The sequence below is a fragment of the Centroberyx affinis genome, unplaced genomic scaffold (genome assembly GCF_046629955.1).
Source record: "Centroberyx affinis isolate AG114_WGS23_722 - 3 ecotype Tasmania unplaced genomic scaffold, CSIRO-AGI_Caff_v1 ptg000784l_1, whole genome shotgun sequence".
In the NCBI taxonomy this organism is placed as follows: Eukaryota; Metazoa; Chordata; class Actinopteri; order Beryciformes; family Berycidae; genus Centroberyx; species Centroberyx affinis.
This window is the reverse complement of record NW_027279392.1, coordinates 1-72,089: the sequence shown is the minus strand read 5'-3', so window position 1 is coordinate 72,089 and position 72,089 is coordinate 1. Positions and strand designations below refer to the sequence as shown.

General features: G+C 41.4%; 2 protein-coding genes across 3 annotated transcripts; both read left to right on the top strand.

The window, feature by feature from the left end:
* The first annotated feature begins 34,939 nt into the window (after positions 1–34,939).
* ehf (ets homologous factor) lies at positions 34,940–45,044 on the top strand. 2 transcript variants are annotated; one of them, XM_071520263.1, is made up of 9 exons: positions 34,940–35,183; positions 38,737–38,848; positions 39,401–39,658; positions 40,783–40,830; positions 41,017–41,037; positions 41,155–41,217; positions 41,542–41,586; positions 41,713–41,908; positions 44,192–45,044. In XM_071520263.1, the coding sequence occupies exons 2-9, from the start codon at positions 38,776–38,778 to the stop codon at positions 44,289–44,291; spliced, it is 804 nt and encodes a 267-aa protein (XP_071376364.1). In that variant the 5' UTR covers positions 34,940–35,183; positions 38,737–38,775; the 3' UTR covers positions 44,292–45,044. The 2 variants fall into 2 exon arrangements, with proteins under 2 accessions (XP_071376364.1, XP_071376363.1); XM_071520262.1 differs by having other exon boundaries at positions 40,993–41,037.
* Positions 45,045–49,612: 4,568 nt separating this feature from the next.
* Positions 49,613–67,121, top strand: LOC139644783 (pyruvate dehydrogenase protein X component, mitochondrial-like). Its single transcript, XM_071520264.1, has 5 exons — positions 49,613–49,753; positions 54,069–54,152; positions 56,878–56,978; positions 66,093–66,301; positions 67,019–67,121. The coding sequence occupies exons 1-5, from the start codon at positions 49,618–49,620 to the stop codon at positions 67,119–67,121; spliced, it is 633 nt and encodes a 210-aa protein (XP_071376365.1). The 5' UTR covers positions 49,613–49,617.
* The last annotated feature ends 4,968 nt before the right edge of the window (positions 67,122–72,089 follow it).

Here is a 72,089-nt window from a genome sequence, read left to right as displayed (position 1 = left end):
TGTAGTCCCATAAAGATTGCAGCGATACCAGGTTTCCAGTCCAGAGTAAATATCATGGAAATACATCTCTATGTTTTCACGATACTGACAATATGATAGGCTGCTCGGCTTCTACAGATGTGCAAAATGGTTGTGAAAATACACAGGCTTTCCTCTATGTGTCAATAGATGAAGTCAAATTATGACAGAAATATCTTCACACACACACACAGACTCACACACACTCTATACCTTGGCAACATGTGCAGTTGCAAATAAAATTATGCTTGAATAGCCGGACAGAAAGTGTAAATAAAAATAAACATGTCACCAAAGATGAATAGCAGCCTACGCCACCTTTCCATGGGGGCCCCCAGAGAGATGTATGATGCAGCTGTTAAAAGCTGAAGGAGAGTAGTAGAGTTTTTATTTCCTTTTTCCTTCATTTCTCTTGTGTAAAAGATTGTACCTGTAGTTTCTCTGAGCGATTGTCCACTTCCCCCCCGACATCTGTCATCTGTGGGGCATCTCAATTGAGTAACTACTGTACAACAAGGAGAGGGATGTTCTACTAAGAAAGATGCTGGCACTTACCTACTTACACATAATTAAACAGCGATGCCTTCAAGTTAACTCCTTTCTGTTTATTTCCTAAGTATTTTTAACAACAGAGGGTCTGTATGAGGTGAAATAAAGCTCACTGCCAACACATGTATTATTAGAAAGCTGACTCTTCTCCAGACACTTACATCATGTTAACATGTGGAGGGTAGTAATTATCCCACAGCAGAAATAGCAACTCATTACGAGAGTCATAAGGGGGCACAAGGTCTCCCGAATCACACCCAGTTGCCATGCCCCCATAATCCTTAGCTCATCGTTGATGTCAGCAGGAAAGTATATCTATGGCCTTAAATCATGCCCTCCACTCCTCAAAGTCTTTAATTAAGTCCTGATCGTCCTGTCCTCCGTTCCCAGTATTAGTGTGTTTAATTTCCTGCTGTCATATCTCCTTCCCTTTCGGATATATTATTCATCAAGCCTCTCCACTTGGCAGTGTTTCTAGGGGCAGCAGTCTGCCGCTACAGGGTTTTAACGGATGACTGCTGATTTCTATCCATCGGTTTGACCATTAAGAGAGGCTTAAAACCATAATTCCTCAAGATTACTACTCAGGTTCAAATGTCAACATTTAGATAAGAACCAGGTTCAATTGGCGCGTTCAGTGGATGAGAGATGAGGTCCTGAATGCCCGCTGTCCTCTGTTCGTGTTTTGATTATAGCGACTTCAATATATTCCTAAAACAAATAAGTAATCCAAGCAAATAAGAGATGTGTATTCTGAAAAAGCTGGCAGTTGTAACAAAGTAATATATTCAGTCATGTCAAGGATTTGACCTTGCTGAGATGACTCAGCTGAAACTAGACCTCGCTATGCATCTTTAGTCCCAATAAGCAGTAGTCTGCTCATAGTGGCCTTCAAGTCCACGTTCATTACTTTTGTACTTGGGTGACGAGTCATAGCAGAGCGAGAATGGCTCATTGGCTGAAACAGCCTCTCACATAGACCGCTGTTGGTGAATCTCGTCAATTTTTCTTTTTTCATTTTCTTTTTCGACAACACTGCAGAAGTTTTTCTGTCCGCTCAGAGAACCAATCAAGTGTGGCAACTGGCCACCCACTACACTGACAAGCACAGAATGAAAAACACTCTAGACCATGACACATAGAGTTAGGTGCCACACGTCAACAGGTTGTCTGATCGCTGCGCTGCGGACCGTGAGCACTTGAGTGAAATGGGCAGAGAGGCTCTCCACTGAGATGAGTGGAGGAGACGGTGTTGCTCCTGATCTGGATGGGTGGCTGAATACTGAGGAGCCAAGGCTAAAGCGGAAGCTCTTGGGTCAACATGCCCGCCCAATTTCACAGTTGAGGTGCGTTCGTCGCAATAGATGCTGGTGGCCACAGCAATGCTCCAAATAGACCGTCACTTGAGTGGCACTCGAGGCCACGAAATGTGGCGGAATGTGGGGCGCTGCAGAAATATAGCTTTTTTCTCTCTTTTTTTGGCCCCTATCCTTTGTTGTTATCGCAGAGGCATTTGTTCAGCCATCAAGGCAACATGACTTGACACGGGAATTCTATTGTAATGCCTCGCTGTGACAGGTTTTTAGATGTAAAATAGGATCAAGAAAATGAAGAATATCCAAGCCCAAAGAGGAGACAATGGACTATCAGAAAGGAAGCATAATCTCTTGTAACAATTTAGTTTTCCTGAAATAACATTCATTTGGCTTCCACACTCTTCCACATCTAAATCCCTATTCGGGCGGGATTAGTTTTACAGTGGCAGGATGTCTGTAATTTTAGTCTTGTCCGAATCTGCCATGTCAGTAATTTTTACGTACTGCGCTCGCCCGGGGCAGTAAAAACTCCAGTCTCTTTTCTCCTGTAAAATGCCTAGTAAAAATAACCTCAGCTAAAACTAGTTCTGTCCAAATTGACATCCCTGAGATTGTTGGCGAATATTATGTCATTTCCTTGGGGAGAGGACCATCTGCTCAAACTTGAAAGCGGCGTTCACCCCGAACTGAGATCAGCCCCAAAGTCTCAACTCTGGTCCAGTTGCGACTTGCAGCCATGCTGTATTGTTTTTTTTTATTTATTTTTAAATTTTTTAATTTAACCTTTATTTAACCAGGCAAGTCATTAAGAACAAATTCTTATTTACAATGGCGACCTTGTTATTGTTCGAACGCGGCAACGTCAATTGTGGAAGTTACGTATGACTCATGGTACATTTTTAGTGTGATGACAATGCCTCACCAAGACACTCCCATCTGTGTACATTTGGAGACTGATTACACAGATCTCTTATCTTGTGTGAAATGGCTGGTAACATACCGATGTCCTGTGTTAACAATTGCTTTACACAAATGTATCCCATCTGAATAGGGATTTTGTTGTCTCTGGGTTGGAAACTGTTCAGTAAAACTGTGAGGGTAAGCCAGACTTGAGTTAAGTCCAGACAGCGGGGATTTAATACCAATACTGCATGTTTGTATTCAGACCTCAGACTTATCTTTGATATTAAGACCCTCTAGGGTAGCTAGACATGTGGGGTTGGGCAGGAGTGACCCAAGATGTTCCTGATTCAGACAACAGACTTAAGTTTTTCTTTGGATGTGTGATATCTCAGGGTTTAATACATCTAGCAAACCTAGTGGTATTCTGAAGAGAAACATAGTATTATTCTGCGTAATAATATTCTAATCTAAAACACATTGTGGATATGAATTTTGGATAGGAGTAATAATGAATCAAATCAATTAAAATGTCAGCAAATAGCCTACCTCTTTCATTCAATTGATATTCTTTTGAATTCCACATGGCATTCGTGCCCCAGCCAGCAAATCTCCATAGATTATGGCACACTTTAACACATATATTGGATTTCTGTCTGGGTTAAATCTAGATTAAGCTCATTACAAATAAAAAATAAATAAATAAATGATCATCAGTAGTAACTATACTGATAGTAGCCCAGGGCGATCTGAAGGATCTTGGTCTTCTGAAGATTCTGATGGTGAGAAATGCACAAGTAAAAATCACTAGACGGTTGATCTCTACATCTGCATTGAATCTCTCTGTTTGCATGGCTTGACAATGTCAACAGTCTTTCTCATATAAGAAGTTGATGTTAGGTCCTTTTGCTCCACTTAAACCCAAGATAAATTTAGCCTGTCTTTTAGGCTGTATTGTATAAAATTGAAACAAGCCAAGCAGGCCAATACATAGGCTTACTGAATTTATTATCTTGAATTTTTCTTGATAGGCTAGAGGCAACACAACAGAAACACATCTAACCCAATTTATGAAATGCACTAAAGTATATTCATATTACATCATGCATCTTCTCACATCAATCATATGCCAATCATAAATGGGCTAAAATGCCTATGAGCAGCCTAGCTGACTTTCTACATTAAAAGAAACATTTTTTTTCTTCCACTTTAGGCTTTTATATTCAGACAGTGTCAAATCAGCTAAAACCAATCTCTTTGAATTAAAGGCAATTGCTGTTTTAAATTGCTATATTACTTTGACCACCACTTTCCAAAGACTTTCCAAAGACAGTAACTTGGCTATCCAGAGGTCAGGAGCTGCAAAAAGCCGATTTCAACATTTTGGATGTGTAACCAGAACAAAAGCACCTGCCCTGCCCAAGTACCAATAGGCATAACTAGAACTTAGACACATGACTGCATTATGCACAAAATGTCAACCAACCCTGAACTGCAAAATGCAAATATATGAAAGTATGTGATATAACAGGGGTACTCAAATACAAATCTTAAAGGTCCACAAAGAACATTTTTAATTAGACAAAGGTCCGTTTATTAAGGTCAGTCAAGCTTTTAACCAATTATAATTAAATTATTAAATTAATAATATAAAATTAAATATAAAATATATATAATATAAAATTAAATTACATAAAATATATAAAATAAAATAAAACATAAAATTACATATAAAATTAAATTAAATAGAATCTACAAATCACCATTTCCCCATTATCCCCATCCCCCAAAACCGGTTCACACACCCATCCACCAGAGGTGAATCAAACCATCCCAAGAATCAAAGTCCAAATAAGTCCAGAACTATTGTACATTGTGTCAAACACTGTTGCTTAATGAGAGAAGTGGCACCTTTGGTCTGTTGCCAAGACTCTGAACTTTGGCACAAAAGGTGTGATGACCAGGCAGAGACACTGATGCAAGTGTTCATTGGTGAGTCGGCTGCGGTACTCGTTCTTCACCATGTTCATTGTTGAGAATGCAGACTCACTGCAGGCTGGCCACCTTTGAACACGCCATTTTAGATTGATTCACGTTCGAAAACTAGGATAGTAGCTAACTGCTGATGAAACGAGCTGCGCTGTCAACTTGATTCTACCGGTCTCTTGTAAAAATAAAGTTTGAAAAAAAAAAGTGCGGCTCTACAGTATGACGTCGCGCCCGCGACCAAACCAAAGCAGAGTAGACGTCCTCACACAGACAGTGGAGCAGTCGGACATTCAGAGCGCTGCTTGCAGTGGAGAAAGCGGATAATTTTGACTCATTGCGTTGCGGCTATGTCATGCAGATAATACAAATAATACATATGAAAAGTATAATTTGCTCAGAGTCCGGAGACAGTTGTGGTTTGGTCCGGATCCGGACCGGAGTCCGGACTTTGAGGATGACGGTGATATAAGATCAGACTGCACTTCACTGATCCCCTGGGGTAAATTCATGTACTAACTGTGACGAGATATAACAGGTACCATAACTACCTGTTACAGGTACTAATTCTCAATGAGTTTAAACCTTGTATAAGGACTTTGGAGCTGCTCCACTGCTCCATGCAGGTCACTGGTATTCTACCTCTGCCCAGTCAGCATTACACCCCGTCCCTGTCAGCTCACAGGACCTGTGTCCTGGAAGTCCTGGCACCTGCCCCAAGAGTGGCCTGTGGATGACAGTGAATGCTTGGAAAGGTCAGAGAGAAACCACAGTGCACGGTGCCAGACCCACCCTCCCCCTCTGTGTAAGGTCTCCCCCTGTTTCTGTAGTGCTGCCTTACTGTCAGGCAGCTAAGGGTCAGTGTGGGGTTTTTTTTGTTCCCGCTCTGGCCCAACCCCACTCAGGCTGCAGCTCTGTTGGCGGAAGCCCGGGTGACATCAGCTGGTATTTTTTGCCCACCCCGAGGCACTCCCAGGTCGCCCTGCAATCCTTCACGTTCCTGCAGCTTTGACACCTTCTTATATAAAGGCAATACATCAAGAGGAGGAATTTCAGTCCAGTAAAAAGTTGGAAAGGGAGGCAAAGTGAAATACAAGATGGTGTGGGCATGGGGATGGAAAGTGAAATGTAATATGACCTGACAAGGCAAACTCTTCATATCTTCTGAAAAAGAAATAAATATATATATATAAAAAAAATATATACATATGTTTTTTTTTTTCTTTTCTGATCACAACACAGTCCCCCAGAAAATAAAAACTGAGTTTAAAAAAGTCATAATATAGTATGATCATAGCCCTTATCACCGCAATCATATGCAATTATCATGAACTTTTCATGAACTTATCATGACTCTTGGAGTAAAAAAAATAAAAAATAATCAAAAATCAGTTATTTATGTTTTGTGTGTTATATTTGATTATGTTATTTATATTTAAGATAAGATAAGATAAGATACTTTAATGATCCCCTTGGGGAAATTCAGGTGCCACAGCAGCAATTGGCGGACAATGTACAGGATTTATGTAGTTAAAAACAGAAAATTTGAACCTTTGAACAAATGCCAACTTGTAGAATCTAATACAAAAAAATATTTAATTGGAAATTTAAAAGGAAAAATAACAGGTGTATGCTGGACAGAGCTGGGGCACATCTCACGTATCATCTCTGCTGTATTTAAACCTCAACAGACAGAAAAATTCTGCTCCATTCATGACACAGAGAAATTCAGAAATGAACCCAAAATGCAGTCGCTCAAAACTTGGAAATGCTTGACAATGATTGAGCTGGCTGAAATGGGCTTACACGGCACATTTGGTAATTTGCACACCTACCTGCTCTTCAGAGCGGGACAATTACAGAGTGTCTCGGGGGCCGTCAGTGCCCCGGCTGCACCCAAGCTGCTTCCCTCTCCCACTGCCCTGCTCGGCCACCGAGGTGCTAGCGTGAAATGGCTGTTAATTCCTTCTGCTATCTGTCCTGCACAGAGCCTGTTTTAAGCCTTCATATGAATCTCTTGCCTGCTGAAAAATAGAAGGAATAAGAAAATCAGAAAGTGAAAGAAAAACAGAGAGAGTGAGAGAGACGAAAAATGAAAACATCAAACAAGTCTGTGAAATGCAAAATAGCATGAACCTTGCATTTTCCCCCATCAATGAGACTTAATGAGTATTCCACCTTCTGGCACCAACCACAGAGAAACGAACAGAATGAAGAAATAACCATTGAGAAAATAACTGATAAAAGACAATCACAACTAAGAATGAGTTTCACTGTGATATGTATGACTTCTCTTCCTTTGCCAACAAGCGCTCTTTGGTTTTGTTCCATGGTTTCATCAGAACCCTTGAGCTGTGTTTTGTCAAGTTGCTGTAAAGATATAGAGGCTGAATGATGTCTGTGTAGTTTTTGTTATGAACATGGTCCAGGCAGATCCACCTTGATCATTGCAAAGCCATCTTGAACCTTATGACCCTAAACCCAACTTTCATTATGTTATTATCAGAAGACTGTAGCCAAATCTGACAGTCTGTGTATCTCATAGCCAAGCCTGACTGTCTAGCCTGCTGAAAAAGCCATTTTGACTTGTCAACACTGAGTGATTGGTCAGCTCTTGAGGGGCTGCGATGGACGCCTGGGCCTGACATGTTGGCTTACAGCAGCAGCATGCATATCAACACAGTGATATGATGGACATTGGCACCTGTCCTAACACATTAGCCCACCTCCTGAAACTTACCACTACTTTTTGTAAGGTTTTAGGTGTAAAGCAGAAAAAACCCAACTCTAACACAGGATTATACATGCTCCTCCCCCCATTGCATTTTAAGCATCATAGAGAGCACATCAAATTAATAAAGCTATATAGATGTGTTGTAACGCTATAGAAGAGGCAATGCACAACAAATTTATGGTCAGCAAGAACTTTTAAATTTATTTTATATCATCTTTTACATCTTTCTCTGCATCTGGCTAATCGTTCATTGCTCTGCTGGAAGTGAATGAAAACAAGGCATTAGAGGGAGCAAAGTAAAAAAATAGCTATTCCCTGGATGATGCTCAGTAAATGATGATTAGTCAATTGATTGTATGAATAATTTATTCAGATGATGTGCACTATTTAAATTAGGACAGTGACAGGGGAACATTAACGCTGCTTTTGGTATTGCTACCTAAATCACAATGTCACAGGTCAAGCTGCTTCAAGACACAATGTTCCCATTCAGTTAACTTGCAGAATATGTTGAACAGTGACTATGAGAAATAAATTGTAGAGAAAAATGATGAGGGTGAAAGAAAAATCTTTCTCGTATTGGGCAGATTACCATAATGAATAGGTCTCTCACACACTCTGGTCTGATTCATTTGAAATGCATTGGAGAATAAGCTATTGGACTGGAGAATGGTTAACTGTACCTCTAAAGAGCCTAGTGGACAGCAGTGAATGATGTGGAGCCTCCCTTCACCCCTCTACACCGACGCTTTAACACCATGGACAGTGTAATACGCATTCATTCAGTTGTCTGTCAAAATTGTTATCCTTTTTAGCCACTTATGGATGAATTTCTCTATTATACTGAATGTGCAATATTTTTCTTTGCAAACGGCGAGGAGTTTGAGTAATTCATGTAATTATTATGCCACCCAGTGATGCTGCTCATATCAATTGAAATTGTAGACGCTCCCAAAACGCACCTCTGTGGGTGGAGGACGATGATGGACTTTGAATGGTACCCTTGTTGCATGCATGACAACAGCAGATGAGGGCCACCATAATAGCAGCTGCAGGAAGGCACAATGACAGTGCTTTGTTTCCCTCTACTGGTTATCAGTGCAAGCACCGTCTGCACCAGACAACCTGACGTTTGCATGTCCGCGTGTGTGTGTGTGTGCGCGTACACGCTTGATGTATGCGTGTGTGTGCATGTGTTTGTGTTTGAATGTGGGCTCTGTTAATGTAGTGGAGAAGAAGATGGGAAATAAACACTACACAAGGTAAAGCACGAGAGTGAGAGAGAAAGGAGAGAAAGAAAGAAAGAAAGAAAGAGAGAGAGTGAGAGAGAGAGGGGCAGAGACAGACAAAAGGAAAGAATCAATCTTGTTGTGCACATGGGTTTATGTTGTATTCACCTACAGTTCGTCTCGGGTGGTGATGAATACAGAGCATTCACCTTGAATGGAGCTGTTGGTGGTAAAGCGTAAGGGCTTGCCCACACAGCAGTTCCATGGCGACAGAAATCCTCTGCTGCTAGGTCATGGTAGCCAGAAGCCAAGTAAGATGCATCCACCGAAAAAAGAAAATCCATTTCAATCTTTTCTCCTGTTTCCCAGCATGCAGTTCGTTGTCGGCTGGGAGTGTTTTCTCAAGGTAAGACCGCATGAGGCTTAGAGGGCTTGCTATGAAACTCCTGCGAGGCTGTCATGTTCCACTGGATCATTTTGATCTTAATTGATGGGTCGATAGAGACAAATCAAAGAAGAGGACTTCCCGCTGAGTATTGTCTCCCGTGAAATTTCTGGTTATCCTATGTAATGGGAGACTGTCAGTGTGCAGTGAGGTGAGCTTTCATATAAATTTCAGATCTTAGTTGCTCTGCTGTGAGCCTTGTTGCCAAAGGAAGCTCTCACAGAATAGGTGGTCTAGGCCCTAAGGGCTGCCCTTGAAAGGAGCGTTTAAGTGTGAACTCTTCTTCTTGTTTTATTTTCTCTTTCTCACTCTCGTTTTCTCTCTTTTTCATTATGGCTAGGATATCAAGCCTTACGGCTCAGAGAAGAGCGCATGCATTCCCAACATTAACACTAGCTCGCACAAATACACTTACACACACATACACACATGCACACACACACACAGAGCCACCCACCACTACACAACACACACAAATAACACAGAGCTGTGGACAAACACACATCCCCACTGTGATGAGTTGATGCTGGAGTGGCTCTGTGAGGCCAAGGTCAGGCAGTCCCATTCTTTTATTCCCATAATCCCCTGTGTTGGCTGGGTGAGAGGCCTGCTAATGGCTAGCACTCTCCAATAGGGAGCTGCTACGCTAACACAGGCTCTAGAGACCTTCGCAGCCCACATCACCGCCCTGCGTAAAGAGCATAGCACACAGTCTATACAATCCATCAACACGGCTAATTAGGCCCTGACGAAATCCCAGAGAGAAGCATTAGGAGGGGAACCAGAGGTGTGGTAGTGGCACCGCAGTAGAGATAATAAGAATACAATGAAGTTAGACTGCTGGGGAATTATCTGGCTTGTTTGAATCTGTTATGCAAACAGCATGGATAACAGACTTCATCCTACAGAACTGCTGAGGTATAATGAATTTTAATGTCAAGTGACTCCTTTGACGGGCCTCTGTATGTATAGTGAGAATTCCTGTTTGGGTTGGCAGAGGCATTAGTCTTGAGAGAGATGGAGGGATGGTGGAAGGGGTGAAAGATGCATAGCTATAGACATCACAGAGATCACAGGCATTATTTGTCCACTGATAAGTCATCTCATCCATGTCTTTTTAAGGTTAGTCTAGCCTGATTCCAGACTGCTGCATCACATCGCGCCCACTCTTCAGATTCTGTCGAGCGATAGTCTCGTGTTGCTCTAGTCGGCAGCTTGTTCTCGCTCTGAGAAACAATCGAGCCAATCAATGCCTTAAGTTAGTAAAGTTAAAGCATCAGTGTCACTGAAAATAACATCAGAGCGGCCAGAAACGTCAGTCACGAGTGATTGGTTCGGCGGAAAATTAACCCCCCCCCCACAAAGAAAACGGCTAAAACGGAGGCAATGTCATCACAATTTCACAAGCTCTCTATCAAAATGTATTATTTGCACTTTGTAATAACCTTTTTAAATTGTTGTTTACATTCTAGCAAGCCATGTCATTGTTAGAAAGATTTGTGGCTCAGAAATAAACATAATTTTGCAGTCATACTTTGTTGTCATTCAACTTTTCTATATTACATTGCATCGTAGTTGTGTTGAATCGTGAAGCTCATGTGTTGACTCGCATTGTGAGATAAGCAAATCATCCCATCCCTAATATGCAGAGGAGATTCTTTAGGTCAGGGCTATTCAACTATATTGTTCAGGGGGCCACATTGTCAGAAAGCTAAGGGCCCGGGGGCCTTTCCCTGAGCTATTATTCTCATTACGTATGTACACTCGACACAACACGCCACCACATTTTCAAAACTTTTATTTTGCTACATTGCAAAAGTAGCCTAATCATAGATTAAAAAAGAAAATAAATAGGCATTCTTTTAGTAATTAGGCCAAGTGCTTGTTTTAATTTTCTTTGCAACACAAGCTGTGATATAGCCCAAAAGTAAACACATTTGTAACAAATGTATTCTAGAACACATCATGTCAGGCATTTGGCAATTCTGACATCTCTTACCTAGCTACATCACAGCATTTCCTGTAAACATTTATAACCATCTTTCTTGTTTAGAACCTAGCTACATCACAGCATTTGCTGTAAAAACATTTATAGGTGCACTCATTGCAGAGCAAACACATTGGCTTGCCCTCAGCAGTTTCAATGTACACATATTTCTCAGTCCAGTCGCTGTTGAACTGACGATTTTCGGCATCAACTTTTCTCTTCTTCAGCGTTGATAGTGACATTGTGTCATCTCTTATCGAAAACAAATGACCGGTGGGTTATTATTTTAGTGAGCTAGTTTCGGTTGTCTGGATGCTGGAGTAGCTTCTTCTTCTTCTTCTTCTTCTTCTTCGTCTTCTTCTTCTTCTTCTTCTTCTTCTTCTTCTTTGCGTGTGCATACTGCCACCTACCATACCGGAGTATGTAGAACAGGATCTAGTTTACATTACACAGGAGCGCTCTGCTGGTTTGAAGGATTTATTGTGGCAAAAATGTCCGTTATTCGCGTGATTTTTTTTCTTCAGGTTTTAAATTGTATTTATTTGTGTCGGCCGGTGTGACTTGATTGGCGGGCGGGGGTTGGCTCCACTGGGAGGCAAATGTCTCCCCAAAAAATCTGTTTGTTGTTTTACCCATGGTGCTTAAGTATTTCATTTACCACAGTCTTTATACACTTAATGTAGGAACTGTATTCTATAATTAGACACACTGCTCTCACATAGAACCACATCTTAATTTGAAAATGACCATTTTAGCCCAAGGACATTGTCAAAATATCGTGCCGAGAGTATCGTGGAGCTCTGCGATGACAGTGTGGATGAATGTATTTGACTGTGACGCACATACACTACAGATTAGATGTGTCAACGTGAACTCAGCAGTGATAATGATCAACAATCATCAACAACTCAATCATCAACACTAGAACATTATGAGCCAAGCTTTTCATAGAGGAGATCTTCATGTCGCTGCACGCTCAGTACCCAATTACAAACCACCATGTTTCCAGAGACAAAAAATGTCTCTTTGATGCTACTGGTTTTTGAGAAAACATGGTCTTCATTAGTTGATGGATGTCCTTAAGTCGAGGTGAGAGTGGAATTTTAGACTCTCAAATAGGATTGTCCCTCTGTTCCCTATTTCGATCCCTCAGATCAGCAATCTGTCCTCTAGGTAGGCGAGAAAAGGCAGGCAGCCGAGGAAATGGTTCAGATTAAAACGAGGTAATGGCACATTTGCTGGGCCCTTTGTGTGAGCAGCGCATGCAATTTAGGGGCTGCCATACAGGACGAGTTAATATTTCATTGCACGCCAGGGAATGGGAATAGAGAGGAGAAAAAAATGCATATGTCTCATTTTGCAATCTGATTCGTCTCAGCAAATCAGCCTGAGTCAATGTCATTCCATAATGAACTCCCCTCCACTATTCTGCCACCATGCTGCTGCCTGCTTTCACAGCCGCTGAAAGTGGAATATATTCTGAGCTAGATCGAGGGTAAGGGTCTCTCTCTCTCTCTCTCCCTCTCTCTCGCTCTCTCTCTCTCTCTCTCTCTCTACTCTCTCTCTCTGTTTCTGTCTTCTTGTCAGGTCACAGACAACTGTTGTTTCTTCTTCTTTCTTCTTTCTGCTTCTCTGTCACCACCCCAATACCTGTTACTCCTCCCACCCCCTCCACATCTCCCCCCCACCCCCCTCCCCTCTTACCTCCGCCTCCACCTCTCCCTTCTCCTCTGCTAGGTTAGAGATCGAGAGGAGGGAGGGAATGAGACATCGTGATTGACTGAGATGCTGAGATGTAATCTTGTGCAAGCTGAGATGTGAAGTGTGTGCCTGTGTATGTGTATGTGTGTGCGTGTGTGTGTGCGTGTGTGTGTGCGTGTGTGTGTGTGTGTGTGTGTGTGTGTGTGTGTGTGGGGGGGGGGGGGGGGGGGGCAATGTGTGATGCTCGGTTTATTGCATCTCAAGCTCATTTGTTTGTATTTTATACCTCATTTCGGCTCAGACGAGCCAGCTCCACATTCCGGCTGCGGGTGACCCAGTTTCACAACACTATGCAACTCGCTCTCTCTCTCTCTAACAATATCGTAGCCCTTTTAATACATTACTTTTTAGAAAATGCACAGCGCTGCGTGTGGATATGATTTAATGTAATATAGCTACAAACTAGTTCACGGAGAAAAATACAATCCCTGCCATTTCTGCGCAATATTTTCTCCTGCGTCCCCTCAGGCGCAGCTATGCAGTACGTTAGCATGTTAGTGCAGTGCGTGACACCACTCTGACAGCACTCTAAACATCAGAAGGACTAAAGCTCATCTGGGCTGTCAGGGATATAAACATGGGGTACTTAAACTTAGAGATGGCCTGTTTATGCGTTCGGAGAAGGAGACAAGGAAGATAACATATGGGTAAGGCAACATAAACATAAACTTGTCCTATTTCCATATTTGATAGCTCCTCTTTGGGCTCTTTTTTAGACTTATAGCATCGCTACGCGGTGACAGGGTGATGATGTTCATGTGTGAGTAAGTACAACGCTGAGGCTACATTCAGTAGATATCAACCCGTCTTATGCCACTCATGGACTAGAAGGATAACAGGGATCATTCTCTGAGAGGAAGTTGTAAAACCTAGCTTTGTTACTGAGAGACTGGTTCAGTAGCATTTACTCAGTAGCCTTAATCCGGTGTTATCTTACCGCAAAACCTATGGTTCTGTATTACCTGCTGTGCTGTGGCTTTATTCTCTCTCCCCCTAGGAGGTCCCCAGGGTTCCCCCTCCTCCAGGTGGGCAGAGACGGCGTGCGAGGGAGCCTGCCGTTCCAGTCCAGGTGCGGGGAGAGCAGGTGGACAGGGGCGGGACTGCCGAGGGACTGCGGGGGGCAGAGAGGCTTAGTGGGTCACGGTGGGAAGGGTGGTGCAGCTCAATCATCCCCCTACCCTAAGGGCACCTCGGAGCTAGGCAGCTGTGAAAAGACTGTCATCCGGGGACATCCAGCCTATATATGGCGAAGCATCATGGTATGTATGTGATGTATGTAATGCATGCCTGCACACACACACACACACAGGCATGCGCACATGCACGCAGGCAATCAAATTACATGCTGTAAAATGCATGCACATATGAACGCCCCCGCAAGCACAAAGAAAGGACACACACATTTTATACACTGAACTGCAAAATCCTCACTCTCAGGCACTGTCTCTTTTTGCACGTCCCTCTTTTCAGTTCATTTCACTCTCTGTCCATAGTCCATACATGTCTTCCATATACCCCCTGCTCCCTCGCACTACCCCCCATCCCCCCTCTCCCCCCATTCCTAGCTCCTGGAGCGGGGCTGTGTAGTAGCTGGCCCGTGCCATCCATTATTCCCAGGCAGGAGTACATTAAAGATTCATCTGTGCAGCTCAACCTCAAAGGAAAGACTATGACCCCTGGTATAGCTGCTGAATTATGGAGACCGCCAATAAAGTTGTTTGCCTTTGATCTCATTCTCAGCCTTCTCCCTCCCAGGTGAACGTGGACAGGTGAACACACACGCACACACACACGCTCACACACACACACACACAAACACACAAACGTCCTCTCATATACTCTATATTCCATTTTTACTCACTATCTCTCCCTCTCTCTGTCTACCTTCTCTCTCTCTCTCTCTCTCTCTCTCTCTCTCACACACACACACACACACACACACACACACACACACACTCACAGAGACACACACATACACACACACAAATGTGCTCTCACATGCTCTCTGTATTCCATTTTCACTCACTATCTCCCCTTTCTCTCTCTCTCTCTCTCTCACATGCACACACACATATACGCACAGGAGCACGCCGAACCAAAAAAAACATACAAACAAAAGCATATCCCTGAGAAGATGATGATGAAACAATTATGTGAAAACAGTCTAGTCTGTCCCTTCCCTGCAAGTGACTGTCTAGCTCTATAAATTTCACCCCTGCCATCAACCGCAATCTCCCGCCTGCCCTCTCCCAAGCTAAAAGTGTCTTGCGGCTCCAGTGGTGGAAATACATTTGCTCACACATGCGCATTGTTTATATTTAATCGATGTCGAGTGGAGGGTCCTGTTCAAAATGGCTGTCATTTGTCAAGTATTAATAATTCAGTCACACACACACATTCATGCACACACGCGCGCGCACACACACACACACACACACACACACACACACTGGATTGTATGAAGTGCTGCCTCACCTCAGGGTGAATACTCTCTCTCAGCTTTCATTCTCTTCTTCTGACAGCTCCCGTTGTTTACGGGCTTGTGGTTATTGTAGCATCCAGAATAGTGGCTTTTTACTATGACTGTGTAGCAGGCATAGAGGGACACAAGGCGGTTATTTGAAGGGCTTCACCGGAAACAAAACATAAGCACAAGCAGACTTACTTGAACCAGAGCTATTAGGGTTAGGGCAGCATTGGCGTCAATTTTAGCATGTGTTATGGCTGACAGACAGGTGTGCTGGTGAGGATAACAGGACGTCCTCTGTAATAGGTTGAAGGGACACACACACACGCACAGAGGTTGCAGCCTTGAAGTGAGAAAAATGGGTTGGGGGGGGGGGTGTATGGGGGTGTGTATGTAGTTCCTGTTATCAGCCTGGAGTCCCACCCTGGACCCAATTATAAATCTGGGCTGACCTGGACAGTAGTCACAAGGAGGACACAGGGAAGGACAGCGATATGGAGGCCATGATTAAATCAAGCTTGTCTTACCATACTACACGTGTGCTTCCTACTGCTACTACACACACACACACACACACACACACACACACAAATACCTTACACACGTCTGCATGTCTTCTTTACGTGTTGATAGATTTGTGGAGGTTGCTACAAAGGATACAGGTGTATGGCAGCAAAAAAACAAGGATTCTTGGTTGATTAATGAGGTATGACCAGCCCTCAGTGTTGTGTTCTTGCGCAACTGTGGATAGAGTGAATGCCTTTTCTCAGGGGATTTAAAGGGGATGAAAAAAGAAGCAACAAATACACACAAACAGGCACGTACACACACACACACACACACACACACACACGCAGGCACTGAAAGTGGAGAACTCCCTACTGAGTTTCTTGCCAGCCTTGTGAGTGCGCGCACGTTGACTGGAGAGCGCTAATGGCGTGTTGTTGCCACACTGAGGTGTTGCACCAGTGATCTGGGAGCTGGAAGACTGCATTTCTGACATAACAAGATGGATTCCGAGTGACAAATTCACGGGTCAAGGGCGGGTACTTGTGTGGGGACAACACCAGGTGGAGGGAGAGGGCATTAGGTGACCGCAGAGGAACAGCAAGAGAAGGGGCGATGAAGAGAGAATGTAGAGAGGGAGGAAAGTGTGAGGCAAGTGATGGCTAACTAATGCTGTGCTTGCTGGTGCACATCAGGAAAAACAAGGTGATAAAAAAGACCAATGTTCCTGGGGACAATTTTGTCCACCTATAGAGAAGAGAGAGGTAACTTTCCAATGTCAGGGGAATTAGTCTGGTTGTTTGGCTTCTTATTTTTGAAGGTCACTGGAAATGCGAATATTAGCGAAAGCCCACTCACAAACTTTTATAATGGTATGTAATGAGTAACAGCATGACCTCAAATCAAACCTGGTAGATTCAATAAACTGTGATTTATTCATTATTATTCCCCAGAGAGTACCACAAAGACGATGTGTTACAATCACTTATCTCAGCCTAATGCACATTACCTATAAAAACTGTCACTGCTGCATTTTTATAGAACATGTAGCTGGGATGTGTGACTGGAAATGACGTACTATTCTCCGTTCTCGATATCATAATAGGTAAATCATATTTCATGCGCAGCCAATTGTGCAATGTGCTTTTAACTTTGAGTGTTATAATATATCAGCCATCCAAAAGCATTCATGTCATGCCTATAATACTGCCGGTGTGGAGGCTGGCGATGTGGAAATAAAGGACAGCTTGACAGCACTCGAGCTGTCCTGCACGGCCCATGCAGAATCTTCTACATTAGAAGACAATGGAATTCTCAGTGAGAATAAAATACAATATATCACACTACATTCAGCGCTACAGTCAGAGAGACAAAGGGTAATAAATCATTCTAGACTTGTATGACCCTTTTACATAATGCTGTTCTATGTCGGTTATAGCAAAATTGCCACTGCAACCCTAAATTGGCCTACAGCATGTTTACCTGCGGGGAAAGTGGACTGTCAAATAGCTATACACCCTATAATAAACATAGCCATGTTTCGCATTTGAATATTAAGGGTCATGAGCTGCACTATAAAAATAATTAATAATAGTCTAATGTATTCATTTCAGATGACTGATTATTGCATGCTGCAGATATGGAACAGGTTGCACAACACATTTATTCAATGTAAATGAATAAATGTGTCAGAAATCATCATTACTGAAACAATGTACAGACGTTTGGCATGATTTAGTCATGCAATGCCAGTAGGCCATATCATAAGATAATTTCACATAGAAATCACATTTTTGCAATGTGCATCTTGGCTCCCTCGTTTAAAAGTCTGTTGTTTGAATCAGCAGTGTGCCTAATGTAATTGGAGTCACAGTGAAGTGCAGGTAAATAGAGAGAAGAGGCTAGCCAAGCTGCGTTTAATGTTTCAAATAAATGTACCCCTTGGAATGGTTTATAAGGAGTCTGTCTTATATGGCTTGATGGATTGAGATTTTACAGTACTGTATGGCTGTGTGCGTGAGTGGAATAAAGTGAGGTGAGGGAGCAATGTCACCGTGAAGGTCATAAACAATGCTTCGGATGCTAATTTTTATTGACGGCTGTTTCCCTCTTTTCCACCCTCCCCCAACTCTGCTACCTCAAGCACCTTGTACTATACAATCATATCACTGGTATTCTTTTTTATTTATTTTATAGTGTATGTGTGTGTGTGTGTGCATGCAGGTGTAGAATATTGTAGAATGTGTGTACAGTATGTGTACATGTGTGTGCGTGTGGAGGGGGTCTGGTGTGTATTTGTGTGCATGCATGCATTTGTGTGTGTTATGTGTGTTATGTGTGTGTGTGTGTGTGTGTGTGTGTGTGTGTGTGTGTGTTGTCAAGGCCTGCAGGAGATGTGCCTCCAGGGTGCTGTTTTATCTCACACCTGTTCTATCTGCCTCATAGTTCTCCCTTTATTCAGCAGCCTAATCTGCAGAGATGCTACTAAGCACACATATCTTATTTGATTTCTGCAGGGCAAAGCTCCCCGATTGGTGCCTTTGATAGAACCATCTCCATGGCAATCAGATAAGATGAGCGTTGCATACACAGTCAGCTGAGCCAACCACAGCCAATCATGGACGAGCCACACTCTCAGCCTAATGACTATCACACTGAATGCAGGAAGAGGCCGTACACAGAGAAAATCATGTTGGAGATCCTTGTCACTACCGTGCGTATTGTTTGGTGTGATTTGCATGTATGGTAATTAACGGTTGGTGTTATTTCTAGTTTTGAACACAGCCTGCATTCATGGCTGACTGTTATCCAAACGAACAGAAACCTCCCATACAATTAAACATTTACAGGTCAGTCTACGAATACTTATCCTCTGAACTCAGTAATTTATAGACACTATCGCTGGGGCTTATTGCCCTTTCAGTAGTGAATTTTATACTAATAAAAGCTCTCCTATTATATTTTTAGCTTTCTCCCAAACGAGCTAACCTTTCCAGATATCCACTAACAATACCTTTTCCCCCTGTAGAGCCTAGTGGCAAGTTGTAAGGCCAGACCACTGCCTACAGGCATGGACTCAGGCACTCTTTAATAAGTTAAAATATGACTGGGCTGATGGAGACACAGTGCACTGACCCAGTGGACACACATACACACACACACACACACATACACACGACAAAAATCAATACAATTAGTGCATGAGGTCTGGTATTAGTATGAAGATGAGGAATAAAAGGCAGTAATCATGAACAAGACGAAAACAATGATTTCCCCAAAACATTCAGCTCCCAGGGGAACACACATTGCTTCACTTTAGCACAAATTGGATAACTGTAAAAACTACCCAGGATTAAAAGTAAGTTCCACCGGGAGTTTCAACCCAGCGGAGAATGAACTGAGAGAGAAAGCATGCAGGGCATCTTTCTTCTTTATGGCAGTAAGGTGTGTGGCCCTCTTGCTCATCAAAGTTTTTGCCAATGGGATAAACACCCAGTTGAAATTAAGCATGTAGAATTTTGCAAAAGCATCCTGCAAGTGCACAGGGAAAACTGCAAACAATGCCTGCAGAGCTGAATTAGGCCAACTCCTATTACTTATCAAAATTCAAAAAAGGGCAATCAAATATTGGCTACATCTAAAAAACAGCAAGCCACACTCCTCTCTCGGCTGATCCTGATGCTCAGTTCATGTAGTTCTAACACTGTTCTGCCTCAGGACCAGCCTGAGATCAAATCAGTTAGAGTCAACCAAATTCTAATACGACGTAAAACTACATCATCAATTGGAATACACAAGCAAAATGCAATATCTGGCCCTAAAAAGACAGCAGAGCATAGCAGATTACCAGACCACAGTGAAAGACATTAAACACAGAACCACGTTGACAAAGTACAGACTCAGGGAGCTCAGCCCGGTCATCGAGACCGGCCGATTATAAGAAAACATGGCTCCCTAAAGAGGAGACTCTGCCAGCTGTGCAAAGCAAACCAAGTTCAGACTGAACAACACATTTTAAAACAGTGTACAAAATCAGAACAAATTTTTGTAGCAAATTCAAACACAAACGTGCTCAATTGGACCACATCACCAATGCAGACAGAATGCCAGGGAGTGAAATTAGCAATTTAAAATGTTTGGGAAACATTGCTCCACAAAGTGTCCAATCCATTTCCAGTTCTGTAAAAGCATCAAATTAAAAACATTTTACTTTCAACCTCTTCTAACCCGGATCTGGGAACATTTCAGGGGTTTTAGCTGGAGCAAAGATCAAGAAGAAATCCTCTCTATGATTATATTAAGACTTACATACAGTGCAATTCCACACTTGTTTCTAAGAGAATAAATAAAAATCCGCTAAAAATATTGGTGTAGAAAGATTCATAATAGATACGGAAGTCCCTCTCAGCTCATGCGTTTGATGCCTGCTCATTGACAATATTGGTGTAATTGCATTGTCAGTGGTAATGTTGTCTTTTGATTATGAGCGGTCTTTGATTTTTGCAGTGGAAAGTGCAACATTTTCAAACATTTCCAAAACAAAACCCTCACATAAGCCTGCTGGCGCATGCAAAAACAAAATGAAGTGTTTTCCCCTCCATGGCTCAAGCAACTGCTCTGGCCCCTTCACATTAGTGATGTTGTAGCCCAAATGTCGAGGAACATGTGGTGTGTGAGGCACGCTTTCCTCTAAACCCCCGCTGACCTGGATGTTATCTTGTACACGGCTATGCCGCCCTTCAAAGAGCACATCAATGAGTAAATATGTGGTTTCCGAGAAGAGAAAAGGAGAACATAATCCCCGAATTTGATGCTGAAGAGGCCTGATTACTTTTGTTGCTTTGTGGATTCGCTGTAAGAGTGGGGGCTGTGAGTCTTCCCCCTGGAGACATGAGAGGGACATCAGAAAGCACAGCGCCTGTCATCTTCCATCCATCCTCCCCATCCCCTTCGCCTGTCATTGACGATTGGATCAGGGATAATGACTCTCACAGGGACCCTCTACAGGAAGGTGGTCATTACGCAGATATGGTGGAAAAGTTGCAAATACAGCCGTCCTTGTGATGGTTAAGAATGTACAACAATAAATAGTCTAACGGTGGCTGAAAGGAAAACGAGTTCAGCCACTGCTCATGCAAAGCAGCACATCGTTTCCTCACCCTTTCCCCTCACTATCACTATTACACATCATGTAGGAGGGAGAATTGAAAGGAAAAAAATAACAGCATCACTCATTCATCCTTCCTACATACACATACAGCTTGTTAAATCCCTAGCCCGTTTTACAGCGTTTGCATTCATAAATCAGCAGGAGGGATGCGAATAGCCTCTCTCTCCTTATTTATTATTGTCCCAACTGCTTGAATTCCTCCATCTGGATTCGAGGGTCGTGGCCTCAACGAAACAAGATAAAAAAAATATAATGTCAACATATGCATAAAAGCACAGCAGCTGTTTATGGTGTTCTTTTTTTGGCAGATGGGTCCTGGCCATCTTTTTCCCCGGGTCTTACTGCTATATGCACTTAGCGAGCATTTTTAAAGCCACAACTTAAGACAGACCATCTCTCCTCAGCAGTGTGATGAGAGCAAACACCATTATCGGCCAGGCTGTTAGAACTGCCATGTTATCTGACTGCGGTGGAACACAACCTTAAACTAAAGCAAACCTCAGACAGAGAAAATAGCTTAGTGGCTGAGAGGTGTGACTGAAGCTTCACAGGCTCGGGAAGACAGGATGCTGTGTGGATTGGAATTAGGTAAAACAACCTGATTATTTTTTTCTTTACATTTGATCATCGTTTATCAAATAAAAGTGATTTGGATGCATGTATTGCAAGATGCGGTATAATCCGCCCTATAATAGTGGGCACATTCACAGGTGGCCAACCTCACAGCGATGACAAAATGCTATTGTGCATCAAGAATTTATGGAGAATGCATCACTTTGATATTAATGCTGATATATTGTCGTCATTTCTCTCCATGTCATGGAGAAATCTCTCTCTCGCCTCTCTCCCTCTCTCTCTCTGTCTCTCTCACTCTCCACCTGCCTTTAGCAACCCCTCTCTCTCTCTCTCTCTCTCTCTCTCCCTCTCTGTCTCTCACCCTCCATCTCCCTTTACCAACCCCACTCTTCTTTCTTTCTCTCTCTCTTTCTCTCTCTATCTCTCTCTCTCCCTCCATCTCCCTTTACCAACCCCACCATTCTTTCTTGCTCTCTCTCTCTCTCTCTCGCTCTTTCTCTTTCTACCCCTCTTTTCTATCTCTCTCTCTCTCACAACTAACACAGCCCACATTCTCCCACTCAAAAGTTGCAGCAGGAGCCACGGGCGAGGCTGTGCCACTTACACTCAGGTTTATAGTCTCGGTTTTATTATACACCTCCCCACAAGGCGGCCCTCAGAGACAATGACACCCCAGACACCTATTTAAAGGGCTTGGTGAGCTGCAGATGAGGGAGCCTGGGCAGTGGCAGGTTGTCATCTGCAGGCCTTGTCTCTGTTTATGGGCTCTTAGAATGTTTGGACCGCAGGGTCAGTCCTGCTTCGGAGGCACGGCGAGACTCCATAGGCAGACCGCAAAATGAACAAAAATAAATCCTAATGAACCTTTTAAGCCCTCGCATCCGTCCGTGGGCTAGGAGCGCCATGTGGAAAACGGTAATGCGAGGGGACAGGGGGAGAAGTGATCTGCCAACAGGGACAACGAGAAAGGGTAGAGGCGCTGTCACTGCTTGGTAAAACCTGCTGATCATCCTCTGAGGTGACAGATGCTGAAGAGGTGATAGTATACTTGTACACATGTAACACGGGGGAAATAGCTGTTTGTTTGCGTAAGCATGAGTGTGTGTGTGTGTGTGGGGGGGGGGGGGGGGGGCACTCTATTTCAGTGTATTCCTTTAAAGAGCCCTCTATTGCAAATAAGCAGTCTACTCTCATATCTACTCTAAATCTTATATTCTAAGCCATTATATGAGTGCAAATACCTCATCAGTAAACTGGATGCACAAACATGACAAGCTATTGTTTGAAGTCACTTCTTTCTTCTTAGGTTGAGACAGCCTTTCATACTCCCTTTGTCAGCATAAAAAAACTACAAATTAGCCAAACTCCAACAAGCTTCCTTTATCTAGCCACTCCGTGATCAGCTTTCAGGCCTCAAATTCAGCCCATTATCCAGTTTTACTGCTATGGTCTCGCTTGTTATTTCCTAAGCATCACAAAGCTTCTAGCGAAAGGCAGAAAGGGAATACAGCAAGACACAACAAGGCACAACAAGACACAACGCAAGGGAATGAGGAAACGCACCTCAGAGGAGAAATGAGGAAAGAGAGGCTTTCTGTAACTGTAGATGTGATGGGTAAGATTAAGAGGAAGTGCTGCGATGTTTTTACTGTAAGTATGTAGGAGGTGGCTGGCTCTACCTGGCACCGAGCCTTGATTTCAGGAATCTGCCGGGGCACAGGCTCAATTATTTCCTACCTGTCATCCCTACTAGCTCTGGACATCCACCTCCAGCCCAGCGGAGGCTCTGATCCATTTTCAGCTCCATGAATCACCCAGCATCTGCACCCACAGACACTATTCACCCACACACAACCAAACATAAGCCTAATTGAAGACTGAGGGCAGCGTAAAGTCCTGCTTGATCATAATGAGAGAGGGATCTTATACTAGATGGTCATTTGCTAAAGCAGATAGGAGAAAAAATATTTGATGTGAACTCATTAGTTTGGTATGTTGGATAAAAGTGCTTCGACCATAAGAAATACCACTATCTGGAGAACAAACTGACAAAGGAGTACAATTAGATTATATTAGGTCTTGACCTCCCTCTATAGTAACTTTCCTTTATTCTTTTCACTTTCACTGCCACTGAATTGCACTGGAGAATCATCCCCTAACCCTCTCTACTTAGGCGCGCGAATGTCCCGGCTTTATAAGTACCCCCCCAGTTGCAGCCCCCCCCCCCCCCCCCCCACCTCCCTCCACCTTTCCCTCTATCACCCAGAGAACTGGTGGAGAAAGGCCCAGTGAAAGAGGGCACAGAGCACAGGCAGGCTGAGGAGAGAGGTAATTTCTGCTGTCTCACCTCAGCGCTTTCCTCATTCGACTCTGATTAGCTCCAATAATGTATCTCAGACTTTTCAGCTGTTCAAAAGGACGGGGGTGAAAGGAAGTGAGCGAGAGGGGCAAGATGGTGAAGGATACGTCCCCTCCCTCACGACTCCTCCACACCATTAATCTCTCTCTTCTCACCGTCTTCTTGAGAAAGTGATTACGGTGAGTTAATTGTACTTGAGGAGCTGCTCTATAATGTACATCTATTACCTTGAAAGAGAGGACTTGCGGTATCAAACTTCAGGGATGACCTGCAACTGTACTGCACCGATCTGTATAAATCTTGGCAGCAAAGGCCTGCACAGCACAGCATCATTCAGTATGATGTGATTTAAAGCTGCAATAAGCGAAATCTTCTGACCACTAGAGGGCGATGGAAACCACAACACATTTGTAAACAACACACAGCAAAGCCACTGCACTATGGAAGCCTGCCAAGGACATACTGTACATTGCAAAGCACCGTGCATAAAGGCTAATAGCTAAGCTAAACGTACCTACAGAGAAGTGTCACAAGTTACCAGTCTCACTTTGATAGATCTGTCTCCTGCTGAAGGTTACATGTCCCACACTGACAAGTGAAGAGGTAGGTAGCAAGTTTACTAGATTAACAAGTTTACTCGTTCGCTTCATCGATTCCGCCATTACGACTATGTTTTTCAGGAGTGGGAGGGGTAGAGCGCCGCTTTTAAGCAGCGAGGAAGGAGGTGAAAAGAGGTGAAGAGGTGAAAACAGAAACACAGCTGGCTGCTGTGTGGATATTGGTTTATATCATTATGTCTCAATGAAATCTCCACATAGCAGACATTAGTTTCAGGATTGGTTATAAGGTCTGATATCGCTTATTGCAGGTTTAAACATTTCGGGCAGCACTGTGGCGGTCAAGCATCTGAGTTGGCAAGCATCGGTCCTGCTGAAGTGTCCTCTAGCAACACTGAGTCCCTACCAGATCCAAGTCTGTTACTCTACAGGGGTTGGAAAGAGGATTTGCCTGCAGGGATCAAAAGGTATTGCTTCAATTAAAGCAATTAGCCAAGAGAAAGAGCACTTGACTTTAGAGCAGAGATATTAAGTGTTTTGAAAGATTGTCTGAAAATTGCTGTAATATAATTTATTAATAGTATTATCATGCTATTGTGTCATAGTCATAAGCAGGCAATGTAGACTAATTAACTAGACTAATTTAATCGCCAATCGTGTTTTTTTACACAGTTTTTTTTTTATCACAGTTTCAAACACTAGAGGCCATGTAGGAGATCCGGCAAAGCAAATAATGCAAAACCTGGCCATAGTTATATATTGTGAATGCAAAAGCTATAATCATCATTGATTAACTCAAAACAGAGAAAACACGGTTTTCTCTTCAGCGTTGATTGCTTATCTTTATTTATAGAGCTGGCTGTCCACTTCCTCATATACTTTATACAGCTCTTGTTTTTCTCTGGCCTTATAAAAGCTATAGCTGTTGTTCACCACTGGAAAAGCCACAGTGATGGTTTGTGATTTCACGAGTGCAGTTAACCCACACAAGGATGGATATAAAGGAAATAATAGATAAACCAAATAAAACGAATATATCCAAAAGATAAAAAAAATTCTACATGGGTAATTCATTGGCAATTCAAAAATACACTACCAGTCAAAAGTTTGGACATACCACATTTTTCTTTATTTTGTACTATTTTCCACATTTTAGAATAATAGTAAAGACATCATAACTATGAAATAACACAAATGGAATTATGCAGTGACCAAAAAGTGTTAAACAAATCAAAACTATCATATATTTTGAATTATTTAAAGTAGCCACCCTTTGCCTTGATGGAAAGGCAAAGGCTTTGGAAAGAAATTCATACATAGGCATCAACTTCACTATTTATATTTGTCTAAGAAACAAATCTCAGGCATTTAAGCCTAAGCCTTTAGATCAAAATGGCTTTAAGATAATGACAAACTTAGTAAACTTAGTGTGTCAGAGCCCTAATACAGTAATAGATGTGTAACTATGAAACATTATAACATCAATATATTGAATGCTAGCAAGGGGAAATGACCACTGTTGGGAGTTGGAAATCAAATGCCAATCCCCTGACAAAACGATCAGGTCGGCATTTACACTCACACACACACACACACATGCACAGAGACACACATGCATAACACACAATGTCTGCAGGATACCCAGTGGTCATCAAGCGGTGTCTCTTTCCTTCAGCTCAGACAAAAGCTTGTGACATGTTCATTAAGCAGCAGGGATCCCATTACTGCACTCAACAGCCTCCCTGTCACAATGCTCACACATAATTAGTTACACATGCAGCCTCAGGAATGCTAATTGTTATTCTCCTCCCCTTGCTCTCTCTCTCTATCCGTACAGTTTCTCACATCCTCCTTCCTTTTCCCCTCTTTTGTTCGCTCCGCAGGTGGCATGGTGTGCCACTTTTAGACTGTCAAAGTTGGTCAGAAAAGCGTTCAAATTACAGTTTGAATTGTCCTGCTGTGAATCTATTAACATCATTGTGGAGACAGAAAGAGAGTGTGAGAGAGAGAGGGAGAGAGGGAGAGGGTAGGGATGGCAGACTGTAGGGGTTAGACATCAATCAGTTTTAGAAGCCAAATGTCTTATTCACATGTCCTGGGACAACTGTCTTTATATCCCTCCTTATCTCTTTCTATCTCTCTCTCTCACTCCATCATCCATCACTGAGTGGTATGGGTCAGCAAAAGTGATAAAAATGCATAGTGATGGGGTGATGGTCAGTGGAAGGGTCTGCTGTAATTGCACAGTTGTGACGAGCCTTTCTAGTACTTGCCATTATTTCCGGATGCCCATCCCAGGCCTATATGAAAATGATCATCTCTCCATTGACTTTTGAAACCAGAAAGCCAAGAGTCTGATCTGAAATTCATTAAGCAGCACTGCCTGGGGCTGCACCATTAACAGTGAATGGGAGACAAACTGTGGACTCATTACATTTTTTTTTTTTTTGTCCTAGAAAATCATCCTTGGTGCTGTCAGCAGCCACATTTTTTTTTTCCATCTCTGCTAATTTATTCTTAATGGACTTGTATATCACAGATTAGGGCCAATACTCACACAGTTGGTTCTATTGTTTCTGGTGACACTCTAAATGGAAATTGTGCAACTTTGCTCATGTAACGGTTCTTTGGCTCTGATTGTGTAGCTGCAATTATAAAGCCCTTTTTCAGAGGGTCCTGGAAGAAACGATGGTTCTGTCTATAGTAAAATGCAGGGTACTGAAGAAAATAGTAAAATAATAAGTGAGTAATAGATAATAAGTATCTTTATATTTGATGATATTTGATTGTATGAAAATCTCATGTGTAAGTCGCTTTGGTTAAACGCATCCGCCAAATGTGAAATTGTAAATTGATGGAGCAGCAATGAACAGCAGTGAACTTGCAGGTTTATATAAGTTTTTATATATATAAATATATATATATATATGTATGTATGTATGTATATGGGCATATAAGTGGGCATTTCATTTTGCTAGCTGTTTTTCACTTATTTTCCTTAATAAGCTTGTCTCTGAGACTAATACTATTACATATCATATAAAACTGAATAATTGGGATTGTTTCATTCCTAAATGTATTGCCGGACTTTTATGACACAGACTGACATTGACAGTCAAATGCAAGTTTTAATTTGTTTGGACGCTGTATAAGTAATGTATGTGATATTGTATAATTGTTTGATTGTAAACACTGAAATAAAGTACAAGTGTGTTTTTCTATTAAAGTCCAAATCCATAATTGTAGTGCAGGGAAAACAAAAATCACTGTCAAAGTGATTGACTGAACATTTGTTACAAAGAATGTGGAAGCTATTTTTAGTTGTTTTTATTGTGCACAGGGCTTAATTTTCAGTGAATCTTTAAGATACTTGCACAAAGGAATAATCGAGTCAACATTTAAATTGTGTAATATTCCCCTTTACCATTAAACAAATATACAATTTCTAGGAGATTTGGAGCCACCATAGGGCGAATAATTTTAAATTATGTGTGGCAGTTTTGTGCAGGAAATTGGTACATTTACTAGGAATATGATACAAAAATAACATACCGTTTTGAACTACCAGGGACTACTTTTCCTGTCGAAATGTTTCACCCAGCATCTACGTTCCCGTCTTCCTCACAAGACTTCAAGTGTGACTTGTTTTCTTTACAGAAGGTCTGTCTAAATATGCTTTATATGCTCCTTAATCCACTTGACATAATATATAATCCAAGAAAATGCTGAGGATGGATAAAGATCCCAGAAACTTACTTGCCAACCACAAACTATCAACGATGCTTCAGAAGGTGAGTTAGCCGACAAGAATGAATGGGAAGCCCCAAGATTCATTACGAGAAATGGGCAAAGCTGGTTCTAGCAGGACACTCTCAGTCATGCTGATAGCTGACCCTCCAGTCATCTCACACACACATCCTTGTACGCTGCTGACACTGTGCCATTGCTGCTGCTGCTATTGCTTACAGTTCTCTTTCAGTCGCCGCCACCTCAGCCTCCACCTGCTTTGGTTCTGCTCCGTACTGCACACGCCCCAAGGGGCTTTACTCTCTGTAGCTTATTCCCAGGGGGGTTTATCTCACAGTGCTCCCTGCTTATTCATTTGCTATGTGCTATGCTTTTTTTCTGTATGCTGTTATGCTTCATTACTACAGCATGGAGCACCCTATAGAACCATACCGCCAAGTCAAATTGTATTACCATTTCAATTTGTTGTCAGTTGTAATGAATGTTTAAACTACTGACGTGAGTGATTTCTGACAGAACTACACATTATGTCCAAACTAGACTGTTGCTGTTATTCACGTGACAAGACACATTTCTCAGATGGGCAATAGTACTGTAAAGGTGACGTGTTTAGGCAAGAGTCTGAAAAACTTAAGGAGGGTGGATTTGCCAGAACAGCTGAACAAGTTTGCATCCATTGGAAAGCTGCATACTACAGAGCTATAAAGCAAAACTCAACCAGTGGCTCGAACTCACACACACTCCCTCACTTACCTCCTTAATTAATCTTCACTTATTTTTGTAGATGCAAAGTACCTCATAGATCCAGAAAGTAACTCCCTCACATATTCATTCACTCACTCATGGTTAGCCTGTCTGTCCCTAGTGAATTGATGGCACACAGGATGCTGAGAATCACTGCTTGGTCTGCAGTACTGCTGAACTGTGTAGGCTGCTTCACATCTATGGCACTGTGTCCTTGTTTAGCAGTAGAACCTCCAATTCCCACAATTCTGTCTGGAAAGTCAAAATAAGTTATTCACTAATAATGTAAATGGGATTATCATGGGGAGTTGTCAAATGATGCAATCATGCACACAGCTTAATCAGACTATTTCCTCACGTCCTCATTACACTGACAATAGCCACATTATTGTGTGCATGTAAACATAGTGGCTGATAGCATCATCATGCTATCAGTAGCTATCAGATCATGTCAAACTTGTTTTTCTTTTGCAGGGAAAAGTGGAAGAAGCAATATTTTAGATTGTTCAGCTAAGATTGTCTGATTGGTGACAACAGATCCAATCTCTGTCAAATTACTTTTGAACAATGCTCTCCATTTTGCCAAAAGTGGAAACTACTTCAAGGATGGCCGTTTAAGATTGAATAATGAAGCAAAGTGAAATATTAATTTAGGATGAGTGCCACACAAGTCGTGATCAGTCACTTACCAACCTGGAAATATATAAAATTATTATAATGCATGCAACAGTGTGACAGCATTTTGTTCTGTTGCACATTTCGCTCCTGAACCCTGCTTCTGAGCGCAGACATTAAGTTTTTATTGTAACAAAACAATTTCTAAGATGCTCTTTTTCCTAAGAGAGAGAGAGAGAGAAGCAAGTTAGTTAGAGCTATTTAAAAAGACATTTTCTCTTTCATTTTGGAATTGTTCCACCACTGTTCTTCTGGTGTGGGTTTTGATGGTAATGACTTGGGGTGTGTGTGTGTGGTGTGTGTGTGTGTGTGTGTGTTGTGTGTGTGTGTGTGTGTGTGTGTGTGTGTGTGTGTCTTGGCTCCTGTCCTGACCATGAGGTTAACTCATTCTATGTTTTTGTCCAGTTCAACTCTCAACATTGAAGATAACGTTAGGAGGGTCAGTGTAATAGATACTAGGCTTTTGATGCAGTACCAGTAATAGTAATAATATTTGAAGTATTAATACTTATAACATAGAGATACAATGTACAAACATCATACATGTAGTCCTCAATGGGCAGAGTCCATTTTAGCCAAAATGGTACAGATTAAATATTGTAGTCAAAAGCACTTTGAATTGCCTTTGAATTGCCCCAGTGTATGAAATGTGCTATACAAATAAAGCTGCCTTGCCTTGCCTAGTCATGATAGCGGTACACTGGATGTATACTTTACTATACTACTATACTATATGGTACATTCATGCTGCAGGTTGCTGCCCCTGTTTCTAGGTTGCAATATCTTTTCTGTCTTGGTTGATGTATTGTACCATGCTGTAGTTGGGACATACAGAGACAAGAAGTCACATGGTGCCTGGGAAGAATAGAGGTGGCCCGTCTCTGAGATGTGTTAATTGAAACACAGGGGGCTAGCTGTGGCAGACCAATAATACAGTAGAGCTGCCCCACACCAAAATGATCCTTCACTCCTTAGAGTCATCTCTCCTTCCATCCTCTCTCTCTCTCTCTCTCTCTCTCTCTCTCCCTCTCTCTCTCTTTTCTCCCCCCCCCCCCCCCCCCCAATTGAATTCAATGACATACACATGTTGCCAAAGCATAGATTAATTTCTCTTCATGTCATGGAGAAATCTCTCTCTCACCTCTCTCCCTCTCTCTGTCTCTGTCTCTCTCACCCTCCGCCTCCCTTTACCAACCCCACCCTTCTCTCTCTCTTTCTCTCTCTCTCTCTCTCTCTCTCTCTCTCTCTCTCTCTCTCTCTCTCTCTCTCTCAATTCAATTCAATTCAATTCAATGACATACATGTACACGTTGCCAAAGCATAGATTCAAACATAAATGAAATAGAGATAAAGTCAAATAAATTGAAATAAACTGCATATTAAATCAATAGATTCTCTCTCTCTCTCTCTCCCTCTCTCTCTCTCTATCTCTCTCTTATGATTCCTTCTCTCCAACCATCTTCCCAGCTCTTACAGCCATATGTGTAGGCCACTGCGCCCCACACGACTAGCAACCTCCACAGGTACTGTTATCGAATAACTGTCAGGAAGCAAGTTTCATTGCCTACACATTTTCATAACGCATCTGTGTTTCTCAGTCTTGACAGACCCCTGCTTTCAGGGATCCCCGGCAGTATTTGAGACAACAGTGTCACCTACGGGCCGAGGAGGGATCCGCATTCTACCTGTCAGGTCCAGTCAACCTACTGGGTACTGTACATGTAAAAAAGCATTTTTACATCGCTCATGAAATACTCCAGCACTCCGGCGCCTGAATACATCATTCGTTCGACGCGCACAACCTGTGTTCTCCACATAGTCTGATTAATAAAGCCCTGCTAGATGCTGAGCAAATAGACATGGTGAATTTCAAAAGAACAAGAAAGGGAGAGGATTGTGAATAATTCATTCTTCTGTTGCGCTTCTCATTACTGTAATTACATAGTCATTGTTCTCTGACAGGGAAGAAACGTAAAATTACAATTTAGGCAGAGAAATTGTCATTTGTAGCAGTAATTGACGCTAATAAAATGATTCTTCCTTTTTTTTCCCCCCGTGGATCATATGCTAATCAAAATGTGAAGTATTAAAGATGACACTAACGGGCGTGATAAGCGGCTAATGAAAGAGGGGAGGCAAGCGGGATAGTAATAGACATACTCCCGCTAATAAGTTCCTGTTCATTAGAGCATGCACACTGTACCCTCCTCCTGTCTCGTCTGTTTCTTCTGACTGACAGCTTTGACAGCCTTTCCTGTCAAAGAGAAACTTTTGACCGCATCCTCACACAAAGCATTAATATTTCACAGCGCCAGTAAGCAAGTTATAAGCCTCTTTATATATGGATCAGTAGTGTACTATTATTGGAGGGTGACATAAGCCTCTACTTGACTCTCTATTTAAAAATAGATGACACTGTCTATAATGCCAGCATTTTGATGACATTCTCTTGTCTGGCAGGATGTCTTTGCTGCCTCTCACCATGTTGGTAGGCTGACTCACACAGAGTGGAGTTGATATGACAGACTTTGATCTCTCCCACTCTCTCTCTCCCTTTTGCTATTCCCCCAATGGACTTCTGCATATGTCGACCCACATCCACCCTGAAAAAGCAGAACGAAGATCCATGAAATGAGATGCCAAATACTAGACTCTCCTTGTGACATGGTAAAAAAAAAAAAAAAAAAGTGAGACAGAGAAAGAATAATAATAATAATAAAAAAACAAAAGAAGTTGAGAATAGGGGGAAAGCAGGCCAGGCCATTGGCCATAATGAATAGTGTGTGACTCCAGTTCACTGGTGATGGGCGTATTAATCTTACTGCAGTAAAATCTGGTCAGGCATTCACAGTGGGACGGCACCAAGCACGGCTTAGGCCCCAAATTACACCCTGGAGGGACTTTACCCTTTAGAAAGAGGATGGAAAACTGCTCGAAAACAGCCGGAAAATAGCACCTGCGTTACAAATAGGCAGCAGAGGGGCTGTGGGGAGGGCTGCAGGCGACGAGTCTGTAACCCAATGTAGGTAGGAGGGTGCCAGGGAGCTGGAGGGAGATCAGGAGCGGTGCTGGGTTAGGTAGAACTGTAGCTGTCTGGTGCACATGGGGAGATGAGGGGAACTCTCAGAGATAATCATGCTAATACTGAATTCCCTCATTACCTCTGGGGCTGAGCTGTGGGCACGAGTCCAAGAGAGAGAGAGAGAGAGAGAGGAGACAGAGAGAGAGAGAGAAATTGCAGAGGGCAGTATATAACCATGCAGCAGAGCAGAGTGAGCTCTTTGTGCACTCTGGGGAACAGAGCCAGTATGTTGATCATAGGGATCTACGGCATGAGGAAAGGGCATTTGCGCCGGCCTATAGGAATAATAAGATATGCTGTTTGGACACGCAATGCATGTTACACACTGGTGTTTCTGTGCTGATTAAGTATGAACTCATACTGTATGTGACGGCCACGCGGCTTGATATATCTGTATTACATGAAGAGACAAAATTATTGAATTTATTTATTCAGTGTCGCCTATTGTTTCCTCTCCACACACACTGATGGAGCTTGTGTTGGAGAAGCTCTCAAAGAAGCCTGACATACTTTCTCACAGACTTCTCCCTGCTTGAGCCTATTATACAATTCAACACCGCTCAAAGTCACTTCAATTACCAACATGATGCTGTTAGCGCCCTCAACGACGTACGGCTGATCCCAAGAGGTTTTGGTATTGGTACAATGCTACAGATCAGATTTAGATCTCAGATCAAAGATGTTACGTTTTGCTCAAGCCCTAATTGGCGTCAAGCAAAAATAGAATATTTGAACTTCCTCTGATCACTGTCAATATAGGACAACAGCAGATATAAAGAGTGACAAGGTTCACCAAAGTTGCTGTTTTGACATGTTTAATTCTGCTTGAGTATCGTGTTTGATCGGTTTCATCTGTCCAGTTTTCATTTGGAAAGATATTTGCTGGATATGATTGATGTGAAATGAAAAGGGAAATGTAAATAGATGGCAAACATCCATTTTGAACAATGTGAACAATGTAATCACTTTGCAATTTACTATTTTTTGCTTAATAGTTCGACCTAGCAACGCGGTGTGGCTGATTTGAATAGAGACATGATTGTATCTTGTGGATAACAGGATGGGCACTGACTTAACTCACACGCCTGTTAATATTTGATGTCCTCTTCAAAGACAGCACATCTTGTGAATGGCACAAAGGGAAATGCATGATAACTGAAAGAGGAGAGATTCTCAGCATGGTGCATATGAACTCCAACAAAGACTCCACATATAATAAAGCCGCTTTTGAGTCCCCATTCCCTGTCAGTATTTTGTGATGCTCACTGGGATCCGTGGGACGCACACCAAAGCTAATTGTCATCTGTCAGTCTCCACACAGACACCTGTGGATCACAGCGTGTCGGCGGAAGCTATTTTGAGAGTGGATCAAAGTTTGAGGAGATTGACTACAGTGAGGCGGTCAGGTCGTCAGCAGCTCTAGGTGAGACTAAAATAAGCTTGTCCTAAATAGTGATCATCACTCAAAGAGAAGCAAAACTGGGATTCAAGGAGCAAATTCAAGGCTCAAACAGGCTGGGAAACAGATACTGTTGAAAAGCCATCTGTAAATGGGTAACCCTGATGAAGCCGTTTTCATGTATTCTTTTCAAGCACACAGCCACTAATGCTATCTATGTGCCTCCAGCTACTTTCAACAAGCAAAAAGAACAAATTCTCTTAGGTCCTCTTACCTAAACTGTCAGCACCTCGTTCATCATGATGAAATAAGGAAAACAAATGTTGTGCTACATAATAACACAGGGGAAGATTTCTCTTAAGGTTAAACACTATTTTAAGCAACCATATGAACAATGGCTTTAAGCAATTTAACTTTCCCTCTATGGGCTTTGGGTGTGTTTATAAGTGTGTCTGTGTTTGTGTATGTGTGCGTGTCCATGAGTGTGTGCTTGCCTGCTCGAGTGTGTGCATGTGTGTGTGTTTTTGAGAGAGCAAATGAGAGAGAACAGAGCCAAGGGACTATAAAAGTTATGTCAGGTGTGTGTGTGTGTGTGTGTGTGTGTGTGTGTGTGTGTGTGTGTGTGTGTGTGTTTATGACTGTGTGTGGGTGTGTGCGTGTGCTGGAATCCACCCCTATGCAAATACCTACCTGGTATGAACCTGGCCAGAGAGCCAATTGGAGAAGGATAAGGAAGTTAGGAGGATAAAATACCCATTGTGGTGGGGCAGCACCTAGTGCGACTGTGTCTGACACCTGTTAATTGAAAGATTTCGGGAGCAAAAGAACACACCTCGTGGCACTGTAAACACTAGTCCTCTAGAGTATTGGAATCTGCAAAAACTTCATTGATCTGTATTCACCTGAGCTGAGAGTGGGACTACGTGACGCCTCCCATCCTATCACAGGCCTGGTTGGACCCATTCTACACCTCTGGTAGGCTGCCATACTAGAATCAATACTACGCAACCAGCAGTGCTCCTATGTTGTTAAAATGACTGGAGGTTGGTCTGATAGGCTTTATGTGTTTTAATACTAAAACAGGCATGAGAGATCCCTGCTGAAGTTAATCCTGACAGCATTTATTAGATTCTTTACATGTATTCATTTGGCCGACATTGTTGTGGCCAACATTGTTGATTAGCTGTTCTGTAATTGGTTAGGATTACTGCTCAGGTACGGAAAGGCTGCAAATGTACGGAAGAAGAAATTGGTTGCACAAAATGTTTTGGCAAAGAATGGAAAAATACTTTTTTTCTGTGAGTTTAGACCCCTGGCCATATCAGGTACCGAGACATTTGTTGTTGTGAAGAGTAATCTTCAGTTATAGAGTGATGGCATAGCCAATAGGGGCTGGGCATTATGACTACCAACCAAAACCTTCAAGTCAAGTCAAGAAATTGCAGTAAGGAATTTTTAAATCGAAACAGCACCAAAAAGCCAACCATCCAACCATACAGGAATATTTTTGCTTACATTCACTGAGAAATTATAAAATTCCTGAGAAGTTTCATGTAATGCTATCTCACATTTATGTGTTAAAGCTGGAATCTAGGAGTTTTTCCTAGTAATAAATAGTTATTTTATCCATCTGGACCACAATACCAGCTGGCAGTATTTTCTTAGTTGGAGACACTCTCTATTGACTGTTTTTTTTGACCAGGTATAGGATTATAGTCTGCTAACTACCCAACTAATGTTAGCTAACAGGTTACCGGTGCTTGGTACCTGAGTGCTAATAGCTAGTTAGCATACTAGCCTAAATACATTGTAAATAATGTGTGGCCAACCTGACTGATATAGTAGCAGCACAAACTGTAGGCTACTGTTAAGTCGCAATATTTACACCATCATAAGCGATGTTATTGCCTAATTTCATTACAAAAGTTACAGTCATTGAAAGTCAAATTACCTGGTCCAGGGATGTGGGAACTGTTTACTGGTGAGCTGATGGCATATAGCTACACTTTCTTTAATACAATACTTTCATGGTTGTTTGGTTGTAGTCTGAACATCATTTCAAATACTTTTCACCAACAGAGGGGGAGACAAAACAGGGAAATCTGAGAAATCACAGATTTCAGCTTTAACTTATTATTTATTCTTTTCTACTGGTCCTTTTTCAGCACACTTAGAAAACATTACCAGTACATTACCTCCTCAGTCCATTTCAGCTGTTGGTGTCAAAGACAGATTTCAGATTTCATGCCATGGCATCAATGATGATCTTAATTAAGGGTTAGCATTAAAGCTAATATATAGAGAAGGCAAAAAAAGAAAAAGAAATAAATGTCAAATTGTATCATTTAGATTCAATGCCATCATAGGGCCAGTCTGAGTGAAATGAAAGCAGCAGTCATATGAAGAGTGGATATAACACCTGGTGTGACCTACTTCAGACAGAGCATGGCAAACCTCCACACATCATCACAAAGGCATATGCCACAGAGTGAATTACAGAAGAACTTAGCTAACAGGATATTGATCCATGTGTCTTCCTTCTATGTTTCCTTTCTTCTAGCACTGGTACATGATTGTGGTATTGACAGAAACTCTTGGTGGTTTGTTGATAAGATACCTGCTTGACAGAGATAGACAGCGGTGAGGGTTAACACAGCATAAGGCGTTTGAGGAGACTTGGCAGACTGTCAGCTGTGCCGCTGATCTACCTTGGCATAACTGCATGTGTCACATATCTCCTGAGGAAATCTCAGTCAGGGATCTTGACTTAGGTTCTCAGAAAAGTGATTTTCCTTAAAAGAGATTATGTTGTCTGCTATGTCAATAACTTGTTAAGCTGGCACATACAGTACAGTGTTTACTGGTAAAAATGGGTGATTGGACTAAGCGCAAGTAGCTTTATATCCTGCCATAAAGGTATTGCCAAGATCTGGCACTGATCAGGTGAAATGTGGGTCACTGTGTAAAGAACCGGCTTCATTGTGCAACAAACTGAAACTGGTGATGCTCACCATGTTAAACTTTGACAGATTGATGATAATATGATAAGTCAGTGTGGCTAACTTTTACAACGCCAATGTATCAGGTAATTCAGACAAACACTGTAACTCATTCCATCTTTTTATTTGTCATCTCGCATTGAGGATCAGGTTTCAAGTTTAAAGGGCATTTCACAACAATTCACTTTACAAAATAATGCAGCTTTGTTTAAAGTTAGGAAAATGTCAACGGAGACAGATGGTGTGAACAACATAATGCAACACATGGGTATAAATACCACAGAGTAGATGACCCAGTAGTTTATTTTGGCAGGAATACTAACAGTTTGAATTGACACAAAGGGGAGAGGTAACAGTTTGCCATTTGCTGTAGCTGACTCATGCCACAAACTGTCAGACTACAGTTCCACGTAAGTGGTAGCAACAGAGTAACATGGAACTGGATATTGATAAACAGTGTCAGACATGACTCAGCTATAGTGGCAAGTACAAAACCTCTCCACCTCACGCGGGACAAAATATTAGTACAGCTGCTGGAATTCCGAGCAGCTTTATTTACATGGAATGCAAATATACTTGTGGTTAAGTATGAACCAAGTCTATATTTGCCCCTACTAGTCCATACCCGGGGATGCACACGCCACAACTACGTGCAGACTTGCCAAAAATGCGCATAAACAGCGTAAATTTGGGAAAATGGAGAAATCAGTTTCGTCAGTCCCTGCCTATACCAATGCTCAATGCCCATTTGCAGTTTCAGATTGATTGGCCAACCCATTGAGGAGCAAAATGGATGCAGACAGACAGACAGACGGACAGAGTTTTCCTCATTTTAGGAGTAGTAGGATATGTATACTACAGTAGAGCAAACTCTAATTACAAATGTGGAGCATGAGAGGGAGTGCAGCCTGCGCTAGCCACTGAAGAACATGCCACTAAAAACCTCCCAGGGAAAATCAGCAGCTACAATAGCTATTGTAGTACAAACTATTAACTATTCATTTTAATTAAGTTCCTTTTTCTATGTCACTCTTAAGGCCTTTTTGAGCATTTATACACTGAGCTGCAGATACCTCAGACAGTCTGAGACAAACATAATTATAGAAATGACCAACAGATTATATGGAAGTGTTAGAACTGTGTACAAACAAATAAGCCTCCATTTATATAAAAAGACTGACCAACCCATTAGGCTTACTTTCAAATGTGTAATGAACAGCAGGTAGAACCCACAGCTGTTGCATACCAACACTGTGCTAACACAGACTCCCTTTGTTTTACTACAGCGCTGACAGTGCTAATGCTTTTTACAAGCACCTTTGGATGGCATATTAACTATGGCAAACAAAAATGAAATATAACAAATAAAGCACTGTAGGTAAACAGTACTTTATCATAATAGTTTATGTTTTTCCACAATATTTTATGTTAATATTTTAAAATAAAACCTAATCTTAGAATTTGTTCATTTTCACTCTATCCATAAATTACTCACAATAATTCCCAGTGCTTTCGGTCTCCTTCCACAGCCCCTGGGCCATGGTACATCAGAGTGCAGCAGCTGCAATATGAGCATCACTCCATCCACCACCCTCGAGAGCCAGCTGCCCACTACGTGGAGCCCTAACCCTTACCCTGATGGTGAGGAGCCTGACCTCGGCCACAACACACACTGCCGGCCTTAATGAGGCCTACGCTTCTCCTGGCATAATCCATGCGGTCCTCACTGAAGTAGATCCGTTAATTAAATTGTCTGAATGAGTAATGTCTTAAAAATGCCTGAAGAAAATATGATAATTTTATTCTTCTGAAGAGTTCTGATTGCACTCTATTCAGAGACTGCAATGTAAAAAAAAACCTGTTCTCTTGTTGGTTTATGAAACTACAATGCAAAATGAAATCCTATTCAGCAATTGACAGCTGATGTGTTCCTCACCTGGGAGGCTCACAGCTCTAAAAACACAAGGTTTGATTTAGGGATTCCCTACAGAGAAGTAGTACAACAGCTCTTTCAGTAAACTGCTCTGCTGGATTAATTATTGACAAATGCGTTTGGTACTGGAGTTAATATTTCCTCATCACAAGCATATTGACGTTAAAACAGAATTCATTCTCCAATACAGTTGAATACAGCTTTAAAAATGTATCAATACGCTTCTACTTTGATCTTTGACCTCTAACCTCTATCCCCAGTTTCAATGGTGATGCCTGGTTACACCAGTCGCCTGTGGTCCCATGACTCCCAGCCCCAGTACTGGAGCAAGTACCAGGTGTGGGAGTGGCTGCAGCAGATCATGGACATGCACCAGATCGACGCCTCCAACATCCCCTTCCAGAACTTTGATATGGATGGCCGCCAACTCTGCAGCCTGAGCTACCAGGACTTCATCCGCGCCGCTGGCAGTGTGGGACCCCTTCTCTTCCACAGCCTCGCAGAGCTCAAGTGGAGCGGTGCGTTTGAAGGGGGACCGAAGGGAAAAAACAAAAGATGATTAGTCCCAGTAAAAGTGGAGCTGGATATTTCAAGTCGGATTTGGAAAAGGGTTTTGATCAAGGGTTGCTGAGCGGTGATCACAGCGCGGGGCAGGGGTCTCACTGCATGGTATTACTGAGTAGAGGAGGGCCGCTTAAAGCAAGGGAGATGATGGATTCAGTGTTTGCTCTTGCTAGAGCGAGTCTCCTAAGAAAGCAGGGGGGATGTGGAGCTAGGAAACAAGCTGAGAACTGGCTCAGGCATCTTTCTAATTGGAGTTTCAGTAGTTAATAAGCCCAAGGCTTCACCTTTGGGGGAGAAACTTAGAAACACTGTAACTATTGTGTGTGGTTAGCATGTGCAGTAGACCAACTGTTTTGAAACAATGCAATTTCTTGTGTAACATCATGCCATGAATTATGCAATCACATCTGAGTTGCATCAACAGTTGTAGTTCAAGGAACACTTGGCACAACACCAGGCTCAGCATACCAACTGCAGAGAAATTCAGGTTAAACCAAACTAGAGTACAATGCTTCAGTTGTTATTGTTGATAAAAAAAAAAACTTAAGGTGGTAAGTGTAGCATTTTTAAACATCAATATACCATTGTCAAATGGTGACACCTTGGTATCACAAACACATGAGACCATGTTGGTTGGCAGCCTCTGTCTCACTCCAGTAGTATTGTTAGTGTTTCCTTCCTGCTTCCTGTAAAAAAGGGTTGTTCCTTCTTCTTTGTTGCAAATCCTTTCTCAAAGTCCCTGGTGTGGCATTTGTTTTGAAGAGCAAGAAGAAAGATGAAAGATAAACATTTTGGAAGTGATTTTTCCATTGGCCTCCCACTCCTTCCACCATGTGGTATTGTGAGAAACTGATGGTTTAAGCTGTTTGTACTGGAAGAACAATGGCCCTCCTCCTGTTTTGTGCCGTAAAACAATATTCATTGTGCCATAAAGCAAAACAGCAGATTTTCTGCAAAACCCAATCCAGTCGCTTACAATGTAAAATGCAGTGTAGAGGCTGGTGGAGGCTGCCAATATCTTTGATGATGGTTGGTGATGGTCTCGTCTGTTTACACTAACCCTCTTATCTCTACACAGGTCAGTACCATGTGGAAATAGGACAACTGGAAATCAAACCAACAGAATGTAAGCTAAGCTCAAGTTATCAACCAATAACTCAATCAATAAAATATAGGATCTGCCTGCCCGCAATTGATCAGAAAAATCAAATTCTTTCCTTTGAAAATTCATAAACCCACTAACTTCTTAATAAATTCTGTTTCCCCATTTGCCTTTTTCTTTTTACAGTAGATTTCTCTTGTCCATTTCCAGATACCAGCTATCCACCTGGAGGTAAATATAGCAAGCTAATGCATTTACCCATACATATATAATGTTCATTTGTTTTGATGATGATCATGCAACAGACAGATGAAATGTTGACTTCAATTTTTTTGTCTTTTAACTTAGAAATCTATGATCCCCCGTATCAACCTCTGGCACCTGTTGCCTCTCCCACCCCTTCTAGCCCTGGTAAGGTATTCATGATATACTTTGGTCTACATAAAGAACAACTATCCAAACTCAAAAGCTGACAAATCCATAGAGCTCCTCTTGCTGCTTGTAGGACAGGACAAAAACGGAAAATGAAACAAGAGTGGTGAATAAACAGTGGTGTTGCAAGCCAAGTACAGCAACGTCTGTAAATACCAAGTATTCCGTCCCACCAGGAGCGGCATACTTGGTATTTACATTTGTTATAGCCGGAAAACACTCTCAGATAAATAACTTGATTGAAACAAATTGGATAGAAGGATTCAATAATAATTTGATTTCTTTTATGTGTACCATTTTCAGACATAAAAAGATCTTACAATCGTCCTCATCAGGTCAGAAAACACAGTAAGTAAAATCAAATATATCATCCTTATATATTATCCATTATGTTTTTGAATATATATGTTATGACATGATATGCAAATTCTTACAATTCAATTTACATTGCAAACGCAAATCTTTTCCCCACAGACCCGAGGGGGACCCACTTGTGGGAGTTCATCAGGGACATTCTACTGAACCCAGACCGCAACCCAGGACTGATCAAGTGGGAGGACCGGACAGAGGGCGTGTTCCGCTTCCTAAAGTCAGAGGCAGTGGCACAGTTATGGGGAAAGAAGAAGAATAACAGCAGCATGACCTATGAGAAACTAAGTCGGGCAATGAGGTATGAGTATAGCAGTGCAGCTATCGCAAAATTTGGTTACACAAATATAAAACCTCACGCTTGCCCACTATAATCACACACCCACACACACACACACACACTGTACACCAATTGTTTGAATTTGCTTTTCCTAGTTTTCACATTATACAGTTACAGTTCATACATCAGCATACGTACTAAAAATATACGCACTCATGGAAGGCGCTGTGGATTAAAGTGTTCATCTGAAACGATTGAAACTAAAACTCTGTTGGAGAGATGATGAAACATCACGTTTCCAAAAGAAATTCCATCAGTTGGGGTTTCATTTATAATGGTGGGAAAAGCTGTTATAGGTGCCGATTCACAAGCTCCCTGATGATTAAGACGGCCACAACATTTAGTTCACATCGATAATAATGCTCATCAAACTATTCAGTGACCACTCAGGAAGAGACTATGCCCATCAAGTGTTTGAATGCAGTTGTTTACATAGCTGGCTTTGTATTTATTCACATTTCACTCTAAAGGACTGAATGGACTGAAATTTTTACTGAAGAATGAACTCCATGTGTTTTCAATATAATTTACATCTTTCATTTACACTGGGGTTTCCTTTATTTTGGCAATTGCTCGTAAAATCTGTGATGAGGAAGAAACTAAATTTCACACTGCATTGTTTCTAATCCAATTGACTTCAGCCGCTTATAATGCAGTTGCAATAGAAATGATTGCTGTTACAACTAAGACATTTACTTTGAAACAACAAATGTTTATTTGGTGACATCATTATAAGTTACAGATCTACAACCAACTAACTCAACTCCTTGAAACAAATATCCACAATTTTCCATTGACAATGACCTAGAAAGGACTCATTTTTTGGACTGCTTGAGTTTTTGAGCTGCCCCCCCCCCCCCCCCCCCCCCCCCCCCCCCCAAAAAAAAAAGAGCTGCAATACCCTTCTTCTCAGAAACCATCCTGGGTTCTGTCACAGTCACAGCTTTACATTCAAATGAGCTCATCTAATGAGCTTAATTTCATTTCACCCCGAACAGTTAAGAAGCAGAAAATGTGCCCTCAGGTACTGCCACTGTGTCCTCAAAGCTGATTTTCTATTCACTGTGGTGAAACTCGAGGATTTGCACTTTGATGACATTACCAAGACTGGTTCTCTCCTTTCTCCTCTGGTTCAGGATTGTTTAAATCCACAAGTCAAGGTTTAGCGGTCCAAGATAATAGGAATAACATGATGACTCCTGGTTACGAGTGCTAATTTCCTCTAAAATATATATATATATTTTTTTATTTAACTGAATTAACCAACAAACCAATTCCAATTAAAATTTGGAATATTTAATGTGAAATGTATGCATCAGAGAAAACAATCAAAATGGCTCATTTGCATATCCCCCAGACTAGTGTATGCTGAGCTTTAATTGATTTCCTTTCTTTTGATTTAACTCATAACATAGACACTTGCCACTGGTCTTTTGAGAGCATTATTTTATATAATAATGCAATTTTAAAGGAAATGAAAAATTAATTTTTGAAGAAAAATATTAGGGTGACTCCTCTCTACTGACAAAGTTGTGCCTGTTAATGTGAGTTTAAATCCTGTAAAGACTTTGCCATTTTATCATTCATTTATTGATAAAGTTTCTCAAAACTTATCTAGCCTTCATTTGATAGAGAATTTACAGAAAAAAGGAAAATAGTTATAGTGATACAATAATGAATCAAATTAACCAGAAATAATTTACCTGGTCATACTGTCATTATACACTGGATTGGGGAATGATGGAGTACACATGATGGCATTACAGTAATCTGATTAAAAAGGTAACTATAATCCCTACATTTGTTGTAAAAACGCAGCAATTAGTATATAATTCAGAAAACCTTTGAAGAAGTCAGTGATTAGCTGCTTGGCTGTTGGATTACTCAGAAACACTTTGGACGGGGGGAAAAAACATGTAGACTATGGGATGCCAGAGCACAAACATTAAACATTACATATCAATTAATGGTTGAGATTTGTCATAAATGATGAAAATTAAACTGTTCACATTACACTCTGTAAACTGTTTTTAATTATCTGATTAAGCGGATGTTCAAGAGATGTAGAGTACATGTTCTTGGAGACAGATGACCCAAAAGTAATCAGATTACTAAATTTAAGTACAGTACATTACATTGTATATTCCGATTTTAAACAAGTAATCAATAATCTGTAATGATTACATTTTGACTGTAACTCTCCCAGCAAGTGACTAAACTAGAGTCATCTGTCCTCTATTACAGATATTACTACAAAAGGGAAATCCTAGAACGAGTGGACGGACGCAGGCTGGTTTACAAGTTTGGAAGGAATGCAAGAGGATGGAAGGAGTCAGAGAAGTGAATCAAGTGAAAATTTCATTAATTTATGTTTTCTTTAATTTTGTATGCAAATGTGATGTTTTACTTTTGTTTTCACTGACCCATTTGACTTATAAATGTCATGTTATTGTGTTTTTAGTGATTTTTGATAAAATATGTTTGAGCAGTTTACATTGTTGAAAATTGTATGTTTGCCTCATTCAGTTCTTCTGTTCATTCGTCCCTTTGTGGTGACACTGCACTGATGTGTTCTTTATTGTGCCTGAAAAACCACTGCAGATTTTAATACATTAATATGAATCAACCCCCGCACACATTTGTTTACATAGATCTCACAGGAGAAAAGGATATGAAAACTGTCAAAAAGCTAACAGAATACTTAGTGCATCTATTTCCACTTTTCCACATTGCAGTTTCCAAATCAGATAGTTCATGCACATCTCAAGGGAGTATGTGTGATTCAAAGTACATGTGACAAAAAGGGTTGCATACTGTATGTTGAGTGTTTTGACGTTGATACTGTGAAGTAGTCTCTGGGGAGGATGTTTGATTGCTGCAAATAAACAATCAAAAAAAAACCACTCCATATGCATAATGCAGCAAAACAATAAAAGAATTTAACAACAACCAATCAACAATTTTTGCATCAAAACAATAGTATGTAAACTGGCTTGTACTATTTTGTTCATTTTCATCCCTTTCCCTTCTTCACAATTTAACTGCATTGAGCTGTAAAAAATAATTGTGTTAATGTCTGATATGATTATAACAAATAAAGGTTGTCATTTCTTTTTGTTTTTACGAAAGCCATTTGTCAAAATTACATGTGTTTCATGCGGGTGTCACTGTGTCAAGATACTGAGCCTTTCAGCTCAATCTACTAATGCACTAGCTAATTATCATGGGACAAAGAAGCATTATTCTTTTAAATAATTGAGCAATCTTATCAGTCAGCTTTTGGCTGTACCTGAACTGCAGCTATTCAGATTTGGTCTGATCAATACCATTTGTTAAGCGTGGAGCTGCACACTTTTACAGAGTTCATTGAATTGGACCCAAAGCTCGAAGTCTTGTTTCCACTGCAGCTGATACAAGCTTGACTATGAACAGCCAGGCAGTTAGAGATAGTGCATGTCATTGGTGTTTTATCTTGATAGTGTGAAATGCCACACAGTTAATTGTCCACCAGTGCGTGCCATAGCTGCCATGATGGCTCCTTCAGGCAATGGGCAGGGCCTTGATGGCCAGTGAGATAAAAGCAGTGTCACTAAAAGGCCCCTTTCTCAGGCTTGTGTTCACAAGCAAATCCCTGTCTAATCTCCACTCTGCTTTACCTTGCTATTTTAATCCTTCTTTACATAGCACTGATTGACTCCCACAATCTGCTATTATCTTGTCTTGCTGGTTTCAAAATTTGCCCATTAGTGCGTCCATTTCAGTATGGGATTTGTCTCTCTGCTCTCACACACGTCAAGTGCAAACCAAAGCCGTCACAGTGTCAACTAAAGGAAATTACATGTGTAGCCAGTGTACAGTGTGTTCAGGCAGGCAGCATGTATTCATGTCCTCATTAAGAACTCAGCATCAATCCTCTAATATCAGACCTGACACAATTTCAAAAACACTAACACAGCATCTGGTCCTGGTTGTAGAAAACCGTCTGTGACTAGAAGGGTTTGCTATAATTCTGTGGTCACTTGAGGGTCAATCTCGGAACCCATCGCACCGAACCCATCGGGCCAAGACTTCCTCTTCCGTGCGCCGGTCTTCCTGCGCCGGTCATTGTTTACAGTCCGATTAGCAACTTGAGATGCGAGAATGGAGTTGGAGTTGAGAGACGATGGCTCATATGCAGCTATCTGTTTATAGAGATTTGCTGAAATGTCGTCTGGACCTAAAAAACTTGTGAAACAATCCGGTCGTAGACGTCGTCTCTCAACTCCAACTCCATTCTCGCATCTCAAGTTGCACGGAAGAGGAAGTCTTGGCCCGGATGTCCGCTGGCTACAACGGAAACCCTGAAATATTGGCCGTCGCCCCCAGAGTCTAATCGTCGTCAGACTGATAGACGATGGGTTCCGAGATTGCTTGAGGGTTGACATAAAAAAGAAAACTGCATATAGAGAGACCTTATGTATATAGCCAGTGACTATTCATGATTGGATTGTGAAGACGGTTACTGATTGCCATATTGTTTTGTTACAAGCAACAAACAAGCTTTACAATGTAAATTGAAGTGCATCTCCATCTTATTCCATTGTCTGGATGAAATTATTCACAGGGAGCAATAACACTTTGTAGTTTCTCTTGAATATCACTTGTTATCACAGTTCTGGTTGATTTAATATGCATTTTAATTCATAAAATGCATAGGCTACTAAATCAACCAGAACTGTGATGAATATTACACTACGATAAAAGTTATGACTACACCTTGCATACGCTTGAAATCCTCAAAAAACAAGGAAGTTATGAATGATCACACTACCGTCAGTGTGCTTTGTGTGTGTGTATCGAATTGCAAGTGCTGTTGTTAACCAAAAGCAGTGGAAGTCGGTCATTAAGGATAGGACTCATGTATCATTCAGCCATGACTTCCCAAGCAGTGCAGATTAAAACGCCTCATTGTATTTGCATACCATACCGATAAGACACAATTCATTCTACATGAACATTATTACAGCACACAGAGAGATCAAGGGAGATATTAATGATAGTATCCATCTAATCGGCAGAGGCAGAGGGCGGCATGAACATCTGAAATCTGGTCTTCTTTTCACTTTTAAATAATGTGGATGGTGCTGTGTGTTCTGATATAGGGAAATGTTTGAAGATGTGACTCACAGAGAGATAACTGAGCAGTTAGGCAAATTGTCTAGACTGACATAACCTCTGCAGCACAAAGGGACGGGAACTTGATTTCCCTAACAGACCTGAATGTGATAGCCAGACTTTACATACCCTCAATGTGAAGATTCATGACAGCTGCTGACATCTGATTCAAATCATTTTATGGTTTTGTTATGTATATAATGTGTGTGTGTGTGTGTGTGTGTGTGTGTGTGTGTGTGTGTGTGTGTGTGCCTCTGTCTGCTCACGGAGGTCCGTGATTGATGTGATTCTCTGAGAATCAAAAGTCAGTGACAGAGAGGAATAATAAATCATTCTCTGGATTTGGGGAAAGGACTGGTAAACCAGCAAGACGAGTACTTGGCTCTGGGACACTGGCATAAGGCACCAGCGGCACCTAGGCAAACATGCGCCCAAACCGGTTGTAATAGATCCTGTAAAGAGGACACAAACACACACAGACACACACCTGAGAGAGAGAGAGAGACAGAGAGAGAGAAAGAGCAAGAGAGAGAGAGAGTTTATGTCTGTCTGTGTAGTGATATTTAATCTCTGTGTCTCAGAACACAAAAAGGACATTATAACAAGAATAGCACAGACAATTGTCACGGAAGATGAGGACAAAATGTGTTTACAGGTAAAAAAAAAATAGCTACTGACCTTCTGCATTGTGTGCCGCAATAGACGGCACAGATGAAACAATAACTGCCTTTGTTTCGCAAAAAAAAAACAACAACAAAAAAACAACATGCAATATCTGTTCAGAACCATCTCTATCTCTCATTGCCACAAAATAATTTTTTCAAATTTGAATGGGCCACACGAGGGCCATTTTATTATTTAAAAGGGAGAGCATTAATGCAATCAGATAGACGTTGGAGGACGAACAGGGAAGTGATGAGAGATAGCCTGAGCGTGGGCATGAAGACAAGCAGCTGGCATTGTGTGTCTGTGTCCCATTCCTGGCTCAGTGGGGCTATTGTGTTCCCGCAGCAGATACACAATCACAGCTTATCAGGACCCCTTATCACTCTCTCTTCACACTCAAATGGACCTCTAAGGCATTTGGCCCAAACTGTGAGTGAGATATATTAGAAATGCAGTCACCGATGCAGCTTTTAATTTACTTTTTTGGGGGGAACTGTGTCACGGGCCACCGCACAGTTGGAAGTGAGACACACTAATTTGTTTCAAAAACATAAAAACATAATAAAAACAGTGTAACTGAAAGTATTAACGTCCTCAATTTTAAAATGCATCAATGATGATAGTCAAGACTGAGGAGGAAAGAAGGGACAATAATGAGTCAGCAATTGATTCTGCAGTGCTCCTCCCATGGGATCAGCCTCGCGTGTAATGCTAAATCATTGTGCACCCATAAACAGTTGATAATGAACTATGATTAATACTGCAGTGTCTTTCCATAGCATATTTTTGGTGAGATTAAAAATGAGGAAGTAACGAGGACAATGCAAGGATGCCTTGCCTGTGGCAGAAACAGTTTCCTGCTCACTTTTTGGGGGTTTCCCGGCATGCCTATTTCCCCATAGACTTTTCACTATTTTTAACCAGTAAACTCCTTGTTGTTCACACGTTCAAGCAAACGGATGTGAATCAAAGACAATCACATGTGATCCGTTACCACTGGATACAATCCGGGTCCTTTTTCTGGCCAAGGTGACATCTCTTCTCTGCCCTTTCTTTTATTACTCTTGCATGAAAATATAAACATCTCCACCTGTTTTTTTTTTTTTTGTTTGTTTTTTTCATACTTAAATCAAATTGGAATTTTGCATGGTCCCTTATTAAAAAGATGTACAATTCATTATATTTTAAAAAATTCTGTATAAACTAGGGCTGCTAAAACAGACTTTTTGTAGATATAACAGTGACATCCAGCAATAGCACATCAGATTACATTTACCTAAATAGTCCCAATCTTAGGGACTGTCTTTGAAAGACAGTAAATAAACATCAGTACCCATATAGCCTAAACATGTAGAATATAACTCCATATACATAAAAAATAAATCCTATTTACACAATGACATGTTTACTTTAACATTTAAATTTCTACCCCAATACATATGCAGTTTCAGCATGGGGTTATTGTGTAAAAAAAAACCCAATAAAAAATACAAGCATTACTTCCCATATATAATTTTGAGAAATCATTTGTGTGACATTCCCCTCAGCAGAGAGCAGTACTGAGCTCTGAGGGTTTCAGCAACACAGCCGAGTAAGAGACAGAAGGCCCTCTAAGGACCCAAAAGGTTTACTTATTTTCAGTCTGCTCGTTTATATTTTTTAGAACTCAATAATACAATTCAGTGCGGGTAAAATATTTAACAATTCAGCAAATTGTTCCTAGATGTTATTGAGGTTCGATATTGCTTAGAAGATACATTTGTATTGAAAGTAATTTCCTCTCTTTGCGTGGGCGTTGTTTTGCCGTCAGGCGCGTACATGGACACGTTTCACAGACGGAGGACGACAACATGGCGGCCTCCTTACGTCTGGGTCGTCAAGGAATTCTATTTGGTCTCAGATTATCACATTTTAAAACATGTTTAGGGACAACACATTCATGGCAGGAGCATGTCAGACACTTCTTTCAGTCCCCTTCTTTCCTCGGTGAGTGTTGTCGTTTTATAACCTAAAGTTAACGTTAGTTGTCATTTTGTTTGCGCGAGACAGGTCTGCTGCAGCCGCTGTCAAACTAGCAGCTAGCATAGCTTACCCCTACCAACCTTGACATTTCTTAGCGTGTATATCGCAAGCTAAGTAATCCCAAGGCACTGATTAATAACATTGTCTCCAGCCTGTCCCGTAAAGTTTTTCTATCCCAAATCAAGAGCTAAAATATTATGGTTTAAATGTTTTTGAACCAGGCAAACCCCAACCGTTTTGGGCCAAACCGCTGTGCAGAACATCATGAAATAGGGGGTCAAAATTGTCCTGTCAGTTATTTCAAAAGAGCTTTTCGATGAGTTTTTAAGGTTAAATGTTTTTGGGCCAGTGAAAATACAACTGACAGCTGTCCAGAACAGCAACACATCTGTACTGGGTCAGCCCCTTCGAGAGTACACATCCTTTTTGACAAAAAAAGAAGAAGTAGTAAACGTAGTTTTTCTGCGCCCCGAACATTTACCCCTTGAAAAGCCTCTGGAATTGCTCACATCGACAATTTTGGCCCCTTATTACGAGAAACCAGAAAACCACCAGGTAAAGAAAACCACCAGGCTGCAGTGCTTGAATCTCCCTTTATATGACATCTGTCATACAGTTGGCACAAAACGATTTAATCCTGGATATGGTTGGCCATGGCAAATTTGCACCTGAAGGTACAGGGTTTTATTGTAATTCAACATGACAAACTGCCTTCAGAATGGTAGAAGTGGAAATATTTCACAGATTGGACCACTATTTCTAGGTCAGGATCCCTTTTTGGCCAGGCTAAAAACAATTTGATTTGAAAATACATGAGATTGTAATCAATCAGTAGTAACGTTAGCAGTGGCCCCAAATAATTTTACCCATACAAATCTGATCTGAAAGTATTGATAATATCATGCTGGCCAGTGGCCATCTATGTCACAGTTGTTGACATATAACACAATTCACCTAGCCTGGTGTCCAGCCCCTATGAATCGCAGTTTTCAGCACTCTTCGAATTTGCATGGTGATTCATAAGGAATGAATCTTATGAATTGCCATGCAAATTCAAAGAGTGCTGAAAACTGCGATTCATAGGGGCTGGATACCAGGCTACAATTCACCTGTATGATGTTACAATATGTTATTCTACATAGCTGAAGTAAAAAAATGTGTGTATTGTCATGTGTTATGGGATTTGAAACAGATTTAGATTTCATCTTAAATGTTCCCATGACTCCTGATAAAGAATCTCTGAATCAGACATAAGCTTTGTACAAGGAAGAGTCTCTAAGGAAAAAACACTGTATTATTTCTACAGAGACTGCAGATGCCCATAATCAGACCAGTATGCTTCTAAGTGTACAGTAATCTTATGAGAAATTATTTAATGTAGGCCTAGCCTACAACAACAACATATCTGCCTACATAAGCAGACCTACTCTTTTTTTAGGCTTACATGCTGAATTTAAACAAAAGCAGTCAATTTCCCTGTTGCCTTCTGCAGCTTCATTAACTTTTCTTATAACTTTTCTTTTGTGTTCTGTGTTGTATTATGAGGGTGTCTCTGAAGAGCACCATTACTTCATGCAAAGGGGTGTGAATGACATTTAGGTGCTTGGCCACAATCAATTTTAGGTAGTAGCCTAATCAGACATTTCCACAGAAAACTGTGACACCACAAAATGTCAACATAGGGAGTGGTTTATGGATCTGGAAATAATTTAATATAGCCTATTTATTTGATGGCTGATCACTGAAAACTGAGTAATCATTCACCTGCTGATTAATGATTACTCAGTTTTCAGTGATCAGTCATCATGAGCAAGCGATTCCTACTTGGCAGCTAACCAGTCCTCAGCGCAGATAACACTTCAGAACAGATAGCTGGAATTAGAGTATTCAGGGCATGGATACCTGATTGGTGTTAGGAAGAAATGATAATGAGAAGGGAATTAGAAGAATTCAAGATTAATTTTGGGAACAGAACAGTGATGCGAACATCAACAGTATCAACAAGATCGACTTTCTCTGTAATTTGGAATTTATTCACAATTTTTGGACTGAAAAGTGTTGGTGCTTTCAGTTGGTAACTACCTAATTGTCTTAAGTTTGAAATGGATGGGAATATCCACAAAACACATACATGCACACACACATGCTTACACACATGCACATGCGCACACATATCAGCTTGTGGAGATACTACAAGCCAAATGGGAAAACACTAAATGTTAGGTATCCCAGGAATGGAATCTTCCTCGTCATAAGTTGTGTGACTTTGCAAGATATCCAGCAGATGGCAGCAACATACAACACAGGCTGAAGCCTATTATGAAATTGTACTTCTTCATGGAAAGTGGAGTTGATTGGATAGGAAAAGTGTACCATACTCTATATGGACCCCACAATGGATCCTGCAGTCCCTAGTGACTTTGATGCTGATTAAAAATTAAAGTGCTTGAACATATATGTTGTTTGATGTCTTGGCCAGTTTGTGAATTTGTTTTGCAGAATTCAGTTTTAGCTTAGTGAAGAAGTTAATGGCAAAAAAGATGCTGATGGTAAGAAAATGAAAATCATTCCTTGCCCATCAGTGTCAAGATGAAAGTTAGCTGTGAAAATAAAAGCTAATAGAAATTAAGGTTAATGGTTTACAAAAAAAAATTCTAAAAGCATTAATGGATATGACGTATCGGCTTTTCAAAAGGAAAACCCAGTTCACATTTTTTTTCTACATTTATTTTCTACATTTTAGGCTTTTAGCTGACTTTTATCTAGAGAGACTCACAATGAGTACAACAGTAAGAATAAGCTTCAATTTCTATCAATCAAAACAATAAGAAACCAGTAGTAGGGACTGCAGGGGTCAAGGCTTAAATGATCATGTAAAAGAGAAGTACTAGAACAAGAAAAAAGAAAAATAAGAGCTAAGGTGAGAGGTAGAATGATTTTTTTTCTATTTCAGTAGTATATTAGAGCAAATAGAAAAGGACGATATTGGAGAGGAGATATGATTCATTAGAGAGAGGGTGATGTGTGGTACTTCTTGAAGAGATGGTGAGACTGTACTGGAGTGGAGTGGGACCATCCCATTGGGGAGCCAGAGGGGAGAAGAGTTGACTGGGTGGAGAGATGAGCAGGTTGCTGCAGAGAAAGGAGAGTTAAGCAGCTTTTAGTGGCACAGCACTGAACACATAGGGGTAGATGGTGGTGGCGTGTTTATTTTCTACTAATAAGTACATTGGATAAGATATGGGCATCAACTTATACCGCAACTTTTTGTGGAGGATCATACGTTTTTTGAATGAAGTGGGGTATGTCATGCAATTTATAAGCCTATGCCAGACTTTTTAGGTTATATATATATATATTTTTTTTACATTAAATCTTAGTGTAAATCAGTGCATCAAAACTCAAATGAAATAGGATATTAATCTTTCATTTTATCTCTGCTTTTGTTACATTCATTTGGGCAGAATTGGCTGAAGATAGAAGTGAACCTCATTCCTTCTCCCTTTTCCTCTGCCACTTCCTCACTTTTGCTTTCTCTGTCTTTCTCTATCCATCCATCTAATCTATGTCACTTTCATTCTCAATCTCTCTTGCTCCCTCTTATATTGGCCTCAGCATCTGAGCACTAGTGCATACAGCATAAGGTTTTTCCTTTTGGAGCTGTGCCATGTCTGAGCAATATGCCTGACCATGATTTGGTCTACAGTGCTGCAGGCTAGTTTTAATACACAAGTAATGCCACTGCAGGTTTGGTTTGTGTTCTCCTCTGTCAGCCTGGAGACCCTGTGTCCAACATGACACTCTGAGCCAGCTGAACTCTGTCCCTCTGAGTTGGCGCAGAGAGATGGTGGGAGGCCATGATGTGGCTCAGTGGCCAGTAGGAGTACTGGTGCAGTAGCAGCCCCTGGTGCAATGTCAGCCAGCATCAGGTCAATATTACATTATTGACCTGCCAGCACTGTGTTGTTCTTTCGTAGTGGAGCTGTTTCTTCATGCTGCTGACTTTGATACACTGGGAACCCCCCAGGCCTTCTTGTAGCCAAACAGTCTGGTAGTCTTACATTCTAAAATGTTAGCGTAGTAACTTGTTTTTTCTTATTTTTCACCAAACTTTGTCATTCATTTTACAGTCTTGCATAGTCTAGGTAGTGGAAGGCTTGACCGTAAGAAATTTCTGTAATTGTATAGAATGATTTCCCTTCTAGTTTTGGGACAGATGACCTCTCACATTGTTAATGCGCCTTGGTAAATTATGTGTTATTCTCTTTGTATCCTCTAGATGTCGCCCCTCTCAAAGTGCAAATGCCGGCTCTCTCCCCCACCATGGAGGAGGGAAACATAGTCAAATGGCTAAAGAAGGAAGGTAAGAGAAAGACAGGGCTACAAGACTCCGTTTGCTGCTCATAATTATGCCCTGCCGCTTGGCTTTTTTCCCTACATAACCTGCAATGTGTATGCAATCTGTTATGTGTTCTGTTGTGTTATCCAAGGCTAATGCATTACATTAATCTGATATTTAGACATAAGCTTTCCCTCTTCATAGTGACAAACCAAATTTAACTTCATGAATGCTTCTTCCCTGTCCAAATGTAGATTATACTCACAACAACACCCACTACACCTAGTTAAGCCACCTGTCTGTGTTCATCAGATTAGCCAACCGTTTGCAATACCCTCTCTATTTGTCTTTCTCTCTCTCCATTACCAACAAGCTCAGCATTTCTTCTCCCTGTGGTGATGGACGGGCGTAGCGCTAATTATTGACTTGATGACATCATCTTTCTGTAAGACTGAGCCCTGTTCTGTGGAGGCCAGAGCATCAGAGCACCTGAGGGCTTCTGGTGGCTAATTGGCTCAAGGAAACATGGCAGTTACTATTCATCACCGCTTAGCAACGCTGCTCAGCCAGTCGCCACAGCCACACTCTCATTCATCAGGAGGCAGCATAAACTGCATTCCGATTGGCTGCTTGCATTTGCTGTGTTGCCATGTGCTTCTGTGACTTGGGGTGGGATGTGTGTGTGAGTGAGTGAGTGAGTGAGAGAGAGAGAGAGAAAGGAAGAAAGAAAAAGAAAAAAAAAAGAGCTGTATTAATGGTAGCCTGCACAGTTATCACATTCATAGAAGACAAATGGTCTTGATTTTTTTTCTGTGGAAAAAATCTGGGATGCCACTTTCAAAGAACAGTTGCAAGACATTTGAGGGTCCTCTAAATTCATCATGGGTTTTGAGGTGATCTTAAAATAACCACTTATTCTGTGGGAATAATGTAAAGACTTGACCACAAACAAAAAAACTGTCAGCTGATCCTTTGAGATGGAACAAGCATGTTTAGAGTATTTTTTTTTTCATTGTGAGGAAGTGTTTCAAGTGTAGTAAATCACCTATTTTCCAGCTCCTCGAATTATGACTCAACCTAACAAGGCCATCTTTCAGGAATGGTTACTCCACTCAGCTCCCTGTTTTCAATTTCCCTCTGTACATTGAAGCAATAGTCAGCATCTTGAGAGTGTAGGTTTAGTCTTTTTTTGTGCCGGTGATTTCTATTTCGACTTCTATTTCTTTTACCCACCAACCAGGCGTGTGTAGTCTAAGTATCCTTTTTGTTATAATATCAGCCTATTGTCATTCCAGTAGAGCAGAGGTGAAAGGGCCTGGGGTCACCTGTTTAAACTTTAATATTGCACATCACACCTAACCCCTGGGGTCATATGGTGTTAAAGCCTCATACACAAATCCAATCTTGACTCTGCTACTCCTGGCTCTCTGGGGCTTCCGACGTCAATACACCCTCTGCTCTGTCAGCCTTCCCCTCACCCATCCCCATCCACACTCCTCTTGCCTCCACCACATCCCTCCCCACACATTTTTCTTATTTTTATACAGGGCTCATAAACTCCTGCAACGTTTTTAAGCAGAGGTGTTAATGAGGTTTTACAAGGTGTTTGTTTTTGCCTGTGTCACGGTTCTGTCCTTGACGATATTATGCGTTGAGATGACCCCAGGTGACACCCTCCCTCCTGTCCCAGCTTTCTCTACTGAAGACAGAAATGTGACCAGGTCGGGATGACCCTTGACCTTTATCTCATCTACCTTACCGCCTCCTCTCTTCATAACGCATGGACACGTGTCATAAAGACAATTCAATCACACAGTGCCTTCAATCCCTTCCAGTCTTGACTGTTTATATGATATGGACTGACTCTGCAAATCCTAAGGGATAGTTAGAAATTATACTTTTTGAATGACATTGACTTGATGACTAGATGAGCATCTTTCTATCCCCTGTTAGATTGCCCAACGAAAGTATATGGCACTCATTTATGGTGGACTTACAGTATTATGCCTGGGCTAGCCTAAAGTCTTTAAATTAAACATTAAAGTATCAGTGTCAAGCTTTTCCTCTTCTTCTGCCTTGTTCTTCTCTAGTCTTTCGTCTACTCTCCTTTTGTCCATGGAAACCATATTACTGTCCTTTTTGTCTGTGTTTGTCTGTTGGAAGCCTATCTGAGTTGTTGTTCATGCAAATACTTGGAGCTCCAAATGGATGTATGAACATGCAAGAGAGAACCAGTTGTTCCTAATTGGCATCCTTTTTCATTGTTAAGCATATGCTAATATATTCCAACTCTCACATGTGGTGGACCATTGGGATTCTGCTGGGATTCTGAGGATAGGAGAGGATCTTGGCTTCTATCAGACATGCCAGGTTCCTGTATCTCACATTCTTTCCCATGAAAGATTGATTAGACTCTTTCTTTGATATGTAGACCGGAGCCTGGAAGATCTTTTTTCCCCCCCTATAACCTGTTTTGTCCATTCACTTGAATTATTTAATTCTGATGGCAACTGATTTGTTAACTCTGTGTGCACAGCCCCAGTGAAAGAGCAATCGGTCTGAGCATTCTGCTGACCATTATGGTTCATGTATTTGCAATCACAGTTAAAAGGGATCTTTTGCACTTAAGCTCTATGGCCAGAGCGCTGCGCTTATATGAAAAGATAGTTTGGGAATTAGATCATTGAAATTGCAAGTTAATTTTTATTTTAAATGAAGAGTTTATGGATGTGTTTCTTTAATTTTGCAGGTGAGGCAGTGGCAGCAGGCGATGCCCTCTGTGAGATTGAGACTGATAAGGCCGTTGTTACCATGGAATCCAATGACGACGGAATCATGGCAAAGATCTTGGTGAGTAAGCACAACACACACACATGCTCCTCTACTGCTGGAGACGATGAAATAAGATTATTTATTTGTAAACAGGCAGACTTTGCTTTGAATATGGCTATAGCCTGTGGCCTATGGAAATGGTGGGTTAAAGGTATATTTAATTGCTAATGCCAGTTGGCCCTATTTTAATTATAAGGGTGTTCTTCAAAGCCAGATGTGATGTGCCATACTTTCCAACAATGTAATTTGAGCAATTTACAGTAGTTATGATGATGTTTGGAACTGAATTTGTATCCATATATAGTATATGCATGTTTGTTCACAACATGTGCCAGGCTTCCCTCACTGCCTACGGTAATTGGCTATGCTTGTTAAATCCGGCTTCCTTATACAGTGACAGAAAAGCATTGATGAAATGCCTTCAGTGACAAATTTTTCTCTTCTTCCATCCCCCATTGTGCTGTTTGATGTTTGAATATTTAGTAGGCTGCCAAAGACAGAGCGATCAGTTGTCTTTCATCAGTGCTCCACCACATGTTTGTCCTCTGGAACAGACGGATAAAAGTGTTTTATCCTCTTTCACTGTCGGATCGATCTGCCAGAGATCTGAATATGTGAGGCAGGAAGAAATGCTGATCATTATTTCCTGGAGAGAATTTTCCCATCAAACCCCCTATTCCAAAAACAGTACAGCAATGTGAGGGATGACAATGAGCCGATGCTGTGTGTGTGTACATACACATACAAAAACATGCATACACTTGCTCCATGTCGCAGAGAGTGCCTCATCTGAGAGTTAGACATGTGGCCTTCTCTGTAGTTTTGGACATGCTCAGATTCTGGTGAGGGCTCACTGGAGCAGGGTTCAGGTGATGCGTCTGTTAGTGCAACCTAAATAAAAGCCAGATACGCAACCAGTCAACTCTAGCAGATGCACATTGCACATGTGCATGCAGCTTCATTGTCCATAAATAACACACTCTGCAACCACATGCACATGCACACACATTAACACATACAGATCAACAACAGTATTCTCATTATTGTCAAACAGGGATGATCATGTACCATCAAACACAGGCTTATCTCTCTTTCTTGCGCCTCTCCTTTCGCTTCACTTGCTTCCTCTCTTCCACATTCCCTTACTCCATCCTTGTCTTAGCTACCATGGGGATGAGGTAGTTTCCATAGCAACCACCCAGGAGTTGGGGGGTAGGGGCTTTGGAGCTGAAGCTGGCAGAGAAAGATGGGGTATATTAGATAAGCCCCCCAGCACTGTGTGTGTGTGTGTGTGTGTGTGTGTTGGAGAGTATGTGTGTAGTTAATAAGAAAAACAGCAGCTAGTAGCAATATTTGAGAGATGTCTTCCCTCCCCATACATGGCATGGGCAATATGGCATTCCTTCTCTCTGGGTCACAGCATATTACCCCACAGTGCTGTAATTGTGGCTCTCTCCAAGTGGCCAGTAGGTTTCTAATTTAGAGGCTAGTATAATTACCTGCCTGTGGCCAAACGCGCGGACAGGCTGCAGTAGACAGGGAACTTCCTGTGCTCCACAGGGGTTATTTATGGGGGTCAACTACTGCTATGGCCCTCTAACAGTCTTCAGCCTCGGCGCCTGGGGGTTAGAGAACAGGGGATAGATCCTGCTCCTAGTAGGGGGTGGGGTAGGTTGGGGGCTACCAGCACCATCAACACACAGATTACCCCATCTCATCACAACCTTACTACACCACTCTACCCTGACCCCAGAACTTCAATCTGAAAATCTGCCCTGGGTACAATCAATCACAGCCTGTAGGAAACAACACACACTCACGTGCGCCCAGATACATACATACATACACATACATACATACATACACATACGCACATAGCTCCTCCATGTTCTGATGAATATGAAGATGAATGCTACTGAGCAGGGATGGAAAAGCTTCAAGAAATCAATTGAGGTGGGTGAATGTGAATGAACTGGTGTTTGATACAATGGCCAAGATGGCAGAAGGGATGGATAGATGGATGGATGGATGGATTGATGGTTCGATGAATGGATGAAGATATCGAACATGTTCCACAGTGTTAACCTGACAGCCAGTTTCCCAGTTATCATTCCACGCCTCTCTTCATCTTCACACACTCTCATCCAGGGGATCAATTTAAGCACTAACAGCAATGTGCCTTCTAAACCAATCTCTATTATAAATCACTTTCTACCCTTGTGGGATGCTCTTGCCAAAGTGGGCAGAAGGTCATGCGTTTTGTCCCAGAATTTCTTGGCAAATGAATTCCAAGACTGTAGAGTACACAGCCCACAGGCTATTGGCTAAAAAGGCTGAAATCAATTAGTTTACAGTCCTTAGGAAAAGTAGTTGGGAGTGAGGTGACTCTTGAGTTGCTCCCATTGTCTGTGTGTTTCTATGTGTGAGATTACATTGGACTGGCAGACTTCTGCTGCTTAGACAGAGGATGTGGCTGCAGTCGTGGAAGTGCTGTATCTGTCTTGCTCTGATGATGGGAGACAAATCTTGTCTTACTCCCTAAACAATCTCTCTCTCTTTTTTTTAAGTTTTATTGCCCTTAAACCCACCCGCCCGCTCCTTTTCCTCTGGCATCATCATTTCTTTGTCATTGATCCCTCAACTACGTATTTTGCAGAGCAGTCTACCCTTGTCAGCCAGGAGCATCCATTCTCCCCAGAGGAGGGAGTTGTATGGCTGACTAACCTTCACATGGCCTCCTGTTCCCCTGTCCACTCAATAAATCAAACTGCCCAATTCCCCCTCTATGCACTAAGGAATGAATCTGAGTAAAAAAAAAAACAATGCTAGAGCTTCGGAGTTCAGTATTTGTTTAAAGGGACAGTAAATTGCAGTCTACAAAAAAAAAAATATTTTTTTTGTTTAAAAAGCATATGTAACCAATGTGTTTAGGCCGTTGGATTGGCTGTGCAATAAGAGAGAAGATGTATGCTGTTAACTGTCAGATTCATAGTCGGTTCAGTGCTTCCTTATTCTTGCTAGTGAAAATATTTTTTTTATCATCATTAGGTGGTGTCTTAGCATACTGGGTGGGTTACACACAGTTGTCTGCACATGCACATGTTTAGGCTTGGTGAGTGTTTATTCAGAATAAACCCATTTACCATATTGGGCCATCTTTGGTTCGTTTGACTGGATCTGTGCTCTATTTTTACCCCTCATTGCATCCTGTTTGGCCATGAGCTGATGCCCCCTGTAATAGCTGACTGACAGATGAGCCTGAAATGATCAAGGTTTATTGGATCTAAATCACAACTTTTATGGCTACAGCACCCGGCAATCTGTTCAACTTAAATCTAATGCTGATAACTGTCAAGGCTAAGCGTACAGTAACTGAGCTGTTTAGACTCTCTGGGGGCACTTGTGGCTGTATGATAGCTAACAGTTTGGTGATAAGTAGGTTAAACCTCATAAATGGTTTAGTCTGAATTTGTAATATCATTAGCCTAGCTGATGGGCTCTGGATAGGTCCCTTAGGAACCCACTCAGATCTTTCAGACTTTGCCACAGTGAGAATGCTGCCAAATAACAGATTTCTGATAGCGATGGCTAATAACTCCACTTGCCTTTTTGCAATTATTAGGATGTCAGATTCTGTCTAGTCCTGGCCAAAAACTTAAAAAGGTTATTAGGCTAGCTTAATACATTTGAATATTCTTGATTTATTTGCAAGAGATTCTTGCAACAGGCCTATATACTTTTGAGGCTGTTTATTTAAAACCATACTCAAAAGGGCCAGGTTTCAGTATCACTTCCACACCAACCTCCTATACCCTTGAATCAATATTGTGTGGTTTAGTGTCCATACAGAGTGCTGCTCTGTTCGACCTGCAGGGACTAATGTGGAGCATTTTGGAAGTCCCAGGTGTGTATCAGTCCAGAGATGAGTGAATTGGCTTGTGAATATGAAATGTTTCCTCCTTTTGAAATCGGAAGAACAGGGTCATTTGACTTGTTCACTGTGGGGAGGGGTGACCTCTTAAGAGATTCCTCTGACTCAATCAGGTTTTTCTCTGACCGCTAAGAGCTCTAAGCTCTAGCTTTAAATGTGTGGCAAAGCTGGTTTCAATCTAACTCACACCTAGAGGATAACCTCATATCTGAACCATTGCAAATGCCAAGCTGTGGAGATCATTTACACTTTCTATAGGTTTTAGATAATGTTGTTCTATAACCAGTTGATGGCAGTATTGAGCCCCGCACCACTACGGTTAACATATGTGTATATGTGCCTGCACACCTCGTATATATTATGTCTGTGTATGTAACAAGGCATGCACACATTCATGGACATTGTTTAATGGAGACATCCATGCACACTGTGGCACATAGTCTAGAAAGTGGATAAAAACATGACAATTTGAAGACAATAACTTATGTCAGCTCATGGCTAAGGATGACAGAGAGAGAGAGGGCTTTATTAAATGAACCTATAAATACCCTGGCCTCTAATTGGTATTTATTGAGATTCTAGCTTGCAGTTAGGAACGTTACAGTGCTGCTTCTCTCTCTGACATCTCAGTGAGTTAGATGGTGAGGCAGAAAAATATCCAGTGTTAATTTTCTCATTCACCACTCAAACTTTTAACAAGCAATTTGCATGATTTGCATGCTGCAAATAGTAACTTCGAAGAATGGAAATGCAATTGTCAGGAAGGAAAATAAACTGTAGGCTTGGCTTTTTCTTATGCAGGAGAAACATATCATTGAATATCATATCAGCTTTTCTCATTTTTTTCCAAGGAAAAAGAAGGTGTAATGAATCCCAGGGCTGGACAAAACACCTAACCATTTATGAAAATCATAACACACATGATCCTGTTTGATGCTAAGGCCCAGTGTTGGGGAGTAGTGAACTACATGTAATTAAACTAGTATTTTAACTACATTTTGCAGTAGCTTGCTACATTCATATTTGCATAGTGAGTCAAGTAGTTAAATTACTTTTTTGCCATTTTTTGTGTAGTTAACTAGTGAAACAATTTTGGGCCATAAAAGGAAAGGAATGATTTTTTATTTTTATTTTACCATTACTGTAATTGAACCCCCTTTGACCAGCCCCGCCCCCTTTTAGAATTTATACTGCGGGAGCGAATGGGGAGTAAGCATTCCATTGTACTTGTTACACATGGCAATACATGATTATTGCCATTTATTAACAAATGTTCAGAGAAGTTGTTGCATGCTATTTTAGAAGTTACCTGGCTAACTGAGTAATCCTGCTTGCTGCAATACCCCCACCTGGACTCTAGTTTCTGGAAGGCAGGTGTCTGACTGATGGACATTGTATACAAAACCAAAGCTGACATTCCTTGCACTTTCCCATGAATAGTGGGGTATTTTATTTTTTGGTTTATGTATGACCTGTGAACAAGTGGGCACTTTTTGCAATAAACTCAATTGAGTGGCATTTTTTACTGGTATGTGACTTTTTTGTATTATATTTTGTTATAATTTCGTATCATATGTACATTGTCAATTTGATCATTTTTTTTACAAAGTAGTTTGAAACTACTTTTTCTAAGTAGCTTTAGTTAACCAAACTAGGTTTCTCCCTAGGGTAGCTTTGCTGTAGTTCAATTACTTCCAGTGTGAAGTAATCGGTAGCTTGCAAAGCTATGCTTTCAAAGTAGCTTCCCCAACACTGCTAACGCCAGACACTTGTATTTGTCAGTAGACAATTCCAGTCAAAAGTCGGTCCTCTTGCCTGGCTTGATGTGCTGTTGAAGTCATTCTGAAATTCCAGCAGCTCCATTTCCAAAGAAGCCTGGTCGGGGCAGAAAGCTTTCAGGCCGGAGGCCGCATCACTGATGTTCTCTTTGATCGACTGGAAAGGGTTATTCAGAGACAAAAACACTGTCTTGAAAGCAAAAATGTTTATGAACTGACAGTCAGAATTTTCATTAAATTCACTGACTAATGTGACGCACCTGTCAGTGCATGTGCCTGCTTGTTCTGACATTTGTGGGCTCTTGTTTGTCACATGGTACGGGATATGGGAAATGGGAAATGGGAATTTGTCTTCTTGGAGGTTACCACCTCTGAAAAATGCCAGCTTTAAAGACATCAATGAAGACAGTATTCTTATCCCTGTTTTGTAATGTCCTTTCAATAACAAGGAATTAATCCTTTTTGTGTGCCCTTTTTGATCTGCTCTTGTTTTCCAAAAAGTCCTGAATGCAGTCCAAAAGATCCAACAAGTGCTCAAGTGCTCTCCCTCTTAAAAGCCGTTGAGCAGTGTTGTGCAGAACAAGAACCTTGTATTGGGTGTTGTATTCCTGCAGTATAGCACAAACTGGCAATGGTTGAATGTGTGTGAATGAATGAAATTTGTAGTATGTGCACAGCATCCATGTTCAATTGAATCACTGGAAAGTTGCAAGGCTTTGATGTGTTTTACAATGTCAGATTTGTTGGTGGTGCTGTTGGCTTATCCAGTGGGGATAGTTTAGGTTTTTTTGGCCATTGGGTTTCTTTTTGAGCAATACCTTGCCCTTTTAGTCTAGTTGCCTCTATTCCTTCTCTTTTAAAAGTTAGTGTAAACATATGTGTCTCGCTCAGAGTGAATGAGAACAGTGATGTAGAATAAATGAAAAAATGCCATATTTGCCATCAAACAATAGACATACATAAGTAGTTGACATGCGCTTGGCAGTGGGGATTTTGTCAGTAGCCGTTGTGTTAATTGTAAATTCTAATAGCCCACTTTAGTTATCTCCAATTATTATTTAAATTTGCATTTTATCTACATATTCATATTTTTGAATCGCTTTCGCGGGCACAACAGGTTTTTGTCATGGGCACAAAATGCACCTTTTTGTGTAATGGGATACCATTCTTCAAGAAGAAAAGCCTCCAGTTCTTTGAGGGTTGAAGGAGGTGGAAATCTACTTTGCATTGTAAATTTAGAGTTCAGCCTCTATCACTGATTGACCCATTTTGTAAATTTGTCTTGGCCCATCTTTTTATTAGACCTACATCCTCATGTGGTTGTCTAAATTCACATTAATCTAGTATGCAACAGTAATCTTGTATGGGCTTTGGCTTAGTTGATAGGGTATGAAAATGACTGTATGATCTGCCTTGTCCTTGGGACAACAGAATTAACTCAGGGTGACCAGAGGGTATGGTTCACTGCCATGTCACCACCCACTGCCATTTTCTGAATCTGCCCACAACTAGACTAATCAACTGTTTCTATTTCCTTGTGAAAGGTGAAGTGTCATTTCCTATGGCTGTTAGTAATCATAAAGATTTATATATGTATGTTTGTTTATATTTAGGATAAGCCTAATTGCTATGCTACTGCATCACATCACAATGAGCAAAGACATATGTATCTAGACAGGGTTGTTTGTATAAGCAGAATTGATGGATTGGTTTATATTGCGTCCTCTACCCTTTCTTCCTAGATATCTATCTTACCCTGTGTGTGTGTAAATCTGATGTGTTTGTAATTTCATCTGCAGTGGGAGCAGTGTACTCCCCGTTTTCTCTTTTCAGTCTCTCTACCATGTGGAAAAATCCCTTGGGGACTAGAGGGAGTGACTCTCTATGGAAATTTCCAGAAGTCCTGATTTCCCTGAGCGGCCCTTAGGCTCCACTCTCATCCATCACCTCCCACTGGGCAGGAGAGGTGCCATAGAGACACTAACCATGGAGGACAAGAAGGGAGACATAGGCTACACACACACACAACCTCCAGACTCTAGCCTTTGGAGAAAAGGTTAGGTAGTCACACAATAAACAGGTCTGGTAGAGATGGAGTCCATGTTGGTCACATCAGATTTGCTGGTTAAGGCATATATGTATCTAAATGTATTGTCACTGACACTTAAGCCTTGCTTACTTTTTGTCTTTGTCCAAACTTGAGAAAGGCCTAGTGAAGCTATAAAATCGATTTCCTATCTTTGCTATAGTCCATGGAGACTTTCCTGCTCTTTTTGGATCTCACCTTTGTTCCTTTGTCGCTGCATCCCTGCTACAGGACTATTGAGTCCTACAGTGAGCTGCAGTGAAACAGACTAAGAGTGGAGTTGCTGCTCTTTCTACCAGTGAGCGCAGGTGTTCATATATGCTGCTGTTCTTTCTGGTTAGGTGGAGATGATAAATTTATTGGAGCGATGCTTTGATTTGCAAGCCCGCTGGAGTGGGGGTGGGTGGCAACCCCACATTCCTACTGATAGGTCTGTATTCAAACTACTGCCTTAAAACAGTACATTCAAACTGGACCATTGTATTTTGGCATTATACCTTGTTCTTTGATTTGGCTGATCATTAAAAAATTGGAGCTGATGATTGAACTCAACAGCTCAGCAAGAATCTGATGGTTTTTTTTCTTCCTTTCCTTCTACCTCTCTCTCCTTGGATAGAGCTTCACCTTTGACAGCTCACTAAGTGGATACCTTTTGAAAATAGATGAAGTGCAGCAGCCCTACCCTGTCTATTGTGCCTGGCCTTTCATTTAGAACTAATCAATATTGACTGAGGAACAACACCTGGGTGGGTAGAGGAAGACTTGCAATGGCTTTGGATCGCTACAGAACGAGAGAATGAATCAATGGTTGACGGCTGTGGAGAGTAGTAACACATCCATTGCACTCCATTAAAGACTGTATGTTCTGTTGTGTGGAACCCTGGTCAAATCAGCAGAGGGAGCAAATGAAGTGAATGGAGGAGGCACTGTGACTGTCCAAGAGGTCCCAATGGAAGTAGCCTTAATTAATGGACTGTCAAAAGGTGTTCATCATTTCACTGTTCATGCCTTGAAGCATCGAAGCCGCTGAAATTCCCAAACAAAGAAGGAGAAGGAGAAGAAGAAGAAGAAGAAGAATGAACACTGTTGATTCACTCAAACATTACTCATACTCAAACATCACTTTCACCATTTCCCTCTTTTTATCTTCTGTTCTTTCTTCCCTTGGCCCTTCATTTGATTTTTCCTGTTTTCTTGCAAAGTGCTTCACAGGCACACAACAAAGGAAAAGATATTTCCTTTTTTCTAGTGATTTCACTTGCTCTTGTGAATGAACCAGTTTTGCTGATGTCCCCTCTCACTGTATACAGTATGTGCCTCTCTCATTCTCTCTACAGATGGAGGAGGGCAGTCGCAGCGTGCGACTGGGCACTCTCATCGCCCTCATGGTGGAGGAAGGGCAGGACTGGAAGCAGGTGGAGATCCCCCCTCCAGAAGCAGCAGCTCCCTCCTCAGCCTCACCTGCTGCCCATGCAGCAACTGTCCCAATTGAGGCCCCTGCCGCTCCTCCTCCACCTCCTCCACCAAAACCAGCCACCTCAGGACCGTAAGTGTTGCCTCTCTTCTTTTCTTCCCCCCTCATTTTCAGTCATTACAATTATAACTAGCTCTAGGGTAATCAACAATTAACAGCAGCCTTTGCTGGAACCTCTGGAGTGACAAGAGGGTTTTCAGATGAGGTAACTATGGCAACCACGCTGCTTTCTACTTGTCCAGTCAGGGCTTAGCCACCACCATCCCACACAATATGCTGAGTAAGATGCTCTTCCACTGTGCACATTTCAAAACATGTAAGATCCTGTCTAGCCCTGTTGACACAATAAACACTCTTGTCGAAAGCAAAGAAGCAGCCACAAAACAAAGCAGGGCCTATTTGATATGCCAACATATTTTACGCTGAGCCCATCCACATGTTCAGATTTAGACAATGGCTAGATGAAATTAACAGGGGTGAAAGGTATATGTGTTGCGCAGCAAGGGCGATTATGAGACAGAGATAGTGCAGGAATGGTAATGGTAAGTCACTTTATTCAGTCTAAATTGAAAAAGCAAGAGCAATGATCAATGAGAGTTCACAGTTATAGATAATATAATAGTCCTGAGGAAGACTTGGTGTAGTCATCATAACACTTTGATGGCTGTCTGATTTACATATGAGGTCAGAAAGATACTTTTGTGGTGGCCCATTTGAACATATGAGTACATTGAATTCAAACTGGAACTGCCATAAAATCTTTTTTCTCACTGCATCTTGCTTGTCCAGGTTACGTCTCAGCCCAGCAGCAAGACACATCCTGGACACCCATGGTCTGGACCCCAAATTGGCCACACCCACTGGGCCAAGGGGACTTATCACCAAGGAGTGAGTATAGATGGATGGGTTGGCTTTAGGGGCTATTTGAAGGGTCCCACTGTGGTCACCCTAGTATCACAGTATCTCTGAGAGAAAGAGATGAAAATCGGGGCAAGGCAGGGCAGAAACATAGAGTAGGCAGTGTGAATGAAAATTGAATTGTGGGAGAGAGTAGTAGGAAAGAGTGTGACTGAGAAATGGTTAAGATTTCAGGTGCTTTAATCCTGTTATATGGGTTATATGGGTGCATTCACACCACAAAAACCTGTGAAGCCACACATACACACACACACACACGGACACAGCTCTAATGGCTACCTGCTGTCAGCAGGGACCTGATGGAACGCTCTTGTTACTAATCTCACACCCTGCTGGGGAATCTCATTAAGCCACTGCTGTCACCATGGCAACCCAGTCTCCAGGACCCACTGGTGACCATAGAAACGAAGACCATATGTTGTCGATGTGTGAGAGAGTGAAAAGGAAAGTATATGAGGAGATATAAACCAAACCTTGTTAAGAAAAAACACCCAAAAATTACAGAAATTCACAGATACCTTTCCTCTTAATGCATACCTTGCAAGTAAGCATGCAGCAAATGCTTGTATTATGACATGGGCAAATTTAAAGTTGCACTAGGTAAGATTTTTATGCAAAAATCCACCCATCTAATCAGCCTAAATCACAAAGTGGGGCTGCAATTGAGACGTGTGTCCTATTCCCCTAATTGAGACCATCTGTATATGTGCTATTTGCCCAAATTAACTTCTGGTGTTGGGTATGTGCACTTCTCACGTTGAGGTGGTGCATAAACGCCAGCTACCGGACCCCAAGCTGAAGTCTCTTGAAGTTATGATGGACAGTTGCAAGGATCCTCTCTTCACCTTGACAGTGTTGATCTTCAACAGCATCGCAAACATTCATCAACCTTCATCAGACAGATCAACTGATGTTACCCTTCCTCAGTGAAGATGTTTTTTTTGGGGTTTTTTTAAAAGACAATTGTTTTTAGCCATTTTTGCCCTCATTTTGAAAGTTGCCAGTAGAGAGAGACAGGAAACATTGGGTGAGATAGCGGGAGATTACATGCAACAAAGGCCGGATTCAAACCCAGGACATCACGGCCACAGTAGTGACAGATGTTTTCTTAGACATTTTTATATGATATGTATATATTTTTAAATGATATTATGATGATATATATATATATATTTTACATTATATGTACAGTTGTGTTTGAAGAACACACAAAATTAATTACATGAAGGAGGCCGCCTCAATGCTGAAGCTCCTCCACCTCCAGGACTGTTTCAGGACAGTGGCCTGGACAAGGACACCTGTTGACATTGGATTTTCAGCAGAAACCACCTGAAGCTAACTTCAGTCTACCATGATGATGTCTGAGAGACAGGTGCTGGAAACTAATCATTACACTACTACAGAAGCTTCAGAAGTAGGCGCCAGTGTACCACCATATGTTGAGAAGCATGGAGTGCATCGGCCCAGGACACATGGCTGGATGCAAGGAAGTGTGCCTAGCCCAAATGAAAAGAATACTGCACAATCTGGTTGAAGCCAACCATGTGGAGGAGTCATTGTGTGGTGACATCTTTCAAGAGTTCAGGGAGTTTTGTGATTTTACTGCACCTAAGCCACCTTCATAGAGTTGGACCCCAAGACTGATAGAATGACAGACAAACCTTCCTGTATGAGACAGTGGGAACAAAAGATGCATTCTCCAATATGGTGAAGGTGCTACTTCTCTCTCATGAGCAGGCTAGTGTTGAAAGAGAAGTTTTTTTTATCAATTGACCTCAATAGAAAGGTCATCACAGATGATGTTTAATGAACGGAAAAGGAAAAGGGCCAGAATACAGAGTGATATCAGTGCACTGCAGAAGTCAGCTATGCTAACAAAACTGAATACCACTGGTAAACTGGCCTTCAATGCCAAATCCAACACTCCAGCACTGCCATAGAAAAGAAGGCATCACTTCAAGAGCTTGAAAAGCAGACCGATGATAACCTTGCAGAAATAAAATGCTAAGCTGCCATGTGACTGTTCATGTAAGTGGTTGTGAAAAATGAATGCAAGGACACTACAGTTTTGTTGCACCTTGGTTATCAGTCATTGTTCATCTCATCTCTACATTCTGTTCACACTCTTCATCTCTCCCTGTCTGTCTCTCTCTGTGAAAGTGTCAATTTGAAAAGTTATACATAAGGTGAAAGCATTTGTTTAAAATGTTATTGATATATTTATATAGTCAATGTAAATTCAATAAATGTAATTTCATTTGGAAATGTAAAGATACAGGGAATCAATCTTATACATGTGTGTCTCAGGCATTTGTTTGTCCCAACACACATCTATTTGAAATACTGGGTTTTCAAACGATATTTGCAGTCCTGTTTATCAGTGGCACTTATGAAGTACTACTTTTGGTCATGGAAATTAGTTTCAAAGTTATGGAGAAGTTGTGGAAAAGTAATTGAAAACCATTGGTGAAAAAGTGTATGAACCCTAAACTTGATGCCCTCCAACATACTTTCAATCACATTCTAACTGCTCACTGCCACTTAGCAAGCAACCTAGCTATTAGCTCAAAAGGTTTAAAACAGGAAGGTTAATACTGAAAACAGGTACTTTCAAGTGGTGTGAGACTAAGGACTTACAGAGGACAAAGAAAAACCCATGTGTCTCACTTGCCAAGAGACCTTTCTAAATTCAAAGATGTGCCATTCCGTACAGTGTGCTGGCCAAGCCGTGGAAAAAGCACTATGCAGATTCTGTTAGACGTGCAAAGAAATTTCCAATTTTATGGCCAGAAAGGGGACAGACGTTACCAAGCTTGAGGAGGAAAGCTGGTTGTGTGACTTGGCTCTTCTGGTTTTGTGACTTGGCTCTTCTCTTCGGAGCAGCTCAGTGCCCTGAATGTGAAACTGCAGGAACAGAAATTGACAATCACGAGTATGCATGATGTCGTCAAAGCCTTCCGATAAAACAATGGTATGAAATATAATGTCCAACATAATATTAGAAGAAATATCCAATCTTTATCATTTGAACCTTGTTCTAATGACCCAGCCTCACTAATATGTGACATGTTGGGATGTTTTTGGAAACTAAGCCCCTTGAGAGAATTTGTTAACATATCCTTAGCGTCTTCAAGGGAGACCAGAATAACCAGAATTTCCCTGCTTTTGTCCTCTAGCACATCAGATAAGACTGAGACTAGGGAAGTGGTACCCCTCCTATTCCACCCTGTGCCCTTCTGAGGCCCTACATAGAGGGCATGGATAACACTGTGGTCGCGTAACCCATGAGATCATAGGATGTTGCATAATACACAGAAAGGATTGAAAGGAAGTGGGTACAGGGAGATGCATTCCTATCATTTTCTCCCTCTCTACCCGTCTCTTTTTCTCCCCATCAGTATCACACATATAAATAGCAAGGATAGCTAACAGGCAAAGCTAACACAGTGATGACTGAGTGTTTTGATGAGTGTACCTCACTGTGGGTCACGCCTCTAGGGTCGGTCTGTTTTTATTTTCCCACAGGCAATGTGATTCATATGTAAGGAATTTATGATATGTATGAAGGACACTAACTTATTGAAACATGGCATATCATACGGCCTATAGTTACCCCTCATGATTATGTCTGTTTCTTGGTGTTGAGGCGTCTTGACTAAAATTAAGAGATGCCCTTTTTTGCTGGGTGAAAGTTTTGACATCAAAAGCTCCTCTCTCCATTATTTTGTCCCACAGTATAGCAATTTAGTAAAAACGTTGGGCCTCATTCACGGAACGTGCGTACGATCAGATTTGATCTTCAAGTGTTTCCACAAACATTTCGGCATTCTTTTTTTTTTTTCTTACCTGAATTTGTTCTCTGGTACGATCAAAATCTACGTGTGTTTGGAAACATGCGTAGGGGCATTACGCATGAAGTGGTTTTTACTTAGAATGCCTTATTCTTTAAGGGAAATCTATTAAAGCAGTCCCAGACCTCATTATCAACAACAAAATGTGTTTCAGGCCATTTGTAAGCCTAGTGATAATAGCCATATTAACAAAGCTATAGGCCGATATGAACAAATTCATAGGCAATTGGAAACATGAGTGATTAAAGCAGATGGAGATGCTGCGTGAATCAAACCAGTGTCCAACTCCGCTGATGACTGGACACCTGACAGCACAGTCTCCATATTATTCCCCCAATCCTTTGCAGCGCCCTGCCGTCCGCCTGGAGCATCTCTAATAAACTGCATCTCTTTGGAGTTAGACTGTGGCCGACACTTTTTAGATTCTAACTGTAGGCCCAAGTCAAACTGTTTTTTTTCCATTGAATTCAAGGTGTGTTTCTGATGTTGCAGCATTTACAGCATGAGTAATTTCTTGCCATGTTTTTTTTTTTTTTTCTCAGTTGCTGTCACTCCACCGCTTACACTTTTAAAAAGTATATATATATTTTTTTCTCTCACTCCCGACAACAACACTTCTATTTCAGAGTTTGAATTTTTCTTCTTGGGTCTGTTTGCCATTGTCCACCACTCCAGTAATGCTTTCCATTTGCGCACGACAGACAGCAGGCCTTTTATGGAGTTTCCAGGGCGTCTACCTATGCTAATCAGCATCAACAGGCACGCGCATCCAATTAAGGAACAGTGGCATTCATCATCAGATACACCTGGAATATACGCAAAAATCGAGACTCTGCGCATGCTTCATGAATCCCACGTTGGTTTTCCATAGGCATGTTTCTTAAGAACAAAAGTAAGAACAATTTAAGAAAAATGAATGAGGAATGTGAATGAGGCCCAATGTGTGTGACTCACATAAACTCACAAAAAGAGGTGAGGAAGCTCTCTTCTCCTCTTTTTGTGAGTTTATGTGTGGGGGTTGGCCCAAAAGAGTAGAGGTTAGAGGCTAGAGTTTATTTTCCATGACATGTTTGACAAACACAGGTATTCAT

Excerpts from the sequence above, each read along its gene's own strand:
- ehf (XM_071520262.1), top strand. The coding sequence starts at position 38,776 with ATGAGCATCACTCCATCCACCACCCTCGAGAGCCAGCTGCCCACTACG. Across the intron at positions 39,659-40,782 it reads CGCAGAGCTCAAGTGGAGCG|GTCAGTACCATGTGGAAATA; the intron begins GTGCGTTTGAAG and ends ATCTCTACACAG. Across the intron at positions 41,218-41,541 it reads TCCCACCCCTTCTAGCCCTG|ACATAAAAAGATCTTACAAT; the intron begins GTAAGGTATTCA and ends TACCATTTTCAG.
- LOC139644783 (XM_071520264.1), top strand. The coding sequence starts at position 49,618 with ATGGCGGCCTCCTTACGTCTGGGTCGTCAAGGAATTCTATTTGGTCTC. Across the intron at positions 54,153-56,877 it reads CAAATGGCTAAAGAAGGAAG|GTGAGGCAGTGGCAGCAGGC; the intron begins GTAAGAGAAAGA and ends TTAATTTTGCAG. Across the intron at positions 56,979-66,092 it reads GAATCATGGCAAAGATCTTG|ATGGAGGAGGGCAGTCGCAG; the intron begins GTGAGTAAGCAC and ends TTCTCTCTACAG.